We start from the raw sequence: 70,425 nt of genomic DNA, 5'->3' as shown, positions 1-70,425 counted from the left end.
GAAAATTTCCCTTTTCAGCATCATCCGTTGAATCCATGTACCAGCTGGTTGGTCACATGCTATTGTCGCCAGTGAGAGCTTTATATGTATCAACATTTATTTTTAAACTAGAGGCCCGGTGCACAAAATTCGTGCACTCGGGGGTCCCTCAGCCCAGCCTGCGCCCTCTCGCAGTCTGGGAGCCCTCAGGGGATGTCTGACTGATGGCTTAGGCCCACTCCCCCTAAGCTGTCAGTCGGACATCCTTAGCACTGCTGTGGAGGTGGGAGAGGCTCCTGCCACTGCTGCTGTGCTCGCCAGCTATGAGCCCGGCTTCTGGCTGAGCGGTGCTCCCCCTGTGGGTGCGTGCTGACCACTGGGGAGCAGCTCCTGCATTGAGTGTCTGTCCCCTGCTGGTCAGTGCTCGTCATAGCAACTGTTTGTTCCGCCTTTTGGTCAATTTGTGTATTAGCCTTTTATTATATAGGATTGCTAGTGCCCATCATATGTACTAGCCAGTTGGTCGGACAGTTGGATGGATGTATGGTCGATCACTTAGCCTTTTATACTAGTATATATAGATGAGACATGCTAAAAACCAGGACCAGCCCTGGCCGGTGTGGCTCAGGTGGCTCAGTTGGTTGAGCATTGTCCCATGTACCAAGAGGTCGCCAATTCCATTTCCAGTCAGTGCACATCTTCTGTTGCAGGCTCAATCCCCAGTAGGGGGCATGCAGGAGGCGGCCGATCAATGGTTCTTTCTCATGGATGTTTCTATCTCTCCCTCTCCCTCTCTCTTCTTGTCTCTCTCTAAAAATTAATAAAAAACATATTTATCTGGAAGTGGCCCAAGTACCCATCAGTAGATGAGTAGAAAAAAAAGCTATGGTACATTTATACCATAGAATACTATGCAGCAGTAAAAAAGAAGGATCTCTTACCTTTTAAAAAATAATTATTATTTTATTGATTTCAGAGAGGGAGAGGGAGAGAGAGATAGAAACATTAATAATGTTGATTGAATGCCTCCTGCACACCCCCTCTAGTAAGTTAAGTTTACATATTAAGGGAAAACTTCTAAGCAATTAAAAAAGAATGCCTACATAAAAAGTTAATAGAGAAGAAAATTGCAGAACAAACATATATCCAGTCTCTTGATTTAAAACAAAGGCACTACTACATTTTAGTGAGGTAAGGATGGTCTTCTCAAGAAGCAGTTCTGGATCAAGTGGATATACATTTGAACCTTGAGTCCTCATTACATTATGCACAATGAGCTGGATCATAGACCTAACTATGAAAGTTAAAACAATAAAAGTTCTTAAGAGACCATGGAAAAATATTTTTATGGCCTTTGGATAGACGAAGCTTTCTTAAACCGGACATAGAAAACACTAACCAAACAACAAAAGATTGATATATTGGATTGATAAAAATTTATAACTTTTATTCATCAAAAGACACTAGTGAAGAGATGAAAAGTCATGTCTGAGAGGAAATCCAACAAAAGATTTATATCCAGAATATATATAATCTACAAATTGGTAAGAAAAATGCAGAAAACCCAGTAGAAAAGTGGGCTACCACAGACCTCCAAGAGAATTAGCCATTACCGCTCCCAGGCTGTGCTCCTTCAGTCTCTCGGACCCCCAAGAGTAGCCCTGGCTGACCTCTGGATGAGAACCACTCACCGTCCACTCAGCAGTGAGAACCTTCTTCTGCAGTCTCCCTCAGTCCCTAGGATTTACTGTCGTTTCCTTATCTGTGTCCCTGCTCCCCTCTCTTCCCCCACCCTCCAAAATGTCCCATAAGCTCCGTGGGGGAAGAATTTTTGTCTGACTCATCTCTGTGTCTGTGTCCTGGGTACTAGGCCTGAGCAAAGAGTGGGTGTCAGCAAATGCTTATGGACTGACTGAACATGAACAAGTGGGGGTATAGAGTGTAGAGGGCTTCAGAGGCCTTGAGCTGAGTGATCCAGTGTGGAAGCTCTTCTAGGGCAGATGGCCTGGCTGCCCCTCAGCATGGCCGGGGGGGCTCAAAGGTAGTCCCAAGGCCAGACAAGTCGCTGAGCCAGACTCTCCAGTAGGCCTCGGGCAACTTCCCCAAAGTCCACTTCCTCTCTCCAGCTGATCTGTTCTTGGTACTGCCAATGGGTTAAACCCAATCAGAAGTCACAGGGGAGGAGATCCTGTTGATGTCATCCACACAGGTCGGCAGCCAGGGACACAGAGTGGAATGAGGAGAAGGTGGGGGGATCTGAAGGGACAAGCAGAAGCCATCCAGCACAGATGTCTGTCAAGTGTTAGGTCACACCTGGCACAAGGAGAGTGCTCCACACATTAGCTGCCCAATCACAGAAGCGGCTCAAAGCAGCAGGGAAACCCAGATGAGGACTGCTTGTTCTTGCTCCTCTGAACTCTCTCTTTAAGGGGTTCATCTCAACAGGAGCCAGGATAGTCTAGGTATCCTGGGTCTGGTCGATGGCCTTCTCCATCTCCTTACCTAACTTCACTGCATTCTACCCCTTTGTTAGTGAGGCTGCAAACCAACCTACCTGGCTATGAAGGGCCCTGCCACCCATGGCTGAGTAATGGGTTTGGGACCCTCTCACTACAGGTCCCAGCATTGAGTCATTCCCTAGTGCCTGGTAAACACCCCTATCTGCCTCAGTTGCTCATGCTTAAGAATTCTAGGCAAAGGTCCCAGCTAACCCTTGGCAAGCCTGAGGGGTAGCGCACAGGATCAGTTCCTGAGGGGCTCTTTCAGCAAGACCCGGACTGGTCCTCTAACAGGGTGTTCCACAATGGGCTCTATGCGCCCTCTGCTGGCCACATCATTTTTGCAGATGCAGGTTAGCAGGACCAGAACAGCAGCAGAATCCCCCAAAGTGTTCTCAGTCCTTCCCGCGGGAACCATATAACTGCTGGGGTCCGGGCATGGACTGCAGAGGAAATCCCAGGTATTGATGAGGCCTGGCCTAGAGCTATTGGGTGACTGTTGGAGCGAGAGGGCACTGCTTGCCCTGAAGGTTGCTGATGTACAGTAGGGTCTGATGGCCCAGCCACTGTGGGAAAGCCATCCCCCCACCTTAGCTGTCTGGGTCATTCACTCTTCAGGCAGGAGAAGCCCTGTCCAAGCCATCCCTGCTTTCCTGAGGCCCTAATTCCTGCAGATGATGGAGATGGACACTTTCCTGATATCAAACTTCAACTGGCTGGTTCAGGGTCAGGGATAAGGTCAGATTCTGGTTCAAAGCAACATCAGAGTTTCTGATTCAGAGTCATGGTTACGGGCAGAGCCAGAGTATAGAGCACAGACCCTCCTCCTCCTCACGTGAGAAGCCAAGTTCCACAAGATCATGCATGCACACACATCTCTGAGTGCATGTGTGCACGTGTGCACCCGCGAGCACGTGTGTGTGTGTGAGTGTGTGTGAGTGTGAGTGTGCCTGTGTGTCGAGTGTGTAAGGACTCTCCCAACAAAGGCTTGTCAAGTTGTTTTGTCAAGGCACTAGCGGCGCAGTGATCATTAAGCTTCTCACAGGTTCATGCAAAACCTGGAAACAGAAAAACATTTAGAAAACCACAAAAAAGAAAATATAAATACTAAATGCTAGCAGATGTAACCTTAGATCATTATATCAGAGCCATGTTCTTACTGGGTAAATATAAGTGCACTTACACAGGACGTGGGTGTGTTGGGATGTGTCTGATGTGGTGTGAGGTAGTCAGGGCCTCTAGAAGAATGAGGGCCCTGGCCTCCCCGGGGTGGGTCAGAATCCTTGGCAGTGTCCCACAAGGTCAGAACACAGGGCTCACCAGCAAGTTTGAATGATGGTGTCTACTCAAGGGACTGGGGGAGTCAGAGCCACAACCAGAGCTGATACGGGCAGACTAGTTGAAGGCAGGAGAGAGCCCACAAGAGGGGTTGGGGCCCTTGAAGCAGGTACACGCAGGCCTCAACCAGCCAGGTGACAGGCTCCTGTGATTATGTGGAGGTAGTGATTTTGTACAAATAAGCAAGGGATACCCCCCCTTTTAATTCATTTTATTTCCATCTACTGGCAAGTTGTTGTAATGAATATGCAAATCTTCAATGTGTGTGATAGGAATGGAACCCACAGTTTGTGCACTAAAGAATTTACACACCTTGATTGGGCTAGGGCCACTCATGGACAGATTGACTGACACCCGTCTCACTCCAAAAAGGATACAAGGTGACTTACAAACATGTGTTACTATCGCAAGAGGAAGTGCATCGGGCAGCTAATGTGGGCAATGAGGCACAGGGAGAATAAGGGTGGTGTTAATGCCAAGACCATCATTACACAGGTGGTTACCTTGTAGTGGAGGGAGTCTGGCAATTAAGGAAACCAGACATTGTGATTAGGATTCCATGTCAGTCTGGAACCCTGAAGCGTGCTGGTGTGTTCTCTGGGGGTGGCCACATTGCATTGTGGGGGCTGCCACTCATTTCCTCCAGCAGGGCCTGCTCAGGGGCGACAGGGCTGAGGGATCCAAGGGGGGCAAAGACCCCATTCTGGGTGAGGAGGAGGCCTCATTTTGAAGAGGGAGTGCAGAATTGGGAGCAAAGTATTCAATGAGTATTTATTGAATGAGAATGAACAAATGGACATAGTCCTTCCTCTTTATTAATTCATAAACCTACTCACTTCTCTCAGTATGCATTATCATTCCCCAGTTCAGGTCACCATCAGCTTTCTTTCTTTCTTTTTTTACATTAACCCTCACCTGAGAATATTTTTTCCATTGATTTTTAGAGAGAGTGGATGGGAGAGAGGAAGGGGTGGGGGGAGAGAAAAACATCAATGTGAAAGAGACACATCAATTGGTTACCTCCCACCCCACCCCCTACTGGGTCCAGGTACATGCCCTTGACCAGGAATCGAACCATTCAGTGTGCGGGCTGACGTTCTAACCACTAAGCAATGCTGGCCAGGGCACCATCAGCTTTCATCTCCAGTGGTTCTCAACCTTCCGGCCCTTTAAATACAGTTCCTCATGCTGTGACCCAACCATAAAATTATTTTCGTTGCTACTTGATAACTGTAATGTTGCTACTGTTATGAATCGTCATGTAAATATCTGATATGCAGGATGGTCTTAGGCGACCCCTGTGAAAGGGTCGTTCGACCGCCAAAGGGGTCGCGACCCACAGGTTGAGAAACGCTGATCTAGACTTTGCAGCAGCCCCTTCCCACTCACCTCCAGGTTCTGCCCCTCCTTCTCCCCCAACCCCTGCAGTAGGCAGACTGGGTGCTCTTCCTAAATCCCAAATCAGTTCCTGCTCCTCCCTGATCTTAACTCTGTTATTTTATTTTAATCCTCACCAGAGGATATTTTTTCCATTGATTTTTAGAGAGAGTGGAAGAGAGAGGGAAAGACAGAAAGAAATGTTGATGCGAGAGAAACACATCAATTGGTTGCCTCCTGCACATGCCCTGAATAGGGCCTGGGCTGGAGAGGAGCCTGCAACCAATGTACATACCCTTGACCACAATTGAACCCAGTACCCTTCCATCCATAGGCCGATGCTCTATTCACTGAGCCAAATCAGCTAGGGCTTTAAAAAAAAAAAAAAAAAAAAATATATATATATATATATATATATATATATATATATATATAGTCCCTTGGCCTGGCCTGTGGGATTGGGCCGAAACTGGCCCTCCGACATCTCCTGAGGGGTCCCGGATTGCGAGAGGGCGCAGGCCAGGCAGGGGAACCCCCACCAGTGCATGATTGGGGCCTGGGAGGGACATGGGGGGCATTGGCCAGCCGGAAAGGGACCATGGGAGGGCTTCAGGGCGTGTCTGGTCTGTCTCACTCAGTCCTGATTGGCCAGATCCCAGCAGCAAGCTAACCTACTGGTCAGAACGTCTGCCCCCTGGTGGTCTGTGCACATCATAGCGAGAGGTTGAGTAACCTTAGCATATCATTAGCATATTACACTTTGATTGGTTGAATGGATGACAGGACACTTAGCATATTAGGCTTTTATTATATAGGAGATATATATATATATACACATATATATACATACATATATATATATATGGTTGATTTCAAAGAGGAAGGGAGAGGGAGGGAGAGAGAGAAACATCAATGATGAGAGAGAATCATTGATCAGCTGCCTCTTGCACGACCCCTACTGGGGATCGAGTCTGCAACCTGGCATGTGCCCTTGACCAGAATCGAACCTGGAACCCTTCAATCCTCAGGCCGACACTCTATCCATTGAACCAAACTGTCTAGGGCTCTGACCTTAACTCTGGAGTGCTGCCTTGCTACCCTCACCATCATACTTAAACCCCTTTTTGTGGTCCATGAGGTCTCAGGTGATCTGCCCCTAAGACCTCTGCAGCCTCACCTCTCATTTCTTCCCTCTCCTCTACTTCTACTGGCTTCCTGACATGTTGATAAGGCCTGGAAAAATAGTCAAACCACTGAACTTCCAACCTTTTAAACAGTAGCTAAGTCAGATGTCCAATAGCTATTCCCGACTATCACCTCGCCCACAACCATTTCTAAGCCCCACCCAGCCTCAATTTGGGTTCAAGGCTGGGGAAAGAGGGAAGGGCAGGGGGTGCAGAGGGCTTATATATTGTAGTAATAATAATTTTAAAAAGTATGCTTTACACTCTGTGCATCAAAATATCAAGATTTGTAAGTACCATACCTAACTATCTTCTGTCCCTTTGGGCATTTGCACTAGTCTAGATGTTTCTTGCCCAAGACAGAAGGCAGGAGGGTAGGGTGGTAAGGGAAGCCAAAGTATAGGGCCCCTGTGTCGACCATGAGGGCCTGTCCTGGACCTGGTGGGTAATTATAGCCCCTGAAGGCCCTGGACCGCCTCTCTCCACCCTGTAATGACAGCCCAGCTTGTGCTGGCTCAGCTGACTTAGCTGCAGGGGCCCATGGTAGAGGCAGCTGAGAGGGGACTTGTAGTCATTCTGTGGGGCCAGCTCACCTTTTGCACGCACCAAATATGTGTGTGTGGCGGGGGGCAGTCTCTGGGAACACACTTGGCCAGTTCAGGGCTGTCCCCACAGGCTCCTAGAAATGTTACCAGATTCCTTTTTCCTTCCGGGAAGCGGGGAGGAGGGGCGCACCAGGCTCTAATTCTGAAGCAGTAGAGCCACCACTAGGTGGCTCCACTCAAGCTGCACCTCCTGCCCTCTGCTGTCTGCCTGGAGTCAAAGCTCTGGGTCAACAGGGACACACCTAACGTTTCTTCAATCCCTAATGGGAGGAACTTGGACGGGAGGGTTGGTCCCGTAGTCCAGTGAATGGCTATGTGCAGAATGTGTTGATGGGTATAGATCAGTGGTTCTCAACCTTCCTAATGCCACGACCCTTTAATACAGTTCCTCATGTTGTGGTGACCCCCAACCATAAAATTATTTTCGTTGCTACTTCATAACTGTAATTTTGCTACTGTTATGAATCGTAATGAAAATATCTGATATGCAGGATGTATTTTCATTGTTACAAATTGAACATAATTAAAGCATAGTGATTAATCACAAAAACAATATGTAATTATATATGTTTTTTCCGATGGTCTTAGGCGACCCCTGTGAAAGGGTCACTTGACCCCCAAAGGGGTCGTGACCCACAGGTTGAGAACCGCTGGTATAGATGGTGTCAACATACACAATTCCCTCTGTGTGGCATTGGTTAATCCTGGGGACTCTGCTCTGGGGAATTCCATGGAGGGACCAGGCCTCCGGCTGCTGCGGTGGTTGCCAGGGCCTACAAGAGTCATCAGCAGTCAGGCCTTAGTGCCAAACAGCGGAGTCTGCCCCTCTCCCCTCTCCGAGGGAGGGATCACAGGTGAATGGGGAAGGCAGGGGTTGGGCAGGCCGAGGAGACCTCTGTTTAAAGGGAAGGCCTGCACCCACCTGCCCTTCCATTCATTCAGTGCCTTTCCACTCAGTACAGATATTTTTTGCCATCTGCTCAGAAGAGTCACTGTGTCCTTCCCTCGGGATAGAGGTGATAGGGGGACAAGTCTGGCTTGTTTTGAGGAGCCATTGGCCAGTGATGGCACTTAGGGACAGCATGAAAGCAGGTCTTCATTTGCTATGCTCTTAGCCATGCTAGGGTCAAAGGTGGCCCTGCGTACCTGCTCTTGTGCTGGAGGAGGTGCTCTAGGATTGGGACTAGACAAGTATCGCCTCCTCCCAGTAGCCTTTCCTTCCCTGGACAAGGTTGCTGTGTGGATCTCTGTTCTCCTGTTAGTTTTCCCCACTAGATAGAGCTTCTTTGACATTCATGGCCCCCGAATCCCCACCAGGGCCCCAACTGTCCCCAGCAAATGTTGTGGAATGAATGGATGGATGAACACAGTAGAGTGATTACCAGAAGGGAGTATGGCTTTGTTTACACAATGGATTTGGGGAAAAGGAGTGTAACATGGCTGTTCAAGGTGGCTGTTTATTCATTCAGCGACATACAACTGGTGTGTTTAGTGAGGTCTGCTGGAGGCCACAGTAGTAAGAGGTGTTCATGCATTCATTCATTTCTTCCTTCCTTCCTTCCTTTCCTCCTTTCTTCCTGCCTTCCTTCCCTCTTTCCTTCCTTCATATATTTTTGTTTCCCACTCCCTGTTGAGGTCCTGAGTACCAGGCCCTATGCTAGAGCTGGAGACACAGAGGCAGCTCCCCTCCCTGGGAAGGGAAAGTGGTGAAGGAAGTAGATATGGATGGGGCCAGGTAGCCTACATGAAATTCATCCATGAGGAGCTATGGGGTCTGTGTGGGAACCTGGCTCAGGCTGGGCCCACAGAAGGCTTTCAGAGGAAACAAGCTTTTGGGAGAGAAGTGTTCTAGGCAGGAAGAATGACATGGAAGGCCAAGGAAAGGAGAGAGGGAGTTCAGTCGAAGCTGTGGGCAGGGTGAATGACCCCGGTGAGAGATGGTGGTGTCCTGAATTTGGGCTGTGCCTGCAGGAATGGAAAGCAGTAAATGGACTGAGATCCTCCAGGGAAGAGCTACAATGGGGAATGTGGTGGGGGAGAAGATGGAATTGACTGTGAGATGTTGATTTCATTTCCCGAGGTAAGGTGAATGCTGGAGCAGAAGCATTTTGGGTGGCATTGAGTAGAATATGGGGAGATAATGAGGTTGCCTATTGAGTGGCCACAGAGAAAGGTTATGTGGGTCTGCAATGCGCCTTTGATTTTCCAAATCAAAATCTAATTATGAGCTATTTTTAATAACTACACTATACTAAAACACTAATATTTCCTTCCCAGTATATCTTCCTATGAGGGGAAAACCATTAGACATTTCATTCTTTGCCATTGCAATATTCTGCAAAACTAAAATACTATAAATTCAGACAGGTACATAAAACAAAACTGAACTGATTCCAACAAAGCCAAGTCATGTTTCCAAAAGTAAAATCCATTAAGATCCAGTAATAAACATGTATAAGAAATTACAAGAAATAATGATCATGGTTAGTTACAAATGCAAAATAATATCTAATTATCCCAGACTTGTGAATATAATAATTAAAAAGAATTTCATATGCTAGTTCAAATATTATGTACAATTTAGATAAGCTGGTCAAGTATACAGCACATTTAATAAACTTACAATTATATTACCTTTCCCTCCTTTAATATTTGCAGGTACATGCCAATAAAGAAAAAAATGTAATTTTCTTTTTTTTTAATTCTTTATTAGTTAAGGTATTACAAATGTGTCCTCACACCCCCCCCCCACCCCCCATTAGACCTCCATCCTCCTCCCCCCCACTCATGCTCTCATCCCCCTGTTGTCCATGTCCATTGGTTTGGCTTATATTGTAATTTTCATTTATGTATTAACTGAGAAGAATAACATTTCTACTGTGTTTGTTTCAGACTGTAAAAAAAGTAATTTTCCTTTAAGAAAGAAAAAAAGGAAAAAAATAAATTGCCAAAAATTTAATTGATAAAAGTTTAATATCAATTACTTATAAAAATGAAAAAAAATTGAAATAGATACCATATAATTATTATGTAGTCTCCCTACTGATCTGAAACTACAGGCATTTAAGAAAGGATGATACTATGTCAAAAACAAAGACATAGGGATGCATTTTCTTTAAAAATCTGATTTACAGAAAAACTACTTCCTTGGCCTAGTTTTAAAGCCAGTTACAAAATCCATTTTCTCAGTGGTCCAGACTTTTTCCCAATTCTTCCAACTCAACAGAACTTCCATCGATTTCCACATTCATTGCAGACAACAAATGTTGTCATCGGTTCATCAGCACTACGAGCTTGTAGCTGTGTGTAAGCACAATTCTTCTTTTTACATTTGCCACATGTGAATAAGGCAGTCTGGGTTCCGCCCGTCTTGGCCATCTGATGCTCTCTGATGGCTTCTGCGGTCAAGTTTTTCCTCATCTCTTTGAGCTCATCACTAGCCATTTCCTCTGCCGTCATCCTAGCCAATAAGTCAGGAGAGATATTGCCACACAGCACATTTTTCCTTAAATTTGGATTCTTTGCATCCTTAAGATTTAATATTCTACTTCGCACTCTGTTTTTGTATTTCATGTCTGTATTCCTTATTTCTTGATATATAGCTTCCTCAATTTGAGATCCTAATTCTTCTTCATCAGCTCCAAGAGCAATGTAGTCATCTCCTGCTCGAAGGGCGGCAGCAAGCATCTCCCTACACTTTAACCGTACAGCGTCGGGAGTGCTTGGCGCCCGAGGAAATGATGACACGTAAGTATCTCGAGCATTCGTCTCATCCTTTCTGCTGCTTGCATTGCCACTGGAGCGACTTCCTTCTCTTGCTTCAGGGCTATTCTGTGATGTAATTGCAGTATTTTTTTCCTTTTCTTCAGGACCTTTACCAGTTGATGGTCGGTCCATCTAGTAACTTTTTCCAAGACTTCATGGGAAACTTTGCTAAAGATGTCACTTCTTTATCTGTACTCTGCTTGCGAATAGCATTTGCGGACTTTCCAACTCTTGTGGACTGTAATAATTCCAGGGTCATGGGACTATTCCTAAGCTCCTTCAGCAAATCCAATGCTCCAGCCGCCTTCTCCTTCTGCACCATCTTGTCCATCTTCTTGGCAATGCGCACCACCTCGTCCTTCATGGCTCCGGCAGGTCTTCCCCGTGCCCAGCCCGTTTGGACCGGGAGCAGGCGACACTGGGGTAGAGATCTCGGCGGGGCGCGTGGCGAGCCACACAAGGCTCTTCCTCTAGAACCCAGGCGGCGGCAGCGGCTCCTCCCCCGCAGGCAGCGCCAATTAAGCCCCGCGCGCTCTGTGCAGGCGCTACCAATCCACTGCAAGTTGATGCGGAGGGGCCGGCCCAGGTGCCCTGGGCAGGGCAGTGAGCCAGCCTGACGTCAGCGTTTCCCCGCCGGGCCACCGGGAAAGCCCAGGGGCTGCGAGGCGGGCTTTTGGCGCGCGTTCATCGCGGGCACGGGCCGGCCTCCCGTAGAACTGCAGAGGCCCACGGAGCTCTGAACTGAGGTGGGTTTGTGGAATGCAACGTTGTCGTTTTCTAAAAGCAGTGAAACCCAAGCATCCTCTCTGTAGTAGACCCTGGAAACATCCCTGTTCAGGCGCCAATTGTTGGGGTCCAACACCAGCAGGTCCAGGGGTTCCCAAAGGTGTGGATGGAGACAGCCTTCAGTTGATCAGCAGCCTAGCCAGGTTCTGTCTTTACTCTCCTGTTACATCTGTATTTATACCAGTTGATTTTAATCCTATCCATTCTATTCCAAAGGTTAAGGCGTTTCTTATCTCCATTCCAAGGTCACTACTCTATTGTTCTATTAAGCTACAAGGAAGTAACTGAAGGAGATTATCCTAAGTAAAGATTATGTAGCTTAAGCGTGATTGTTCATAGTTAAAGTGATTAATTACCTGCCTGGCACTTAGTTAAGGGGTTTTATTCCCTCCCTAATTCCAGGGAAAAAAATCCCCACCTGGGGAAACAACCTTTCTCGGAGAGGTGACTTTGGTTAAAACACATAGCCCTAAGGGGAGCAAACCTATTAAGAACAGTATGCCATATACACCAGGTCCCTTGAAACATATGCTGTGCAGATGTTTCTTCCCTGCAGCGACCGTGTCAAGCAGCAAGGATGGACCGGCTTCTGGCAGGCCTGGGGTGGAGATTCATAACCAAGAGTCATGGATTTGCAGGGGTCCAGTAGCCTGTGTGGGGGAATGTCAAGTATAGTGTGTTGAATGATGGCCCCTAAAAAGATCTGTCCTAATACCTAGTCGCTGTGAATGTGACCTTATTTGGAAAAAGAGACTTAGCAGATATAATTAAGTGAAGGATCATGTGATGAGATTATTCTCATTACCCCATGGGCCCTAAATCCAATGAAAAGTATCTTTATAAGAGAAGAGGGGGTGCAGACACTGAGGAATGAATGGAGTCCAGGACTCCGAGGCCCCGTGGAGGCCTTAGTCAGACCTTTGACAACTGCTGTGTGGACCAAGGCATTAAGAGGACACCCATCCCTCCATGGAGGCAGCAAATATTTATTTGTGGTAGGGGCTGAGGATATGATGATGGACAAAACCACATATAACTTATGTACTCCTGCAGCTCCCAGGCCAGTGGTGGTGGTGGTAGTGGGGTAAATATTAATCAATCATTCACCTACATAAACTGTGGCAAGTCTTACAAAGCACACAGGGCATAAGCGGTTGTTCTAGGAGGTTCTGATCTGGTCAGGGAAGTGAGGAATATCCCTCTGAAGGGACCGGAGGATTCAATTGGGAAGGAGGGGAAAGTTTCTAGACAGAAAGAACAGTATAGTCAAGGCCTGGGAGTGGGTGGGGAAGAATGGCCATTACAGGGACTGGAGGAAGGACAGTGTAGCTAGAGAAGTGGGCAAGGGCCAACCACTTTTAGGGTTGTTCAAAAGGACGGTGCAGTTTACTAAGCTGAGAGTAATGGGTTCAAGTTTGCATTTTGAGGACATCCCTGTTGCAGCAGTGTGGAGGGGAGAGGGGAGGAAACAATAATGGAAGAGGGTAGGCAGCTAAGAAACTATTACAATCATCTAAGTGAGAGAGGATGGGCAGAAATGGATGGATTAGAGAGACATAATTTAGGCAGTAGGATTGAATGGATGTGGGTTATGGAAGGATAGGGTCTGGGGATGAGGCAGAAGGCATGACTCCCAGGCTTCTGGTTAGGTAACCGATGGGAGGGGCGTGGCTCCATCAGTGAAGCAGGGAATATGAGAAGTGTGGAAGGGCAGGGGAGAGAGCGTGAACCCAGTGTTGGACACTTTGCGATTGAGGTGCCTGGGGACACTCAAGTGGAGATATAGACCCTGAAGTCAGTTATATGAGTCTGGAGCTCAGGAGTCAGGGCAAGGGTAGAGAGACATTGTGTTACCTGTGTATAGGGAGAAATTGTAGACAGAGAAGAGGAAAAGAGAGCCCTGTAGGCCTGAGCGTTGAGGAATCCCCTCCTTTACTAACTAATGGGGAGAAGTGGAGAGGAGGATGCGCTTGGGGGGGGGGGGGCGGGGCGGGGGTAAGAAGCCTGGGCAGAGGTGGCCAGAGAGGATGGTGGGAACCAGAGGACATGAGTGTTCCAGGGAGGCAGTGGTCAGACATTGCTGGCATGTCAGACACCACTGAGGTCTTTGACAGATGAGGACTTAAGAGTAGCCATTGAATTCAGGGGCTTGTAGGTTACAGAGAATGTTCTGAGACCTGGTTTGGCGTGGTGAGGGGGCTGAGGGATGGGAGAGAGGTGAGGATGGGGAGACAAAGGGCTCTTTCAGAGAAATTGCTGTGATTGAGGAGAGAGACACTGCAGCAGTTGGTGGGTTTGAATGAGGTTTTTATCCCCCCCATAGCACAGGCTTGAACATATTTCTAGGTCAAGGGAAGGATCCAGTTGAGAGAGGGAGGTTGACTGACCATGCAGGAGACAGAGAGCAAGATCCTTAGGGCAAGCTCCTGAGAAGGCGAGGATGGGAGGATCTGGGCAGAGGGAGGGTGGCCTACCAGGATGCAGCAGACGCAGGAAGGTTTCTGTTTGGCTGTAGCCGAGCTCTGGCAAGCGGCTGACTCAGGCCAGAACAGCGCTCCTTCTGTGTTTTATGCGCGGTTGTGTCTATTTGTGTGTGTGCCCGTGCCTTCCCCAGACCTGGGCTGCCAGCTTGGACAGTGTGTCACAGGGAACATCCCCTGGGCGCCTGGGCAAAGGCGGGCCCCTCCCACTCTGGGCGAGCTCCCTGATGAGATTCTCAGATGAGTTTCCCCTCATTCATGAAGGGGAAGGTTTGTAGAGCAGGCGTGGGAACCAGGGCCTCCTCCAGCTCAGGCTGAGGTCTGCTGCCTCCCTGCCTTCATTCCCTCCCGGACCGGACGGACTGAAGGACGCCTATGCACTGTTTTTGGCCTGTGTAGTAGGGAAGCGTTTGGGCAAACCGAGTGGGCCCCAGTGTACCCACACCCGCCCTCCTTCTTCCCCACCGACCCATCACCTACACATAAATCAGGAGGAAAGCCTACCCCAGGAGCGGGGGACAGTCTGAACCCCTTCGGGGCATGGCCCTGGGGGTGGGCACCAGGTCCCTAGTCGTCTTCGGGGCCTTCTCCCCTGGTCTGTCCCCTCCCCTGATACCCGGCTCCGGCCCCAGGTGACATCCCCACCCCACCTTACTCCTCCCCTCCACCTGCCGGTGTGGGGATGGGTAGGGGCGCAGGAGAGCTGTGTCCCCTGCAGGACCTCCAAGGAAACGGGCACCCTGAGGCCAGGGGAGAGAGCCGGCATCCAGGGACGCCCCCACAGCACCGGGCGGGGATGGGTCGTGGGCCCCCTGCAGCCGCCGGGGGCTGGGGAGGCGGGAGGCGGAACCCCAGGTGGGAGTCGCCCGAGGGGTGCGGGCGCGGAGTACGTGCGGCGGGAGGCAGGCGGCATGAAGGACGCGCAGCCGGCTCCCGCTGCCCGAGGCCGGCTCCCGGCTCCCGGCTCCCGGCTCCCGGCTCCCGGCTCCTGGCTCCCGGCTCCGCGCGGTCCGGCGGCCGGATTGCGCGGGGGGCGCTGGCGGCGGCGACCCTCGGCCGAGAGCCTCCGGGCGCGGAGCCAGGGGCCGGGCGGGCTCGGGCGGGAGGTGGGGACGTGGCAGCGGCTCAAGCGGGCGGAGCCGGGCCGGCGGCCGGGAGGCGGAGCCGCGGGGAGGAGGCGCCGAGCGGGCCGGGCGCCGCCGCGGGAGGTTCTGGAAACGCCGGGAGCGGCGCGTGTCCAGGTGAGCGCAGTGCCTGCCCGGCCCCGGGCCGCCTCCCGCCCCCCGCCCCCCGCCGCGGGGCTGGGGCGCAGGCCGGGATCGCGGGGCCGTGCGTCCTGCCCCCGCGGGGCCGGGGGTCCCGTGGGCGCAGCGCGTTCCCAGCGCAGCCCCGCGCCCTCCGCCCTGTGTCTACACCCGTCTGGGTTCCTGTCCGCCGCCGGCGTCTCCTCCCGGGCTCGGGGTGGTGAGGTCAGCGCGCCCTTCCTGCTGTCCCCTGGGCGGCCGGCGGGGCGGGGAGCGTGGCCGCCCGGCGCTGTCAGGCTCCCGGGAAGGGGCGGCCTGGCCGAGGCTGCCTGAGGTTGGTCCCCGAGGGGCCGCTCCTGGCTGGTGAGGGCCACCTTCCTCCCTGCAGAGGGCAAAGGCTGCAGTCTGTGCCCTGACCGCCGGCTTGGTGCTCATGGAAAGACAGGCGGTGGGGTGAGAAAGTTGTGTGTTTTCTGCCCCCTCCAGACATCCCTTTCGAATGTTTTTCCTCAACAGCTGCGGAAACCTGTGATAACTGCTGAGCTCAACAGACAGACCCTTCCGTGTCAGACAAGTGTAAGGCGCTGCTAGCCCAGGGGCCGACCAGCTGGACTGGAAGACGGGGAAGTCCAGGCCCAGACAGGGTGGTGAGTGCTGTGCTGGAGGGAGTCCCGGCTGCCGGTAGTTGGTAGAGGACACGATGCTTCGGGTCAGAGGGTTTCCTGGAGGAGGTAACTTCCTCACTGGAGTGGTCAGATGAAGCTGAATATCCCATAGGATAACCTGGACAGAGGAGCAGCCTGTGTGAGGGAGCAGCCCCCAGCAAGGTGATGGGGGAAGAGACACTTGGAGGTAGCTGCCCATGGACCCGTGCACAAGAGCCTCAAGTGAGGGGACAGTGTCTTGCACTGAGCCTTGGAGGGTGCTCAGCGAGCCCTTGCAACAGGAGGGTGGACCAGGACAACGGGTGGGCCCTGGCCTCTGCATGCTAATCGGACATCTTTAAGATGCTGGAGAACAGCAGAGTCCCTTCCAAGGCTGAGATCTGTGTCCTCGGCTGGAGAGTGACACCTCGGGCTTGTGTTTCTTGATGGAAACCATCTGAAGCCCGGCAGCCTCAGCCCTCCTGCAGGAGATCCTGGCCCTGAGAACAGGAGATGGGGAATGTCACTCTGTAACGTAGGGCATTCTCAAGTGTCTCAGGGTTTGCAGAGATCCCCTGTTCACCTCAGCACTTATAGAATGTTCTTGCAAGCTGTTGCTTCTTCTCAGCCCATGTCACATCCGGGGCAACAGATTCCATAGTTTAGTTCTCTAAGAAATGAACCAAGATTTCCTTTGGCTTGTGCTTAAACTACTCCTGAAGTGTCCAGGGTGCAGTGCTCTCACTGTGGTTCGGGGCCTCAGGGCTCAGCTTCTTCTTTCACCTCTTCTGCTCACCAGATCTTTGGGCTCTGAATCCTTTTCTTGTAGTGCCTCCTTATTCTCCGACGGCCAATCGTGTCCACTCTGTGGCCCTGCCAAGGAAGCCACGTAGCAAGGATGGAGTGAGCTGGCTGGGGGCCTCATCCCAGAGATGCTGTCATGCTGGGCCACCGTAGGGCTCAGCAGGCAGACGTGGTGATGACTAGTCTGTGGCTTCTGATAGGCCCTTCTGCCCTGTTGCAGGCTCTGAAATGGGATGCCCAGGAGAGTATTTACTTTGCTGGTTTAGCCTGGCCATAGCTGATCTCTGTTTATTCCTTGAGGACATCCTGTGTGCCTGGCTTCTGCTTAGAACACGCCTGGGGCCGGAAAGAGGGTGGAGCAGGAGGAGGTGGCAGCATTATTCTTGCCCATGGGTAGCTCATAATCTCTCTGAGATTGTTGCTTCACGCGGGCAGCTGGCCGTGTGCCAGAGGAGGAGCCCAGAAGCGAGCGCTTATCAGAAGGAGAGACTGCGGGGGTGCAGCCCTGAGGAATGAGTGGGGTGAGGGAATCTGGGGTCTGCTCATTTCCTGAGAGCGCCTCGCTTTTTGACTCTGCCCTCCTCCGTTATTGGGAGGGTCTGAGGCCCATCTGTGGCCACGTTGGCTGATAGTGTGCTTGGGCTGGTGGGTGTGTCCCTGGATCCTGGGATCTGTCAAGAAATTAATCTTATGCAGATGGAGGTTGGCAGGAAATGCTGTGATGCAGGCACGTGCAGCTGGACCCAGAAAGTTGCTCAAATCTAGCAATTTGGACTTTTGAAGTGCTCCAGGCTGGGACACCAGCCTGTCCTAGAGCAGAGAGGGCTGGCTGGTGGCTCCTGTGGCCTTGGGTTTGTGCTGGGGACGTGGAATGAGGGATGGAGTTTTTATTCTTAGAGCAGAGGGGAATGAAAAATATAGCCTAGACTTCTTGGAGCTGTGGAAGAGAGTTTTTAAGTGGTATCACTGCAACGCAGAGGATTAAGTTAAGTGTCTGGTAGTGAGTACTCCGGCTCAGGTAGGATCTGTCTGAGCCTGATCACAGACCAGCCACTGCTCTAACCCTTTCAGCAAGTGCTTGCTAGAATATAGCCTATTTTTGTCCCTAGAACTCCTGAGGGCCAGGGTGTGGCCAAGATCCTTAGGCCTTGTACTTGTAGGAACTTGGAGTGAGCAAGTCAGAGGCATAGAAATACATGAGCTCCAAGAGCAGTGGTCGGCACACTCATTAGTCAACAGAGCCAAATATCAGCAGTACAGCGATTGAAATTTCTTTTGAGAGCCAGGTTTTTTAAACTTAAACTATAAAGTAGGTACATTGTTATTAACTTAATTAGGGTACTCCTAAGGCTCTTAGGAAGAGTCACACTCTAGGGGCCAAAGAGCCGCATGGGGCTTGCGAGCCGCAGTTTGCCGACCACGGTCCTAGATTATTGGCCCAGTGCCCTACCTTTTGCCAGAGAACTTCCCTTCCTTGGTGAGATATAGAGCCAGTAATTGACCAGTTCCAGGGTTATTCCATGTTGGCTAGTTAGTGAGGGGGTCCTGGATTGTGAGAGAGCCACAACTCCCTAACTCCCCCTAACTCCCTCTAACTTCCTCTTTCCTGAACAAATGTTTCTTCTTTTTTAGTACTCCTGGGACCTGGAGATTGCCCAATTTTTGCCTTGTTTTCATCTTCACTGTTCCCTAGACTGGACCTTCTTCCTCTCCAGGGATCAGCTGGACAGCTGGCTGATTCAGGTCCACTGATGTTCCTGCAGTACCCTTCATGCTGATGACTGGTATAAATTGTGCCTGGTGCTGCTGGGCTGCCCACCGACCTCTGTCATCTCATTCAACCCTCACAACAGCCCTATGAAATGTAGGTCCTAATGTTATCACCATTATATAGATGGGAAACTTGAGTCTCAGAGACCCATAGCATTATGGTCACAAAGCCAGGAAGTCATGGTGGAGCTGAGGTTTAGCTCGGGCTGTCTACTGGACAGCCCCAGGGTGGGTGTGCCTGCCTATTGGACTATACTGCCTTGCCCTGAGCTGGGCTGGCTGGTCATTTGTGAGGTCATTTGTGATGGGTGTCTAGGGGAGGGGTGTCTATCACCTGCACTCAGGGCACCATGTTCCTCTCTTTTGGGTCCATGTCACTGTCTGCTTTTTGGTAGGACCTACCAGGGATGTCATGAAGTTGCATTGTGGGTCACAATAAAGTCCTTGACCAGAGCAGGCCTGCTGTGCCAGGCAAAGTGTGGCTCCCGTTTTTGGGAGGACCTTGTGCCGTAAGCCAACAGATGTTCCTGATGGGGATTGAATGGCAGCAGTATTTAGTGGAAAGTATGTTTGGGTTTGAGCCTCAGCTCTGCCAGTGATTTTCGGTAGCATGCCAGATGTGCAGGAAATGCTTAGTCTCAGTTATCTATCTTCTAGAGGCCCGATGCACGAAATTCATGCATGGGGGCAGGGGAGGTCCCTCAGCCCGGCCTGCACTCTCTCACAATCCTGGACCCCTCACTCCTAACTGCCTGCCTGCTCGCTCCTAACTGCCCACCTGCTTGCTCCTCACCGCCTCCCTGCTCACTCCTTACTGCTTGGCTCACCGCTCCTTAGCGTTGCCATGGAGGTGGGAGAGGCTCCCGCCACGGCCGCTGTGCTGGCTTCTGGCTGAGCAGTGCTCCTGCTGTGGGAATGCACTGACCACCAGGGGGCAGCTCCTACATTGAACGTCTGCCTCTGGTGGTCAGTGCACGTCATAGCGACCGATCATTTTGGTCGTTCTGCTGTAAGGGTCGCTGGGCTTTTATATATATCAATAGCTGAAATGGAGATGATAATCTTGTTTACAAGATTTGGGTGAGGTTTGAAGGTAGAAATGAAAGGTTTTTGGAAGTAAATATAGTGGTTATCTTAGCCTACTTCCCAGAAACCAGCTTGAGGCAGAGCTTAAGTGCTGAATGCTTTATTGCAGCGGTTCTCAACCCTTTGGCGCGACCTCTTTGGCGGTTGAACGACCCTTTCACAGGGGTCGCCTAAGACCATCCTGTATATCAGATATTTACATGATGATTCATAACAGTAGCAACATTACAGTTATGAAGTAGCAACGAAAATAATTTTATGGTTGGATCACAACATGAGGAACTGTATTGAAAGGGCCAGAAGGTTGAGAACCACTGCTTTATCGGAAGGTGCACTTGCAGGGCAGCAAGAGTGAGGGAAAGGCAACTGAGGCAGAGAAGGCTGGGAAGCAAATTCAGGATGGTGCTTTAGCAAGCTGCCCAGTCTGCACAGAGCAGCACCAGTTGTTCAGCCCTGTGGGCCATCTCTGGGCGAGCTCTACAGAAAGTCCATGTGGCAGAACAGTTTCTCAGTGGAGGCCCTGAGAGGAAATTCATCTGCTGACCTCTGTCTACTGCCCTTCACTGGTCAGAGCTGTCTCATGAGGAGTTACCCCCCTCTGCTCCTGGGGTGCACTGCCAGGCCCTCCAGCAGCCACGGGGAAGGTGGATGTGGCGTGTCACTGGAGTCCCAAAGTAGTGGGGAGAGCCAGAGATTTGGGGCCCGACAGTCCCCTCCACTTGGTCTGAGGCGAGTCAGTGGTCCAGGAGCTAGGTGGGGCCAAGAGAGTTTGAGACAGTACGTCGGGTGCATCCAGACCAGTGAGTGGCACGTGGAGTGTGTCCTTGTGTGGAGTTCCTTCTTGGGAGTTAGTCTCACCTGCTAAGTCTCTGCCCAGACAGTGACTGAATAACCACCTGGGCTTTCGCAGGTCGATTTTTCCAGCCTTCTCTGCTGCTTCGTTGCTTGTTTACTGAAGCAGGAGACTGTGGTGTTGATGGTTCCCAAGTGGGAAGGACGCATCTACATGTTCATGGACGGGACAGAGAAAGTGTAAAGATAGATAGAGATGAACACCTAGCCTTCATTAGGTTCTCCGTGAAGGACAATATTTTTCTTGTGAGGTGGCAGTTGAAGGTATGAAACCTGGAGTCATGAGATGGGGCCGGAGAAGGCACTGGGGCCAAGTCACGCAGAGTTCAAATGGCTGTTAACGGCTGAGGAGTTTAGGCTTTCTCCTGAGGGCATTGGAGAGCCTTTGGAGGGTTCTTAGCCAGACTGAGACCAAAGGAGGGGCTGCAGTAAATCATGCTGGCTGCTTTGTAGAGCAGAGGTGGGTGGGAGGCCAGAGGAGATGAGAAAGCAGTGCAGGCCAGGGCCAGCATGGCAGCAAGGAGGGAATTGGGGATGGCTCAGGCCAGGTGATGACTGAGGCATGACATCAGGTAAGGAGAGTAGGTGCCTCCCATCCTTCCCTGGGGTGCCAGTGACAGCAGCTCGTGGGCCTGGCGGGGCCTGCTGGGACCTCTGCACAAGTCTAGGTTGAGCATGCCCGTCCTCTTGACTTTTCCATCCTGGAGTTGGGAGGCAGAGCCGCTAGGGGGGAGCCCTGTTCAGGCAGGTTTGGCTCCTTTACAGAGGCAGGCAGCCTCTTGTTCATTGCCAAGCAAGACCTGTTCTCAGCAAACCCATGTTCTGTCTCTAGGCTGTTAAATATATTGTTAGAAGGCAAGCTGTTGCATTTGGGCTGCAGCTGGGAGCTTGGCAGAGGTTTCTGCCTGATGAGGTAAGGGGAGAAGCTAAGGACGCTCGCTGCTGGTTTGCAGCTGGAAACATCTTTCCACGGCCACTTGGCCAGGTTGTAAATGTCCCTTCCAAAGAGAGGGCTTGTTGGGGACTCTGATTGTATGTCTTGGAATTGCCTTGTGCTTACAAGCAGTGCCAGTCATCTGGTGGGTGGATCACTGTCACTGAGGTGTTGGCAGGATTTGGAGTACCTCCCTGTGGGGGTCCAAACTTGGGCTGCCAGGGCTGCTCTGGAGTCTGTTGGAGAGGGTCTGCTTTGTTTTCTTTTCATTTTAAGCATATCAGAAAATATGTTCCAGATTTCCCTAGGGTTCCTTGTAGAAAGTTTAGGTAATACAAATAAGCATAAAGAGAAAGATAAAAGTATTTCTCCAAGATACAACTAGGTTTATGACTTTCTTCTTGCATATGTATGTGTATATTTATACATTTACATATATATGCATATACACACGTATATAAATACATTTTTCCTTGTAAAATGAGAGCATAGAGTACATATGTTTGGGAGCCTGCTTTTCTCACTTAACAGTATGCTTTGATCTTCACTCCATGTTAATATGCATATGGTATCCATTCTTATGCAATCCACAGCAATCCATTGTAGGAAAGAAATGCACAGTTTTCTGTTGTGGTAGTTTTCCTAACTTGAACAAATCTGCAGTCAAGTATTACTTGTTGAGTGCCTGATATGGGCCAGACACGGTTCTAAACTCGGGATGCAGCTCAAATAAAACTCAGTATTGGTTTTCTGTTCTGGCTCAGTGCCACTTCGTTTTTCATAAAAAGAGGTTTCACATTGCCCATTTCCAGGCCAACATGGATTTCTGAGGGCACCTGGGAGGGCTTCCAGCAGCCCTGGACACTTTGTGGGAGCATAGGGCAGGCACACAAACTCCTGTCTACTCTGTCCCAAGTAAGCTCTGAGTACAGGTATGAGTGGGATGGGCTGGCATGTGGGAGGTTGGCCTTGCCCACACTGTGGGACACAGCCTGTCTTGGATGTTGCTTCTGCCCAGCCTGACCCGTTTTGTAGAAAGCCTTTAGTGTGCAGCGGCCTAAGACCAGGAGAATGATGGGGCTCCAGGGCACCCATGCCTGCGGTGGCAGTGTTGATTGTGGCAGTTTGGGGGCCCCTTGGGGGTGTCTCGCTCACTGGGCCAGCAGAGTCGTTGTCCCCCTCCTCCATCAGAGCAGGACTTTGCTCGCTCTTGGGAAGCCATTTCCCGGAACCCTATCTGATATTCTTTGGAGCTCTGCCTCCAGGCTGGGATTTGTGGATGGGCTCAGTCTAAGCCAGGCAACACATTCCAGGGAAATGACAGCTGGTATTTACATAATGAAGGAACCTGGGTGCTTCTTCCTATGTCTGTAAGGCACGAACCGTGGACAGTATCACCAGGGTGGCTTGAAAGGAGTGAAGGAGCTTCTCCCTCCCTTGAATTTGTGCAACTGGAAACACACAGGGGAGAAGCGCTGGGGTCCCCCACTTCCAACCGTGTCTGGCCTGGTCTCCTACAAACATATAGAACGTGCTCTCCTGGGTTAGTCAAGCCTCTTGAGAGATAAGGAACAGACACCACGCCTGTGGAAGGACTTGTGTAAGCAACAAGAAAGGCCTTCTGGAATCCTGGGCGGAGATGCAGTATGGCAAGCCTGGGTGCAGACCTGTGGGTGCAGAGCTAGCCAGTCTCACTCCCCTTCTCTCTGTGATTTGCTTTCCTCTGCTGCCCTCACTCCATGATGCACCCCTTAGCACAGTACTCCCTACCCGACGGCCAATTCTGGGCTGAGAGCTTTTGTCCCGTGTATCTCTGGGCCCCCAACATGTAGGGCACTGATGGGCGTGCTGCTGGCTCTGTAGACACTGGGCTGGGACATGAACAAATGACGTCACTTACTTTTTCTCTCCTCTTTCTGATACGAGAACCCGTTTGGGGGTGGGGGTTGTGGTTGAGCCTCTTGGAGCCTAGCCTGGAACTGTAGTGGATTGGAATTTCTTCTGAAAAGGTGAGGTGAGGAATGGTGGGTGTGATAAACTAACATTTTGGGGGGAAGCATTTTTTGTTGTTGTTAATCTTTACCTGAGGATATTTTTTCTATTGATTTTTAGAGAGAGTGGAAGCGGGGGGAGAGAGAAAGAGAAACATCGATGTGAGAGAGACACATCGATTGGTTGCCTCCTGCATGTGCCCCAAACAGTGCTGGGGATCAAGCCTGCAACCCAGGTACGTGCCTTAGACCAAAATTTCTTCTGAAAAGGTGAGGTGAGGAATGTGTAGACGATCTAACCACTGAGCAACTGGCTAGGGCAGGGCAGGGCAAGGGAGCATTTGTGTCTTCTTTATTTTCCTTGTTTGCTTTAAGTAAATTTCCTGTGGGGCTTGACCGAAATAGAGCAGGAAGAGGAGGGACTGGCAGTGCTGGGCTCAGATGGGTGCTGGTCCTCCATCATGCCCGGGGCTGCATGGCTGAGCTCAAAACGGCTCAGTTGTGTACTCGGGTCCACTGCCAGAGGGGCTTGCTCAGGTTGTGCCTGCTGCCTTCAGAGCTGGGCTGGCTCTTCTAGGCTAATGAGGAGGTAGCAGCTGGCCTCTTACCCATCAGCAGCACAGCCCAGCACAGCCTGGGGTTTCGGTCCTCTGTGGCTGATTTGTTTTTGTGTCCGGTGTGCCTCGTTCAGTGCCTGGCATATGTGAGTCTTTAGTAAATATTTGTGAACGGTGCCTGGCCAGTGAGGACAGCACCGGCCACGGAGCCTCACTACAGGAAGAGCAGTGTCTGCCCAGAGGGCCTGCTCCCAGACTGCTCTCGCTGTGGCCAGGTACAGAGGGGGACGGGTCAGTTTTTATTCCTCTTCTGGCCAGCCATCAGCCATACGCTTCATTTTGGTTGTGGGTCCCTGGAGTCATAGTCTGTCAGTTTCTTTCTGTCATTGCCTCTCCTCTGATGTCAGTCTGTCATTGCCTCTCCTCTGCGTGTTGTATTTGGGTCCCCAGCACCTGGCGCGCTGTCTTGGTGCCTGAGTCGGAAGGAAAGACGGAAATCGATGAGCAGTCTGTGAGACAAGAAGGTGTGGGCCAGAATCTCAGACTTGCAGATTGTTAGGAGCAGAGGTGACGGTGCCCCATGCAGGTTAGCTTTCCCATATCGCCGGTGGCTGCCAGGAGCCAAGAGGGCAGCGTCTCTCCCAAGGGCATGTGGCCCTGGTTTACCCCCTGATGGTCCTGAGTATCCTTAGCTTCCGTGCGCTAGATCAGCCTTTTTGCTTGTTTGAATGTGTGTGTGTGCAGTGCACATGTGTAGGTGTCTCCTCACCTAATTTCTTTCTTTCTTTCTTTTTTGTTTTTACTGTTGATCCAGTGCCTGTCACCAAATACCTTACAGACACTCCCCTTTGTGACCATGAAACTCCAGGTGTCCGTGTTGCTGGTGGCCTGGTTTGGCGTCCTGGGCTGTGTGCAGGCTGAATTCTTCACCTCTATTGGTATGTGCCCACAAGACTACCACCTACCTGAGCAATATTTGGCTCAAGTGCCAGGGTGAGATGGCCTCACCCACTGGTTCCAACAGGTTCTAGGGAGAGTGGCACTCGCAGAGTTGCCAGTTCCCCCCTGAGGCCCTGACGACCTGGTTGTCTGGGAGTCAGCTGTCTCAGCCCGGCCTCCTCCCTAGGCTCCTCCTGGGCTGCCTGGCCTTCCTGTCTTCCTCCCAGACCAGAGGATGGTTCTGAGCAGAGAACATTCTGTGGCTGGTGGATCCAGCTCTTCTCCTTCTGGCCTAAAGACTCAGAGCTTGTTTCCATGTGATGAAGCCTCCAGGATGTCCAGGCTCCAGTGACATGACCCATCTGTGTGATGGTGAACGAATGAGATTTGGGGTTTCTCCCCTAAGGCACCCCCAGTGCACTTACCTCACATCCCCTTGGGGCCTCACCTCTCTTCCTGAAGCTGGGGGCCAGGACCATGTGAGGGCCTAGGTCCCCTTTAACTCCAGGTCCCCGTGAGAGCTGACCTGCTCGTGGCCCAGGGACTTGCCTCTGTGAGGATGTTCTATGGCCCAAGGAAGGGGGCTGGACACCTCTCACCCATTTCTCACTGGCCCTTTCTCCTCTCCCTCACAGGGCACATGACAGACCTGATTTACGCAGAGAAGGACCTGGTGCAGTCTCTGAAGGAGTACATCCTTGTGGAGGAAGCCAAGCTCTCCAAGATTAAGAGGTGTCCAATGTCCCAAGGCCCCACACCTACCTGAGTCAGCCCTCCTGCCCCCCAGGGGGTGCCCATAAGAGGAAGCCATTGAGAGCACACTGTGTGGCTGTCCAGGCAGTTACTTCATGCCAGTCCTCCAGGGTGGTGCTAGTGGGCTGAGGACTCTGCTTTTTCCTTTCTATTTAAGAGTCTCTTTGTATACGTTGGGGTCCCATATCTTATCTAGATTAAGGGGCTGGAAGGATCGTGGGGAGTTATGTATTCATTTTTGTTGTTGTTGTTAATCCTCACTGGGGGATGTTTTTCCATTGATATTTAGAGACAGTGGAAGAGAGGGGGAGAGGCAGAGAGAGAAACATCGATGTGAGAGAGACACATCGATTGGTTGCCTCCCTCACGTGCCCCAACTGGGGCCGGGGATGGAGCCTGCAACTGACAACCCAGGTACCTGCCCTCGACTGGAATTGAACCTGGGACCCTTCAGTCTGCAGGCTGATGCTCTATCCATTGAGTCAGATCAGCTAGGGTTTCATTTAAAAATATATACATATTTTTTATTGATTTCAGAGAGGAAAGAAGGGGGGAGGGGGGGAGAGAAAAAAACATCAATGAGAGACATCGATCGGCTGTCTCCTACACGCCCCCTACTGGGGATTGAGCCTGCAACCCAGGCATGTGCCCTGACTGGGAATCAAACTGTGACCTCCTGGTTCATAGCTCAACACTCAACCATTGAGCCACAGTGGCTGGGCTGTATTCATTTTTTATTACCTCTTGATGAAAGCGTCCTAAATCTCACCAGGAAAATTACCACAGGTCAAGGCCCATGTGGGTGGGTGTGTTAGTCTTCCTTTTCCTCTGGTTCCACAGCTGGGCCAGCAAAATGGAAGCCCTGACCAGCAAGTCGGCTGCTGACCCCGAGGGCTACCTGGCCCACCCTGTGAATGCCTACAAACTGGTAAAGAGGCTGAACACAGAGTGGTCCACGCTGGAGGACCTTGTCCTGCAGGACTCCGCTGCAGGTGAGGGGCCGTGAGCAGGCGCTTGGGTGAGCCGGCATGTGTGTGTGTCTGAACGTGTCCTGGGACTGGGTGTGGGTGGGCAGGTGCAGTGTGAACATGTGCCCTGTCACCTCACGACTCTCTTCACCTCTGTGGGATCTGGCAATTGGGTGTCTTTGTTTTTGAATATGTACTAGTAATCAATTCTTGCCTTTCCCTAGTGTTTTCACTTCTCTTTTTGGGTAGGATTTGTTTTTTTCTAATTATACTTTAGTAATACATTTTTATAAAAAGTTGGAAAATACACAAACAATCACATAAGGAAATTATATTTCTTAATCCAATTGCCTAGTGATAAGCACTCAAATTCCAGTTTTTTTACACATGCATATACTTTAAAAAAAAATAAAAAGGGAGCCATACATATGTATCAGGGATGCAAGCTCACTTGCTCTGAGGAACCAAATGATTTAACAGAAGTGAGTCAGGTGGCTGGGTGATAGGGCCAGCTCAAGCCTCATCTAAATTCATTCCCATTCATATCTTTTGTTTTTTAACTTTTCCCCCCTTCATTTATATATATTTTTTATTTTATTTTTTTATTGCTTAGAGTATTACAAAGGGTATTATCATTTATATTTTTAGATATGAAACATATCTTTTGATGGATTTGTGACATAAGAGTATACTGTTTTCCTGAACTTTGCAGCTTCTCTATATGTCCATTAAATGTTCTTCTGAAACATCATTTTCATGGCTGGGCAGTCATGTGTTATACTGATGTTGTGTAAACTGGTCAAGTCAGTGGGCGTGGCATTGTTTCCAAATCATCAGCTGTCTTGCACATACATCTTTGGTCATTTTCTTAGGATTCATTCCTGTTTGCAGGTCCATGAACTTCTTTAAAGTTTTAACTGTGCTTCCTGCTTTCACTGTGATAGAACTTCCTATGCTTTAACATTTTCCTCTCACCAGGAGATGGTGGAGTGGGCCCTCCTGCCTCCCAGCCCTGGACTCAGCCTCCAGGACTCTGCCTCTTCTCCCTGAGCTGGGAATGCTGCTTAACTTCACTCTACTTGTTTCTCTGGCTGAGGCATTTCAGTCCATGTGGCCAGACTGGGTTGGGCTTGGCTGGAGGCAGGGTGGCCTCTGGGGAGAGATTGGTGAGCTCAGCCGGGCTGGAGCCGTGCCCAGTGAGCTCACTGCTTCCAGAAGCTGTGGCTGCCTTTCCCAGACCCCTGCCTCCCAGCCTGGGCCTGTAGCTCAGAACTGACTGTTCCTTCTGCTCTGTGGAAGAATAAACCTGCTTAGATGACCACCTGCTCGGATGACCTCCTGTCTGCTTGGGTGACCTCCCACTCTCCATTCTTGTTTTCCATGCCCCACCCCTACCATCAGCATCTGTTTTCTTTGGAAAATCTTATCATTATCTGGAGGAGACAAGATAGTCCCATAGAGCAATAGGTTCTTTTCGCCTCCACCTTTCAGAGTTATTTCCCCTGAAATGAGGGGGCATGTTGACAGTGTGGCTTTTTGGGGATAGGGTGGGGGTATTTTTTCTTTTTACTAAATTATAAAGTAGTGTCCCTGACTGTGCAGTCATGAGGAAGACAGCATTGCAGCTTCTTGGTCCCTGGGTCCCCAGGCAAGGCTAGGAGTGGATGTTTGAGCCCGAGGCTGTGAGAGTAGGTGGCTATGGATGCTGCTGCTTTGGGGAAGAGGCTGGGAAGAAATGGCTTTGGAGGTCCCCTCCCAGTTCTCAGGTCACAGGCAGAATTGCAACCCCTGAGTCAGCACAAAGGGTCTTCCACCTGCTGGAGTCCCGAGGTTGTAAGAGGTGCAGATCTTGCTTTACAGCGAGGGCCTGCAGTCCCAGAACAGCCTCCTTGGGGTACTTCTGAGGTCAGGGGCTCTCCCAGCCTCCAGGCTGTGGTCTTGAGCACTACAGTTGGGGAGCTCCTGCCCTGTGGTCACAGCAGGTCTGGGTGGGGGGCTGGGGGGAGTACCCTAGAGAGCATAGCAAGGCCCAGCGTGGTCTCGGAACCATGCTGGGCTGGTGCAGCCTCACCTGCCTGGTCTGGCTACATGATACCTGGTCCCTAATCCAGGGGGTGCAGATAGTACCATGCCTCTAGGACTGTCATCATCATTTTTCTGGATGATAAGAGCCAGTGGTCAGTAATGAGTGGTCAGTTGGGCTCCCTGAGTAGACAACCTCTATTCCTCGGGCTCTTCAACTTGAGATGAAGACTAAAAGTCTGTGTTTACCTGGTCAGCCCAATATTCCTGGATCCAGGTTTTCCATGTGATTCCTTTTCCCCTGAGTGGCCAGGAAGGCCTCCCTGATTCCTCTCTAGTGCCCCTCTGAGTTGCTGTCTCTGGCCTCCATCCCTCCATCTCCACTGGTCTGACTGAGTTCTTTGGAGCCAAGACTTCCCCATGTCAACCAATGTATGGGGCCATGTTTCTGTTCAATTCCAAATAAACAGCACTACAGTGAGGAGCACGAAAGGAGAGGTCCCCATGGATTGGAGCCATTGGCCGGGGGCGGGGTGGGGGTGGGGGTTCTTGGTGGAAGGGAAATAACCTTTGATGGAGGGGCAGGGAAATTGCAGAGACACTCCAGTGAGTACCTTTCTGGTCCCAGGTGGAATTCTGCCCCTGGATCAAGGGTAACGTCTTGTTCTCACTCTCATTTGGAAGGTTTTATTGCCAACCTCTCAGTACAGCGGCAGTTCTTCCCCACTGACGAGGACGAAACGGGAGCCGCCAAGGCCCTGATGAGGCTTCAGGACACATACAAGCTGGACCCAGACACGATTTCCAAAGGGGAACTCCCAGGTAACTCGCCACTCTGGGCTTTGCCTGTCCAGCCTGTGATTCTGCTACAGTGTCTGGGCAGGGTTGGAGCCACTGCCCACTTGTGGTCTCTCCCCCTAGGCGGACTGTCACCTCTGGGGGTGAGCCTCTCTTGGGTTTCCAGTTGGTGCCAGTCTCCCCTTCCCATGGAAGCTGTCTCCCCAGAGCCCTGGCCCACAGCCTTCCTCCCTGTATTAGCCAGTTCCTCTCCTTCTGAACCTCAGAGAAAGCTGAGGCTGCTGCTCAGGCCCCCTTGGCTCCTGCTCCTAGAGCACCACTCAGATCTCCCCAGACCCACTTCTGCCCCCTCCCTTTGATTTCTTCTTGCCCAAGACTGATCTCGTGACTCCCAGCCCTGTGTCCTATATGCCCTCAGTTGCAGTTCTGTCCCTTTCATTCTTTGTGTACCTCTCTGGGCTCTACCTGCCCCTGAGCTCACACACAGCTCTGTTCTAGCTCATCTTACAAATCTTCCCCCAGGATCCAAGGCCCTTCTGAGTGTCTACTGCTGATCTAGTTCTTTTCCCTCCTGGTGAAGCTGCTGAACAGACATCTAGTTTCTCTCCACTTCCTTGATTCCCATGCCCTCCTGAACGCACAAAGTTTGGCCTTCTCCTCCCCCTCCGGTCCACTAATCCTTCAGCTGTAAGGTCACCAGTGGCCAGTCAGCCTGTAAAGCCAGAGGACAGCTTTCAGGCACAATGTTCTTTCACTTTTCTGCAGCATGTGAAACACCGATTGCCTGATATTCGCCCTTTCTTTGAATTTTGGGACACTGATCTCTGCCCTTTCTCTTTTGGCATCTATGGTCATAGTCCTCTCTCTCTCTCTCTCTCTCTCTCTCTCTCCCTCTCCCTCTCCCTCTCCCTCTCTCCCTCTCTCCCTCTCTCCCTCCCTTCCTCCCTCCTTCCCTCCCTCCCTCCCTCCTTCCCTCCTCCCTCTCTCATTTTTCCTCCCCAAGGCCCCTTTCCCACTGATTGCTCCAATCCTATATAATAAAAGCCTAATATGCAAAGTGTCCGACTGTTCACCATTCGACCAGTAGCTATGATGCGCACTGACCACCATGGGGCAGATGCTCCGACTGGTAGGTTAGCTTGCTGCTGGGGTCCAGCCGATCAGGACTAGGCAAGTTGGGCCGGACACGCCTGGAGCCCTCCTGTGGTCCCTCCCCAGCCCTGATCATGCACCAGTGGGGTTCCTTGGCCTGGCCTGCACCCTCTTGCAATCTGGGACCCCTTGGGGGATGTCGGAGAGCCGGTTTCACAGTGGTGCATGAATCCATGCACCGGGCCTCCCAGTGCACGGATTCATGCATGGGTGTGATCTGGCCGGCCCCCCCCAATCAGGGATGATCAGGTTGGGCCAGCTGGGGGGAGGGGATGCGGGAAGTCAGCCAGTCAGCCCTGCCCCTGATCATGGTGTGGGGGGGCCCATCGGGAGCAGGGCTGGCTGGGGGATAGGGCCACAAGTGGTTGGTGGGCCGGCCCTGCCCCCTGGTCAAACTCCCGGCCGAGGGGACACTTTGCATATTAGCCTTTTCCTATCTAATGAAAGAGAAACATGGTAATTGGCGTACGACCGCTACCCTTCCCATTGGCTAATCAGGGAGATATGCAAATTAACTGCCAGCCAAGATGGCGGCCGGCAGCCAGGCAGCTTAAACTGAACATGAGGCTTGCTTGCTTCAGTGACAGAGGACTGCAACGTTCCCCGCCTGCCTTGCTGGCCTCTGAGCCGGCAGTTTGAAACATAGTTACAAATATAGACGCTAAACAAAACCCCAGAAACCAGCTTTCAGCGAGTCTGGGATCTCAGAGCTGGAGTTGATACAGAGTTTCGATTATAGAACCTAAACAAACCAGATACCTACTTTCAGCAGCTGAGGCCTCAGAGCTGGAGCCTCAGAGCTAAAGCTGGCCCAGAATAAAAAAAAAAAAAAAAAGAAAAAGAAAAAAAGGAGTGGTTGGGAACTTCCGTCACCCGCCATCCTGAAAACAGCCCTCAGCCCCTCACCCAGACTGGCCAGGCACCCCAGTGGGGACCCCCACCCTGAAGGGTGTGTGACCAGCTGCAAACAGCCATCAGCCCCTCACCCAGGCTGGCCAGGCACCCCAGTGGGGACCCCCACCCTGATCCAGGACACCCTTCAGGGCAAACCAGCCGGCACCCACCCATGCACCAGGCCTCTACCCTATATAGTAAAAGGGTAATATGCCTCCCAGCACCGGGATCAGCGGAGCCGCGAGGCCTCCCGGCACCGGGATCAGCGTGACAGGGGGCAGCGCCCAAACCCCCTGATCGCCCTGCGGCTCTGTGTGTGACAGGGGGCGGGGCCACAACCTCCCTATCGGCACTGCTCTGTTCGTGACAGGGGAAGGCGCCCCAACCCCCTAATCAGCCCTGCTCTGTGCCTGATAGGGGGGAGCTCCCCAACCCCCTGATTTCCCTGCGGCTCTGTGTATGACAGGCTGCGGTGCCCTAATGCCCTGATCGGCCCTGCTCGGTGTGTGATAGGGTGCAGCGCCCCAACCCCCCCGCCCCCCCACAGGCCCTGCTCTGTGTGTGATGGGGTAGAGCCATAACCTCCCCATCGGCCCTGCCCTGAGTGTGACAGTGGCGGCACCCCAACCCCCTGATTGGCCCTGCTCTGTGGGTGATAGAGGGTGACGCCCCAACTGCCCCTCATGGGCCCTGCTCTGTGTGTGATGGGTTAGAGCTATAACCTCCCCATCGGCCCTGCCCTGAGTGTGACAGGGTGCGGCACCCCAACTCCCTGATCTGCACTGCTCTGTGTGTGACAGGGGGCGGTGCCCCTACTCCCCTATCGGCCCTACTCTGCGTGACAGGGGGGAGCTCCCCAACCCCCTGATCAGCCCTGCTCTGTGCGTGACAGGGGGAGCTCCCCAACCCCCTGATGGGCCCTGCTCTGTGTGTGACAGGGGGGAGCTCCCCAACCCCCTGATCGACCCTGCTCTGTGCGTGACAGGGTACGGAGCCCCAACCCCCCTGATTGGCCCTGCTCTGTGCGTGACGGGGTGGTGCCGCAACCTCCCCATTGACCCTGCCTTGAGTGTGACAGGGGGCGGTGCCCCAACCCCCCAATCGGCCCTACCCTGAGTGTGACTGAGGGTGGCATCGCAACCTCCCGATCTGCCCTGCTCTGTGCATGACAGGGGGCGGCACCCCAACTCCCCAATGGGCCCTGCTCTGAGCCCGACCAGGGGCTGCACCTAGGGATTGGTCCTGCCCTCTGCCACCCAGGAGCAGGCCTAAGCCAGCAGGTCGTTATCTCCCGAGGGGTCCCAGACTGCAAGAGGGCACAGGCCGGGCTGAGGGGCCCCCCCCTCCCCCCGGAGTGCACAAATTTTTGTGCACCGGGCCTCTAGTATATATATAAAAGCCTAATGTGCTAAGTGTCCCCTTGGGAGTTCAACTGACCAGGAATTTGATCGCTCTCTATGATGTACGCTGACCACCAGGGGGTGGCATGGAATTAAGGAAAGCCCCAGCTGGCAGCTGGGGAAGGAAGGCCCCAGCCAGCAGCCAGCAGCGGGGGAAGGAAGGCCCCTTCCAGCAGCCAGCAGCGGGGGAAGGGAGGCCCCAGTCGGCAGCCGCCAGCCACTAGGGACCGTATCTGTGCACAAATTTCATGCACTGGGCCTCTAGTATATTTATAAGAAGATATATTGGGTCTTTTTTGGGGGGGGTGTTAGATGCCAATAAACCCAGAATTCAGTTAGACTTCATTAAACCTTGGATGCCACCTCACCCAGAGGGACCCTGGAGGAGGTACGAGCACAGGAATTATGGTTTGTGGGAGAAAGAGGCTCTCTGTTGTTGGGTGGTCAAGGCCTAGAGCCCTAGTACTGAGAAGTCTGTGAACCAGCACGATGGGGAATAGGCTTCTTCTTAGACACCCAGGCCATGAGATCAGGGAGAAGGCAGCTCAGGGCACCTGTGAGAAGGATTGATGAGAAGAGGGAGCCACCAAGCATTGATCTTCTACCTTCTACCCATCTGCTTCCTAGAGGAGTGAGAGGTGGAGGGAGTTATTCCCTAGAATTCCAGCCCTACCTTGTGTCCTCCCTACATCCTTCCCAAGTGAGCCCAGCCGTTTCCATCAGTTGAAGTATCACCTGTACATGGATGACATCCAGATCTGTGTTCCTTGTCAAGGCTTGTCTCCTGAGCTTGTCTCCAGCCAGTATAGACAAATGCCTATGGGACATCTCTACTTGGGTGTCCCACTGGGCTCCTCAAAATTCACATGTCCCAAACTAAAATCCTTGTCCTTCTTACAGCTGTCTACCCCTCTCCCTCACCCTTTATCTCAGCAAAAACACCTCCATCCAGACCTGGAGAGTATCATGCTAAGTGAAATAAGTCAGAGACATGATCTCACTCATATGTGGAATCTAATCAACAAAATAAACTGATGAATGGAGTGGGTCCAGAGACATGGAAGCATGGAATAGAGTATGGAATCTCAGAGGGAAGGTGGGTGGGAGGTAATCAACCGAAGATCTTGTATGCATATATGCATAACCCTTAGATGCAGACAGTGGGGTGGTGAGGGCTGGGGTGGTGTGTGGGGATGGGCTGGATAGGGTTGATGGGGGAAAAAAGGGAACATATGTAATACTTTCAACAATAAAGATTAAAAATAAATAAAGAGCCAGTTTTCTCCCATAAAAAAAAAAAAGGCACCTCCATCCATTGGCTGCCAAAGCCAGAATCCTAAGGCCTGTAGGTTCCACCTCCCTAATGTCTTCTGTACTTGGAGGCCCTGACTCCAGCCTCATGATCACTTCTTTCTCAATTGTATTGTTGAAGTACCATTGTGACTTGTGTATCTCCAGCGCACTCCTACGCGTGGTCAATTCAGGGCTAAACCTAAATTCCTCCTACGTGTGGTGTTTGAGGTCCTGCATGACCTTATCTCTCTGGACTCCTTGCCCTTGACTGTTCTAAGCTTCCTCACCACTCAGCTCCTTTGTTCACCCCATGCCCTCTGAAGGAACACCTTTACCCACATCAGCAGGGCTCCAAGTATGATTGCCCTCAGCACTCAGTCAGCTTAGCTGGCACTCCAGGGAGCACTGTCTAGGGAGCACTTTGCATGGAATAGATATTTGAGTTGGCTTCTGGGGAAGATGCTGAGTACCTGTGAATAATTTGTTCCATTCTTGGCCTCTGTGAGACATGTCGATAAAAACTATAGATAATTATAATCCTAGGGATCATAGGAGATATCTTCATAGATAATTTCTTTGAATTCTTGGCACAAATCCTCTAAAATTGATGCTATTATCTCTATTTCGAGATAAGAGGACTAAGACTCAGAGAGGCTAAGTAACTTGTCCATAGTCACATAGCAGGTGGGTACCATAGTGAAACACACCTTGTCCCTGACCCAGAGCCCCAGCCCTCTCACCTGTGTTACAGCCTCCATCAATGCGTGTTCCTGGGCCTGCAGAGCCAGAGGAGCTCTGTGGAGGTCCGTGGAGCGTGGACAGGGGCACAAGGAGCCCTCTGCCCTAACACAGAGGCTCTGGCCTGCCTACGAGCTTCATCTTGTATTTACTGTCCCCAACTTCCTATTCCACATTGTTCCTGAGCCACCAGGGCGAGCAGGCTCTGGTCTCTAAAGCAGCCAACCCATTGCAGCAGGGGTCTCATTCCGTGCAGAGACATCAGGCAGAAAGAGCCCACTAAGAGGCAGCTCTTCCATGTCAGCCCTGTCCCAGTTACTGGGTTGTAGGGAAGCTCCTTGTTTTCCATGACTGGGGTGGGGGGGATGGGGGTAGGGTGGGTCACAGCTCCTCCTTGTTCTCCATAGGACCTGCTTTCATTGTTCTCTGAACACACTCACAGACCCTCCCACCTTGCCCCCACCTTAAAGCCTGCATCTCCCCATGGCTAACACACCACATCTTCTTGATTTTAAACTATTTTCATGGTCACTTTCCAGGGCTCAGCCCACAGTGGATGACCTTTGGTCACAGGACCTGCTGAAATGATGCTCAGCAAGTTCCCTGCCACCTAACGGCCAAAGCTGGCACTGCAGCCTTGGCTCTTGGCCTCCCTTGGTGTCTCTCATGGCTCCTGCTCCTTCTTTTGCTCTTACCTCTTATGTCCCTCCCAGTGTTATTCTTCCTCTGTCCTTTCTGTATAGGTGCTCCCTGGGGCTCTGGTCTCAGGCACCTTCTCTACTCTTTCCTCAAACTCTTCCTGGGAGCAGTTATCCTCAGCCATGGCTTTAGATGCCACCTAGGTTCTGCTTTTTATATTCAACTAATTTTTTTTACTCTCCAGACCCACACATCCAGCTGCCCAGCAGATACCGTCTGTGTGGCTCACAGGACATTCATGCTTTCCTGAAAACTACTTCTTGGTGGGTTTCCTGGGCTCCGCTGTAGCAAAGGCCCCTTCCCACTGGGGAGAAGGGGAGTCTGAGGCTAGGAGATTGGCTGTGAACCCCAACCCAAGGTAGAGCCAGCCTGGCTGTGCTCACTGTAGCAATGGCCCTTTGAGGTGTGTGGTCTGAAGCCCTGGTAAGGCTCTGCTGGGATGATGCCCCCGGCCAGCGGCCCAGGCTTCCCTGGCATGGCAATCTCTCTCCCTCACACAGAGGCTCTTTGGTGCCTGACTGTTTGCCTGTCCTGCTGCAGGAACCAAGTACCAGGCAGTGATGAGTGCAGACGACTGCTTTGGGATGGGCCGTTCAGCCTACAACGAAGGGGACTATTACCACACGGTGCTGTGGATGGAGCAGGTGCTGAAGCAGCTGGATGCTGGGGAGGAGGCCATCACCACCAAGGCCCAGGTGCTGGACTACCTGAGCTACGCTGTCTTCCAGTTGGGCGACGTGCGCCGCGCCCTGGAGCTCACCCGCCGCCTGCTCTCCCTTGGTGAGAAGGTTAGGGGAGGTCAGGTCGGGGTGGGCAGCTGGCAGGAGGACTGGTTACTCCGCTGGCCACTGCCTGGCCATTCTCCTAGGACTGAGCCAGTCTGACCTGTCCACTGGCAGTGGCTAATGCCTTACCGCTTTTGGACCCAGCCCAGCGACCAGCTAGCTCCTTAACCAACTCAGTTCTGTTTGGGGAATCCTCCTACATTTTAGGAATCCTCGTGTTATGAGGCCCACAGTGCATCTGCTATTATGCATGATGGAGGTTTCATTGTAGTTTGAGAGTAAGCTATACTCCAGGGTTGCTGCAGTGACCATGGCCTGACCCTGAGTCTGAGTGGTGGACTTGCCATGGCATTAGTGTTTTATGTGTCTTGTGCTATGGGACTGAAGGGGATCAAAAGCACTGCCCTGGTCAATGTGGCTTAGTGGTTAGAGGGTTGGCCCATAGACCAAAGGGTTGCAGGGTCAATTCCTGGTACCTGGGTTGCAGGTTCAATCCCCGGCTCCAGTTGGGGCATGGGCAGGAGACAACCAATCAATGTGTCTCTCTCACATAGTTTTTCTCTCTTCCTCCCTCTGCCACCCCTCCCCCCTTCTTCCGCTCCCTCTCTCCCTTTGCTCTCTCTAAAAATCAATGGAAAAAATATCCTGGGGTGAGGACTGACTAGCTAAATAAAGCATCCTTTTAGTAACATATGGGAACACCATAGTCTGGAATTTCACAGACCAGCAAAGACTTTCTTATGCTGATGCTTTTCATGAGTCTGATGTCATAGCATAGGAGTGTCCAGCAAGACTGATGTGGGACGAGAGCTTTGTCGATTCTGTCATGTTAGTAAGAGCCTTGGACAGGGAGTCAGGAGACCTTTGGGCTTCAGTTTCCTCGTCTAAGGAGGGCCACAGTAATCCTGCCAAGCGTGCTCCTCGTGTTGTGAGGCCCACAAGCGGAAGCTGTGGCAGTGTCACGTAGCTGTTCTTTTTGCCAGTATTTCAGCCTGCCTTCTAGCTGTGGCCAGCATGTGATGTGGTCACCAGGGATGGGTGCGCTCTAGGGGACAAATGTCAATGGCACACAGCCAAGTCGGGAGAGGAGGCAGGACTCTGGACCTGTGTCCTTGGGACCTCCTGGGCGGCCTGAGAAGACAGCCCCCTCAGTGGCCAGCCAAGTGTGCCCCCTTTGTTGCTTCTATCTCGTCACTGACCAGAGCAGAGAGAACATCTGTTGGGTTTTCTGCTCTGACTCGCGAACCCTGATGAGGTGCTGTGGAAGGCAGGATGCTGCATGCGAGGGAGCTGCTGGGAGAGAAACTGCTTATAGAATAATTTCTCTAAATGACCTAACAGATGTTTGTGGTTTCCTTTTCCTTCTCGTTCTTTGCCTTTTCTAGACCCGAGCCATGAACGAGCTGGAGGGAATCTGCGTTACTTTGAACAGCTGCTGGAGGAAGAAAGAGGAAAAATGGGATCAAATCAGACAGAAGCTGGACAAGCGCCCCAGGACAGCATCTACGAGAGGCCCGCGGACTACCTGCCCGAGAGGGACGTCTACGAGAGCCTCTGTCGTGGGGAGGGCGTCAAACTGGTGAGACACGTGGGTGGGCCAGCGGCCCAGGCTGTGGACCAGGCTTTGGCTCTGGATGGGCAGATTTGGGGAGGAAGTTTCTCTGTGAGTTATTTCTCAGCATCTTCCCTAGTTCTTTGTAGTATCTGCTGAGGGTGACGTGTGGACGTTCTTTGAGATATAGGACAGGAGACTCTCCCCTCACATCTCAGGTAGATTTTCAATCCTCTAAGTTATTGCTGAGCTCCCCTCCCCACCCCAACTTGCCCAGTTTCTGATGGGAAAAACCCTGCATGTGGACGTTGCTCAGTTCCCAAGAGAACTCCTGGTCTCTGTAGTAGAGATAGGACAGTTGCTGGAACTCAGCAGTTGCTGGAATTTGGTGTCGGGTATCACTGGCCTTGAGAGCCCTGGGATCCCAGTGCGTCCTTAGGGAGGCTCAGGTGTGGGCACTCTCGGCCTTTTCCCGGCCTGACTGCCTCGCTCCCCCCGGCCCTTCCTCCTGGAAAGGCTCCCCCTGCCCCAGCCCTTTAAACCTACTCACATCTCTGTGAAAAAGGTCAAGGGTCACCCTCTGCCACAGACCTTGGGAAAGAAGAAACATTGCCTGATGTTTGGGGCATCATTTTATGCCCATCAAGCTGAGGTGGGGTGGGAGGGAGCCGCTGCTGGACACAGGGTGTGAGACCAGTGTCTGCAGCCAGCCAGCCTGGGGCAGGGCTTAGGACTCACTCAGCTCAGGGCTGTTGCTCTGTGCTCCCCAGACACCCAAGAGGCAGAAGAGGCTTTTCTGTAGGTACCACGATGGCAACAGGACGCCACAGCTGCTCATCGCCCCCTTCAAAGAGGAGGACGAGTGGGACAGCCCGCACATCGTCAGGTACTACGACGTCATGTCTGATGAGGAAATCCAGAGGATCAAGGAGATCGCAAAACCCAAAGTAGGTGTCCCTGCAGGTCCTTCTTGGGTCCTGGTACCGTGGGGCTGTTTGTCGCTTAGCCCGCTGGCCTTGGCCAGTGTCCAGCATGAGTCCGCTGTGGGGGTGCTGAGGTGCTGAGGGCTCGGTGTGACCTTGTGGGTCTCTGGGTCCAGTGGGGAAGAATATTGAGGAGCCGATGTGGACAGCCAGGTCAGCTGAGCAGAGCACAGCTGCTAGGATAGAAGGGCACACGGGGCAGGGCAGGCGCACCGTGAGAAGCGTCAGCTTACCTGCTGGGAGCTGGTGTGTGGGGGTGAGATTTTAGGAGGTGCTGCCCGGCTGGGGCCTGCGAAGCTCCTGATTGGGACTACTCCTGCACAGGGGGAGAGGGATCATTTTTACAATATCGAGTCTTCTCATCCAAGAGCCTTCTGGGTGACCTTATTGATTCATATCTCTTACCATTGTCTTCATAAAGCCCTGCATATTTCTTCTTACGTTTATTCCTAGGTAGTTTTCTTGCTAGTCACTTCATTTTGTTTCTTCATTGTTATATTTTTACTGGTTGCATTGTTGTATTAGTTTGTGATTATATGCTAAACTGTTGATTGCATATTTCATAGTAAGAGCTAATATTGACCGAGTTCTTAAGTGTGGCAGGCCCTGTCCTAAGTGCTTAGGTCTGTTAAGCAGGCTGTGTCCTTATGTTCCTCTTCCCCACGTGGAAACAGACTTGTGCAGGTCACAGCGTGTCACTGAACTTATTTCTTATTCCTCTTTTGGTTTTCAGCTGATTCTCTTGGGTTGTTCAGATAGTAGCATCACCTGCAACTTAGAAAAATGTTGTCTTCTTCTTAATATTTATAGTTCTTCTGTTTTCAATGCCTTAGTGAGCTGCCCAGAACTTGTGGAGCACTGAAATAAGAGGCATCCTTGTCTTGTAACTAACTGGAGATTCTTCTGGTATTTCACTGCTAAGTATGCAGTTGGCTGTTAGTTTTGTATATATGTCATCATAGTATAAAGTTACTTTTCTATTTCTAGTTCATAAGAGATTTGCTTCCATTTGACATCTTTCAAAGAGAACTGCTTGCTGCCATATCCCCGCCACTCCCCTGTCACTGGCCAGGAGGAGGGAGGACTCAGCGGGACCTACTGCTGCTCTGCTCCCAATAGAATTGTAGTGGCCAAGGGGAAGCCTCGGTTCCTGTCCCGCGCCCTGGACGTCATGTTGAGTGGCCTTGATTTGGGGGTACTAGCGTCAGTTGTATCATAGATGTGGCCAAGGGAGGGTCTAGCCCAGGGGTCCTCAAACGTTTTAAACAGGGGGCCAGTTCACTGTCCCTCAGACCGTTGGAGGGCCGGACTATAGTTTTAAAAAACAACAACTATGAACAAATTCCTATGCACACTGCACATATCTTATTTTGAAGTAAGAAAACAAAACGGGAACAAATACAATATTTGTATTTGCATGTGGCCCGCGGGCCGTAGTTTGAGGACCCCCGGTCTAGCCAGTATGCGTGGAGAATGGGGACCTCCCCCCTCCCACTTTGCACTCCCCGCATCAGCTCCAAAGCCCTCCAAGGAAGTAAAACACTTTCCTGTGTCAGAATCTCCTGAGAAATTCCTCACATGTTCCTTAGACCCAGGCAGTGAAACACTTCTCTGTGTGTGCGCGCGTGTGTGTGTGCGTGTGTGTGTGTGTGTGTGTGTGTGTGTGTGTAACGGGGTGCACGCATGCATGTGTGTGGCAGGGGCAGTGGAGGGGATGTTGAGAAAACTTGTCTTTGAACAGAAGCCATGTGAAGAGCCAAACACGCTGACCTCTCCTTTTCCGGAGCCTGTGGGGGACAGATGCTGTGCTGGCTTTGAAGTGGGGCCGGCGAGCTTAGCTTGGCCGGTGGGGAATGCTTGGCAGCTGCCGGGGAGTCCCCAGCCTGTTTTCAAAATAGCCCTGTCTGTCCTCGGGAGCGGAGCACAGCTGCCCAGGTCTCTGTGGGTGTCAGGCCAGCAGTGAGGCTCCGATGCTTGGACGGGGTCTAGCTGCCCCCACAGTTGTCATCAGGGAGGAGCCGTAGGCAGGCGCTCAGGGAAGCCCTCCGTCCGGGTGCTCTGGTCGTCTTACCAGAACACGCTAGGGCAGCAGAGTGTCCAGGTTGGTTGATTGCACCTCCTGACCACCTCTGGGCCATCTGCTCCTCTCCATCCCTTCCGCTACCCCTGCCCAGACTACCGTCATCTCTTGCCCTCACTTCTGCCTTGACTTCCCCACTGGCCTCCTTTTCCCACTGTGTTCCTCCTACTCAACTTTCCTCGAGGTGTCCACAGGGATCCTTCTTACATTCAGACTATGAGTGTCCCACCCTGTATACAAGCCTTCCCTGTTTCTTATTTGCCACAAGGTCACATCTAGACTCAGCCCCCCTACCACTCCCCCCCCACACACACACACTTGCCTCTGTAGCCTATTCTCTTCTCTTATGTCTAACGTATCACCCACAGACATAGAGCCACACCCATTTTCCTCCCTGGCCCTCTGCATTGCCGTTCCTTCCTTCTTCCTGTGATGCTCCCCCACTTGGCTAACTCCTGCTTACCCTTCAAGTCTCAGCTACACGATCCCCTCCTGCAGGAAACCATTCTTGACCCTGCAGACTGGGCTCCCACTCTTCCCGTGCTGGGCTGCACTTACCCAGCTAGTTCTCTGCCTTCCTCACTTGACGGAGTTGCATGAGGGCAGGGGCCACGTGTTCGTCACCCAGCATAGTGCCAAGCATGCAGTAGGCACTCATTAGGTGCTTATCGAGACGAAGGGAAAGTGCTGTTGGGGTGGGATATCTGGGTCTGTGGTCCCACCCGTGTGAGTTCGTTAGGACAGTCTACAGCTGAAGCACTGGGAGCTGATCCTTCCTGGGAGTCTATCGCTGCACCTTCTGCCGGGGTTCTTGTTCCAGCATCTAGAAGGGTTCAGGAATCTGGAGAAGGCTGTGCATAGATTAAATAGGAGTCCAGAGACGAAAGATAATTTTGAAAGGCATTTGGGGTCAGAGGAGCTTAGCTAAAAGGAAACTAAGATCTAAGTTTTTCTCATCCAGGACCCCATGCCTTTTATTAACACAATTTGTCCTGAGGCGAGGCAGAGAAATATACTTCAAAGGGTATACACAAGCATTGTCAGAATGGGGGAATTAGCCTACGGCTGTTCAGGTGTTTGGCCAGTAGGAGGCAATAACATGTAGATTAAGATGCCCTGAGCTGATCTGGCAGCAAACAGTCAATTTAATATATCCTATTCAGGCTTGGGGAAATGCCCTCAGCCATTCCCAACAGGTGACTACATGTATGACTCAGCCCTTGTTGAGTCCCCAAGTTCCATAAACCTTTTGATGAAACTTGCAATTATGACATGCTAGAATTGGCTTCTGTCACCTGTCTATGGAGACTGGGGAGAGATGAGGTAGGTGAGGGCTGTGCGTGTGTGTGGCGTGTACATGTGTGCATGTGAGGTGTAGATGCGAGGTGGCTGCTTCCAGGCAGCAGTTCACTTATGTCCCAATTCTATCATCTGACCTTTTGAGACTTTACCTAAGGGGGTGGGATCCGTGCCGCCTGCATGTGCTCCTGCAGCAGTGGGAGCCAGTGTAAGCTGGGGCAGCAAGCGACTGTTTCGGTAGGTTTGGCAGAGGAGGCCACTGAGGTTCAGCAGGACTGTGGGCTTGACCAGGTTGAGAGGAGCAGGCAAGGCTGAGGCGCAGGGATGCTGGCACAGTCTGAATGGCAGGAGCAGCCACGCGCAGGCTGTGCTCAGGCAGGGGTGGTACGGGGGCCTGGTGAGAAAGGGGGTTGTCCGGGAAGATGGATGGATGGACAGGCCGACTCCATAGGCGTAACTGCAGACAGCACCGACCTGGGTGAAAACAAGGGTGGGCGGGGACTGAGCAGGGCAGTGGCCAGGGTCTGACAGCAGAGCAGAAATGTGGAAGCTCCAGACTTCTGCACTGGCCTCTTGTGGGATCCTGGGGACCTCGGCTAGAGCCATTGCCTGCGAAGCTTCTTCCTCACTGGCCTGCCTGGCAGCTCTGGTCCCAGTCTCCCCAGGAGAACACTCAAGGCAAGGAAGGATAAATCTGTCCTCTCTTCCTGCCTTCCAGCTTGCACGAGCCACTGTTCGTGATCCCAAGACAGGCGTCCTCACTGTTGCCAGCTACAGGGTTTCCAAAAGGTCAGCAAAGGTGATGGTGGCAGGGTGACTGTTCAAGCCCCACCTCCAGGGCCTCCCAGGCCCTACCCAGGGATTCCTTGAGGGAGGGTGGCTTGGCTTGTCCTACCTGTCCAACCCCTCCCCGCGTAGAGCACTCACCCATGCTGCCTCTGGGGAGAGAGTGCAGGACCTCACCTAAGCCTGTCTTCCCTTCCTCTCTTTCTCGCCCTCTTTTGCCTTAGCTCCTGGCTGGAGGAGGACGATGATCCCGTTGTGGCTCGAGTGAACCGTCGGATGCAGCACATCACAGGGCTAACAGTAAAGACTGCAGAATTGTTGCAGGTATGGCTGGTCCCTGGATTGGGTGGGGGTATTCCTGGATACATGGGCTCCCAAGGTGCCCAGGGCCAGGCTTAGGGAGGCCTGTCCAATAAACTGTATGACTGCAGAATGCTGTGAATATGGAGTGACATCACATGGGGAAGCCAGAATTAAGCATGCCTGCGGCATTCAACAGTTAACATTCAGCAAATATTGATTATCGTCTATGTGACCGGGAGCTAGAGGCCAGTGGTGGGCCTGGCAGGCCCATTCATGTCTTCTCAAATACAGAAGCTGAAACCCTGAGTTGTCCCAGGGACACCTCTAAGAGAGCTATGAATACCTTCAGAGGGCATGGTACTGAGTTCCAGTCAAAGGTCCTTGGAGGTAAAGTGTTCTGTGGGATATTGATAGAAGCGAGCGGCCCGGACCAGTTGGCTGGTGAAGGTGGAGTGCTTTTCTCTAAGTGCCCGCTGTGGAGCCCTGGCTCCCTGCCCATTGCCACGGTGATTGTGAAGACACGTGGCAGCACTGTGCTGGGAAGTTTTGGGTGAAGCTCCTAATAATGAAACCTCAGTCTACTGAGTTCAAGTCAGCACTGGCCATCTCCGGAACATCGGAACCTGTGGGTGATGTTGTGTAGTGACGGCCTGAGACACTGTCAGAGAAATTTCACTGGCATTTTTCTCGAATCGCCTGGATCTGTTTGGCCAGAGCTTCTACATGTTTAAGGATCTCACTCTTTACCTGTAGGCTTGACATTAGGGTCTGGTCAGCCAGAGAGCTTATTAGACTATTTAACTGAAGATCGTTTGGAAAAGATTCTCTGAACTTGTGCCTGGACACACCCAAGCAAATTCATTCATATTCTCTCTCTCTCTCTCTCTCTCTCTCTCTCTCTCTCTCTCTCTCTCTCTCTCCTCTCTCAGCAATTAGAAAAACAAATTTGAAGGTCATCTTCATGGATATGTGTGAAATCAACTGCAGTTTTTAAAAATATGTATATTTTTATTGATTTTAGAGAGGAAAGGGGGGGGGGGAGAGATCAATGTGAGAGAGAAACATCGATCAGTTGCCTCCCATACACACCCTGACTGGAGACCAAACACACAACCTGGGCATGTGCCCTGACCGGGAATTGAACTGTCAGCCTTTTGGCGTACAGGGCGACACAACCAGCTGAGCCACCCAGCCAGGGCGAGGCACTGTGTTTGTTTGCTTTGTCTTTTCGTGCTGTCTTGGCACTTCCATTGCCAGCCAGCAGTTTTTCAAGCTTTGACCCTACATGGTCTGGGGGACAGGAACCTGCCTTCAGCATCTGTCTCTAAGTGCTTATTCCACGGGGACCACTTGCAGTGTCATACATGCACGCAGGGTCCCTGTGGAATGCTGCAGGCTTCTGGAAAGGAACTGGTTCCTCTTCTACTCGTTGACACTTTTTCAGCTGTAGTTGATGTGTCTTCACTACAGCTGAAGTGAAGCGGTTTTGTTGTGAATTGGATGAGGGCCCAATGGAGGAAGAGAGGCTACGCTGCTAGAATTCTCTGCGATTGAAGACACTCTAACTCAACATCTCAGCCTCAGCAAAAAAGGGATTTCTAACTAAAAAAAAATGATTTCAGAAAGGAAGGGAGAGGGAGAGAGAGATAGAGACATCAGCGATGAGAGAGAATCATTGATCGGCTGCCTCCTGTACACGCCACACTGAGGACTGAGCCTGCAACCCAGGCATGTGCCCTGACCGGGAATTGAACCGTGACCTCCTGATTCATAAATTGACGTTCAACCACTGAGCCATGCCTGCTGGGCTCTAACTTTATTTTTTTGTGTGTCTTCACTCTGATCTCTGCATCATAAAAACCCTGATCTTTCAAATGACTAACTCTCTAAAGCAGTGGTTCTCAACCTTCTGGCCCTTTAAATACAGTTCCTCATGTTGTGACTCAACCATAAAATTATTTTCATTGCTACTTCATAACTGTAATGTTGCTACTGTTATGAATCGTAATGTAAATACAGTGGGGCCTTGACTTACGAGTGTCCCGACCAACGAGTTTTTTGAGATACAAGCCATCTCTCAGCCAATTTTTTGCTTTGAGTTGCAAGCTAAAATTCGGGTTACGAGCCAGCTTCAGATACCCCACCGCTAGTTGGCGCAGCGAATGTCACAGTGAACGCCACAACATCAGCCCAGCATCACGTGTCTCACTCGTTCACAATTGATTTGACATACAAGTAATTTGAGTTACGAGCTCCATCACGGAATGAATTAAACTCGTAAGTCAAGACCCCACTGTATCTGATATGCAGGATGGTCTTAGGCAACCCCTGTGAAAGGGTCATTCAACCGCCAAAGGGGTCGCGACCACAGGTTGAGAATCGCTGCTCTAAAGGTTCAAATGAATACCTCCTCATAGGAATCAGTTTTGATGTGCAGTTGCTTGTTAATAAAGGTACGTGTCTGGGGACCAGAGTTTGACCAGACCGTGAATCTGACTGCGGCAAATCCAGAAGTTTCCATGACACTTGCACTATTTGGGAACAGTATTAGATAGTGTAGGGACAGTAGCTGCAGCACCATGATCAAATGTGGTTCCCCAGCTGTTAAAATATAAGCCGGCCAGAGCAATGCAGCTTCTCTCACTCCCTGGGATCCGAACATGTATGCACTCCACCCAGTAAGGGGAAGTGTTGGAAAATACAGTCTGCTCTGCAGCTCCAGCGACAAGCAGTGATGGGATTTTCCTGCATGCAGTGGCACGGTGATCACAGTCATGTTTAAAATTTTCTCCTAAGGTCTCGATTAGAGTGGATCCACAGAAAAAGCATGTATACTGTCACTTCGGCAACTGCCCTAGCATTTCCCTCCTTAGAGGCACCTCTAGCCTTCGGGCCACCTGTTGACCCAGGCCTCCTGACCAACAGCAGGGTGGCCAGGTGTTTAGGCTGTGGGGATCTTGAAGGCTGAAGCAGTGGGTGACAGCATTTTTTCATCCCCTGATTCTTCATATCAAAGTTTTTATTTTTGTGTCGACCGAAAATCATGCTGCCCAAATTCTGCACTTCATTCCATTAGACAGATATTGTGTATGCTCCAAAAGGAGGATTCTCTCTTGTAAAGTCCACCCTCCCGGCCCTCCCCCGGGTCTAAGGGCCTCCGTTGTTGCTAACTAGGCAGCATTTTCCACCTGACGGTTGCAATCGCCGAGAATACACTAAAAGTACCAATTTTCTGAGGACTAATAACTGAGCCCACAGGCTTTTCGGGTTTCAGTAAGACGCAGTAGCCAAGTGTTCCCAGGAGGACTTTGATGGTGCCACTTGATTGACCAGCTTTCATACTGAATATATCTCCTGAAGCCAAAATAACTGTCGTGATTTAGGACTTACATTGTGTTGATAAACTATTCACAAAGGCATTTACTGTTTCTCATCCCAGCAATGACACCTAGTGGCTGCTGAGCGAGGTGGCTCAGGTCCTGTTCCCGGCCCAGGCTCCTGCAGGGGGCACCGAGGTCGGGCAGCAGCTCTGGCCACCTGCAGCTGGCCGCCCACGTGCTGCTGCTTCACTTGGAGGCAGAGTACTCCATGCAGCGGACAGCTGCGGGATGGAGGAATATGCCCCTCCATGGGCATGGTGACAGACGTGGCAGGAGCAGTGCCAGGCACTGAGAAGCTCCCAAACTAGTACTGAAAAAAGAAATCCCAGTGTTGAGTTTGTTGTTGGCTTTCCTCTGAATTACCTTCTCATTATCTCCCAAACAGGGCTTGGGCCGGGGGGCCTGTCTCAAGGGCTCCCTCTGCTGTCATCTGCGTGTCCCTGCAGGGCAGGAGCTTCCCCACAGTGGCCACATGCAGGTGGCTCATGTTCTCTTTGGGAAACCACATTTGTGCTGCAGCCTTACTCTCCCTCTAGCCGTAGACATGTTTGCAGCCTTTGCTCTGCCCGTGCTGGCCGGGCATTGTTACCTTCTACCTTAGAGGGGCTGGTCTTGGGGGTTCTGGTTTTGGGGGTTCAGGTGGTTCTAGTTGTTACCTGGGAAGATAGTACCCCTGGGGACATGGGCTGTTTTGGGGCTGTTCATGTTGCTGACGAGGCCCAACGTTGTTATTTCCCACCAGGTTGCTAATTACGGAATGGGAGGACAGTACGAGCCACACTTTGACTTCTCTAGGGTAAGGCCCAACTCACCGGTGCTTTCAGAGGGACCTGTTCCAGCTGGTTTGAGAAGGCTGGGGCTTCTAGAAGCACTTCAGCCTCCACATCAGGCTCCCCCCGCCTCACCAGGGCCACCTCTTTGTTATTGGAGAAGCCCAAGTCGGGAACCAGGGGCCTGCAGAGCCCAGTGCAGCCTGGCTGCTTCCCCTGGGATGTGGGGAGTGTTCTTCCTGCCCATCCCTGTCATTCTCTGCCCTGACTGTCCAGCAGAGGACCTCACTAGGTCTCTGCGAAAGCTGATCCTGCCCCTCCCCCGTGCCCTCCCAGAGTTTACCTGGCAGCCTTGGCCCATGGTCTAGGACAGGGGTCCTCAAACTTTTTAAACAGGGGGCCAGTTCACTGTCCCTCAGACCATTGGAGGGCTGGACTATAGTTTAAAAATAAACGATGAACAAATTCCTATGCACACTGCACATATCTTATTTTGAAGTAAAAAAACAAAACGGGAACAAATACAATATTTGTATTTGCATGTGGCCCGCGGGCCGTAGTTTGAGGACCCCTGGTCTAGGGCTAGGCTGATGGGTGGAACGCACACTTATTACCTTCCCCGACCCTTTTGGCCCCATTGGGGGGCGGGGTGGTGGGTGAAGTCAGTTGCAAACTTGGGTGAAAGTTGTTGTTTGTTGCAGCGACCTTTTGACAGCGGCCTCAAAACAGAGGGGAATAGGTTAGCGACGTTTCTTAACTATGTAAGTATCGGGTCCAGGCCCGCCTGTTTACTCTCACTTAATTTTATAGAACGATGAGCAAGATGTTTTCAAGCATTTAGGGACGGGGAACCGTGTGGCCACGTTCTTAAACTACGTGAGTATGATGTGTGTGGTGTGTGAGCCTCAAGAGGAGTCTGGGTCCAAAAAGCTCTTATATCCACTCCTGCCAGGGCTGATACCACCAGCGTCGCTCAGTGGGCGGGCCCATCTTGGCTGGAGTAGAGAGCTGGCCTTTGTTTATCTATGGGCACCCCCCTGGCCCCCAGGACCTTCACATCCCTGGCTTCTTTTTTGTTTGTTTGTTAATCCTCGCCTGAGGATATTTTTCCATTGATTTTTGGAGAGAGTGGAAGAGAGAGGGAAAGACAGAGAGAAACATCAATGTGAGAGAAACACATCGATTGGTTGCCTCCTGCATGAGCTCCAGCCAGGGCCCAGGCCAGGGAGGAGCCTGCAACCAAGATACGTGCTCTTGACCGGAATCGAACCCAGGACCCTTTGGTCCGCAGGCCAACGCTCTATCCGCTGAGCCAAACTGGCTAGGGCCCTGGCTCCTTTTCGATGGGCCCAGTGCTAGTCTGGAATTTTGGGGTGGGTGCCCCAAAAGTTCCCTCCTTGGCAGCAGAGTGAGGAAGTCGCCGTGAAGTGCTTAGATGAAAGCTACCTTTGTTTCCCCAAACTTGGTGTCCTGTCTCCCACAGGCTACTTGCGCTCCAGCCTCAGGCCGTTGGGTTTTCCTCACATGAGCAACAGTTTCCGGCCCCCTCTGCTGAGAGGGCTGGCCCTAACGAGGCATAGAAACTGTCAAGAAATTCAGAGATAGATGCCTGTGTCCATATTTCCCTCTGGTTTCTCATTTACGTTTTTATTGTGTGGCTTTTATGTGCTGGGGACTGCCATGAACACGCTGGTGGGCAGGACATATGTGGTCTCTCTTGTAAGGCTGATGGTCTAATACAAGGCTTACTTTAAACAGAGGAGAGGTCATTGTTTCATTGCCATGGTGACAAGTGCTTTGAAGACACTAGCTCAGGGTTGGTGCTCAGAGAAGGCCTCCCTTGGGAAGTAACATGTCAATATTGAGACTTGAAGGTTGAGTGGAAAATAGTTGGCGGAACTTGGTTCCTGGCCGAGGAGAGAGTGTGTGGAGACCTGGAGGAGGGAAGGAGCGTGGGATGTTGGAAAAATAGAAACAGGCTGGTGGCTTGGAGGCATGCATTGATAGTGGCTAGAGGGAGAGGCTGGTGAGACTGACAGGGACTTCGGGTTCTAGAGAAGAGTCTGGATTGGATCCCCAGGGCTGTGACCATCAGGGGTTTTCATGTTATTCATTTCCCCTGTCTGTCAAGTGCCCTTCAGTCTGTCTGGTATGTGTCCTGTGGAAATATTTATTAGCTGCAAATGCTGTTACATTATGAGCAAAAACTTGAAGTGAGAGAGCCAGACGAGAAAGAAGTGGTGCTTTGGGCGTGAGTCGAGGCACACGTTGTGGGCATGAGTGCAGCCTCCCTTCCATGGAATTTGTGTTCTGGTTAGTTTGCGGTCTCACCATGGGAGAAAGCAGGGCCTCTCCCTACTGTCCCACCCAGAGGCCCAGGGAAGGTGCGTGTCTAACTAGAGCAAGTTTTAGAGGCCACAGTGGGGACCACAGATGGTGTTGGAAGCATCAGGGAGCTCCTGGTCAGGGTAGCTCATGGGTATAGTGGCTTAGGCAAGGCCCAGGCCTAATGGGGATGCAAGGAGTGGAGGTCAGGCAGGCATTTTTCTGAGATTTAGATTGTTACCCTCTGAGGACAGCTGGGATGTGAGTCTCCCCTACAGCTCTTGCATGCCCATGGCATTGAGACTGTCCTGATGAACTGTACAGATTAAGCCAGTGGTTCTCAACCTTCTGGCCCTTTAAATACAGTTCCTCGTGTTGTGACCCAACCATAAAATTATTTTCGTTGCTACTTCATAACTGTAATGTTGCTACTGTTATGAATCGTAATGTAAATATCTGATATGCAGGATGGTCTTAGGTGACCCCTGTGAAAGGGTCGTTCGGCTGCCAAAGGGGTCGCGACCCACAGGTTGAGAACCACTGGATTAAGCAGTGTTTAGGGAAAAGCTTTTCTTAGCTGAAGGGCTGGCCATGGAGCAGAGCCTCCAAGCCCTGTTGCTCATGTCCAGAGGAGGCTGATCTGCACACCTCGTCATGTCCTTCGTGGCTCAGTTGCTCTGAAATCCTTGGGTAGAAGGGCCAACCTCTATGCCTTGTATTCCCAGATGAGCGATGTAGAAGCTGGTGGTGCCACCGTCTTTCCTGATCTGGGGGCTGCAATTTGGCCTAAGAAGGTAAGTTCTGGTTCTTGTGGCTCTGATGTCGAAGCCGGGCTTTATGTTCCTGAGTCCCGTTCCCTGGCCTGCTTGACTCTCATTGGGAGGGGCCTTAGCCCCTTCTTGCCTAACTCTGACCTTGTGGCCTCAGCTTCCATCTGGGGAGAAGGGATAGGGAGGGAGGTCCCTTAGGGGCAGATAGGTTTGCAGGTACCCACCCCCCCACCCTTACTCCCCGCCCTCCCCCCTGTGAAGGGTAGGTGCTTTCTGGGGAACTTTTCTCTCGTTGGAGTCCCAGAGCCCTGTCTCCCTGTACACGGGAAAGAGAGGGTGTGTCTGCTCAGGGAGGGGCTTTGGGGCGCTCAGAGTCAGGTTCTCCAGCCCAGTCCCTAAGGATGCTGTCTGATAGGCTGTTTCTTTTTCCCAGGGCACAGCAGTATTCTGGTACAACCTCTTGCGGAGTGGGGAAGGTGACTACCGAACAAGACACGCAGCTTGCCCCGTGCTTGTGGGCTGCAAGTGGGGTGAGTGGCTTAAGGAGTGGTGCTGGCCTTGGTGGCCTCGGCGGGCTTTAGTGGTCGTCCTTAGACTCTGAGCCGGGAGACAACTGCTGCCAGAGTTTCACATGCGGCCATACTGTCCGCCTTTTGAGTTTTCTCCCCGCCATTATATCAAGAGTATATTAGGGGAACTTACAATACAAGGCATGTCTTGGGCAGAAAGAAGCAGGAGCCAGGGTGTGTGGTTGGGTTTCTTTTGTTAGTTTGTTTTTTTGTGTGTTTTTTTTGTTTTTTAATCCTGCTGATAGTCCCTCCCAACCATTCAGCTGGGTTTGTGCCAAGACAACTATTTGAGGCCACTCTCAGAGATGCCAAGAGAGCCGAGCGAGCTCTGAGAAAGAATAGCTAGACAAGCATCAGAGGTCCAGGATGGTGCCCCAGAGCGATGGACTCTGGCAAGGGTTCAGAGGGGGTCCTGGGGGACAACTGGAATCAAAGTGGGGAAGGGGTGTCCCAGGCAAGCAAGGCATGCGGGACAAGGCACAGGCTAAAACCAGCACCAAAGGTGTGGGAACTGGCTTCCTTTGTCACTTGGATAAGGGGAGGCCTATGGCACAGGGACCCAGAGATGAGGCTGGAGGCTGGGACCAAATTGCAGAGGCTGAAGCTTGAGCAAGCAGCTGTGGTGAGCCATGGAGAGGCTTGAACCAGCGTGTGACAGGAAGTGATCAGAAAGAGATGAGTTTATAGCCTTCCTGGGGAGTTTTGGAGATAATGACAGGTTCACAGAAAATTGAGCAAATGAAAATGAAAATCGAGGCAATTGCTGACCAGGGGGAAAAAAGTTGCACAAGAAAGGAAATATATGCTCTAACCGGTTTGGCTCAGTGGATACAGCGTCAGCCTGCAGACTCAAGGGTCCCAAGTTCGATTCTGGTCAAGGGCATGTACCTTGGCTGCGGGCACATCCCCAGTAGGGAGTGTGCAGGAGGCAGCTGATTGATGTTTCTCTCTCATCGATGTTTCTAACTCTCTATCCCTCTCCCTTCCTCTCTGTAAAAAATCAATAAAATAGCCGAAACCGGTTTGGCTCAGTGGATAGAGCATCGGCCTGCGGACTGAAAGGTCCCAGGTTCGATTCCGGTCAAGGGCATGTACCTGGGTTGCGGGCACATCCCCAGTAGGAGATGGGCAGGAGGCAGCTGATCGATGTTTCTCTCTCATCGATGTTTCTAACTCTCTATCTCTCTCCCTTCCTCTCTGTAAAAAATCAATAAAATATATTTAAAAAAATCAATAAAATATATTTAAAAAAGAAAAAAAAAGAAAGGAAATATAAGTATAATCTATTAGGTGGCTCATGTGTGAGCAATATTTACATGATATAACAATGTAAATACTGAATATTAATGTAACTAAAACCTGTGATTTAATTATATTAAGTATATAAGAGGTAATAAGTATGTGTTTTAGAGGTAATATAAAAGAATTCTAAAATTGAAAGTCAAGAAATAGTACTGTAAGCATGTTATTTAGAAGAATGAGGATAAATATCAGAAGACAAGTAAAGAAGTTGAATGTCTAATGGAAGGGGGGATTAGTAGTGGGAAGGGGTAGGAAGGAGATTGCTGTTTATCATTATAAGCTTTGTAGACAACTTGATTTTTAAAAAATGTATTTTTACTGATTTCAGAGAGGGAGAGAAAGAGAAAACATCAATGATGAGAGAAGATCATTGATCGGTTGCCTCCTGCACGTCCCCTACTGGAAATTGAGTTTGCAACCTGGTCATGTGCCCTGACCAGGTATCGAACAATGACCTCCTGGCTCATAGGTCGATGCTCAACCACTGAGCCACAACCACTGGGCGATAATTTGATTTTTTTAAACCAAGTACGTGTATTACCTTACGTTAACATATTTAAAATGCTCTACGTATTCTGTAGTGCATTGGAGTAAGTTTGTTGTATTCACTGTGAAAGAAAGAGACTGTGTTGAGAAATGAAATCATGGTTCATGCAAATTTGAGACACAGCTTTAGCTGACCGCGTGGCTACGCACAGCACACATATGGGATCTGCTGGCACACAGCTCCTGAGGTTGACATCCAGGCCCTCCACCATCTTGACATGCTTCCTCTCCCTGTTCTCCTACCTCTCAGTTCCTACCCACCAATTTTCAATAATATCAAGTTGGCTGGGGTCCTTCTCACACACCAGAGTGATTCAAACCTTGATGTCTTTCTCAGCTTGTTCTCACTTCCTGGACCCCCTTGATATAGGAACCATCATGGTCTGTCCATCTTCTTCCCTGGATAACTCCTATTCAGCTTCATGCCCAGCTCTGTGGTCTCCTTCCCTCATATGGTTAAATGCCCTTTGGCTCTGTTTCTATGGCAACCTTACACACATGTAACTTCTGTCACTGACAGACTTTTGTACAATGATCTGTTTATACATATGTCTTCCTCACTAGCTCCTGAGTAACTTGATACCTGAGACCATGTCATACATCTGAATCGCGGGTCCAGTGTAGGATTCATCCTGAAGGAGTCATTAATTTGGGGGGTGGGGGGGCTGACCTAACCAATAGGATTGTAACATAGTTTTTATCTGTTCACAGTCTCCAATAAGTGGTTCCATGAACGAGGACAGGAGTTCTTGAGGCCATGTGGATCAACAGAAGTTGACTGACATCCTTTTCTTCCCATCCTCTTCCTGGTCCCACAGCCTTTTGTCTTCAAGTTCAACGTGACAAACACCTTTGTATGTTCCAGCCCCTGTCAGGCGGGTCTTTGGAGAAGTGAATGTCTGCTGGAGCAGACCAAGAGGATAGGGGAAAGTCCTGGGTGACCTCGGTCCCAGCCTTTCTGGTCAGCCTGTGCCATCTCGGGTCAGAGTGGGTGCAGCAGAGTCAGGCTGTCTGGCACCTAGCAAGGTGCCTTTGTACCTCAGATGCTTTAGGTGTGAGATGTTTCAGTGAACCAAAGTTCTGATACCTTGTTTACATGTTTGTTTTTATGCATTTCTATTAATGTGGCTTTAACCAAAAAAAAATAAAGTGTCCCTGCCAGAAGCCTTAAAGATCCTTATTTGGAGTATTTTTTAAGACATGGGAGCTTTTATCAAGTTCACTATTTCCTATGCCTCTCCTCTGTGGAGGTAGAATCTGGGTAATAAGCACTTTAGTGGCAAAACCCTGACCTTGAGTACTAGATCTGGTGTCAACACTTACATCTCCAAGCTTCAGTGTCCTTTCTCACCAGGAGTGAATGAGAGTTCTTGTTCTCCCAGCCTTCTCCAATATCTGGTATTGCCAGACTTTTGAATTTTAGTCAGCTTGTTACTTGCATAGTATTAATTTTAACATGATTGTTAATGACACTGAACACCCTTTTTGTACGTTTATTAATCCTTAGGTTTAAGTGTCTATTCACGTCTTTTTCTTAGTGATTCATAGGAATTTTTAATATATTATGGACACAAGCTCTTTGTTGGTTATATGTTTTGCAAATTATATATTTTTTCTAGTTTGTCTTTTTATTCTTAGTTCTTTTGACGAATAGTTCTTAATTTTTATGTCAAATTATCAAGTTTTCCCTTTTTGATTTATGCTTTTTATGTCTTGTTTAAGAAATTCTCCCATACCCTAAGATCATGAAAATATTTCCTGTATTCTTTTCTAAAAGCATTATAATGTTGTCTTTTTCATTTATGAATTTAATTCACCTGAGTTTTATTTTTGTATGTTGTATGAAGTACAGGGGTCTTCTTACAAAATTATTTTTGCATATTTTATTAGGATAGGATTGGCTTATGCTGAAGGAATAAAGTAACCCCTAAGTCTCAGTGGCTTAATATATAAAACTATGTCTCATGTTAAAAATCACTGGGTTTTTGCCCGGCTGGTGTGGCTCAGTGGTTGAGCGTTGATCCATGAACCAAGAGGTCACTGGTTAGATTCCCAGTCAGGGCACATGCCTGGGTTGTGGGATGAATCCCCAGTAGGGGGCATGCAGGAGGCAGCTGATCCATGATGTTTCTCTCTCATCAATGTTTCTCTCTCTTTCTATCCCTTTCCCTTCTTCTTCTCTTCTAAAAATCAATCAGAACTTTTTTTTTTTTTTAATCAATGGGTTTAGGGCAATTGCTACCTACCTACTGCCATCTAATTTTCATCTAGTGCTTTCCATTTGCAGTACCTATAAGGAAGTCAGCTGGTAAGGAAATCCGGTGTTAAGTTTCATTTGAAGTAGTTTTAAGCAGCATATGGTATCAATAATTCATTGTATAAAATCAGAATTGAGTTTGGGTCCTCTAAAACTGATTCAAAAATTTTTCTTAGTTCAATCTTACCCAAATTTGCTAAGTGTTAGATAGTACAAGGGTCTCAAGGTCTGGGTGATTCTTACTAAATACTATTCTGGCTAGATGAACTTGACTCTAACCACAATTGATAAGTTTAGCCAATGCAAAGAAGAAATCAACATGTAAGTAAACACATAATGTCTGTAAGCAATGACTAAGCCTTCCTTCAAGGAGATAGAGCTTTGGTTGTGAATCCAGTCTGCTTTACTTGACAATCACAACTTGTTCTTTTTTTAAAAAAATATATTTTATAGATTTTCTACAGGGAGCAAGGGAGAGGGATAGAGAGTTAGAAACATTGATGAGAGAGAAACATCGACAGGCTGCCTCCTGCACACTCCCCACTGGGGATGTGCCCGCAACCAAGGTACATGCCCTTGACTGGAATCGAACCTGGGACCCTTCAGTCCGCTGGCTGACGCTCTATCCACTGAGCCAAACCGGTTAGGGCACAACTTGTTCTGTTTAATATATATATTTTTAATTGATTTCAGAGAGAGGAAGGGAGAGGGAGGGAGGGATAGAATCATCAATGATGAGAGAGAATTATTTATTGGCAGCTGGGGATGGAACCTGCAACCTGGGTATGTGCCCTGACTGGAATGCAACCATGACCTCCTGGTTCACAGGTTCACGCTCAACCATTGAACCACACACTGTGGGCACAACTTGTTATTAAATAGAACACACCAAGCAGCAAACCCTTTGAGTTAACAGAAGTGGTTTAGGGAACTTTTTAAAAACAATACCAGCCACAGCAGCATCCTACAAAAGAAGTTTCAGTAAACTGAAGTTAATTAAAAACTGTTTAAGATCTCACTTGATCAAGAGAAGTAAATTTTGAAAAATTTGATGAGTTTGCCTCCATTAAAGCCAGGAAAATAAAATTTATAGTAATTTTTATTTTTGGTATAATGTTTAACCTTAAAAATAATATGAATTTTGCCCAGCCAACATGGCTCACTGGTTGAGCACCGACCTATGAACCAGGAGGGGGTGTGCAGGAGGCAGCCGATCAATAATTCTCTCTCATCACTGATGTTTCGTTCTCTCCCTTCCTCTATGAAATAAAAAAATACACATATTTTTTAAAAAAAATAATATGAATTTTAATACACCAACCTTTCAACTTTAAAATATTTTAAACGTTTACTATTTTGGGAACATTAACTATTTTAAAATACACAAAAATAAAGGGCACGTTTCCTTTTGCCTCAGGCTGTGATGTGGCTTGGCACAACACTGCTCTTAAATGTTCAAACTTGGCATCTAAACCCTAACATTAAAGTTGCCAGATTTAGCAAATAAAAATACAAGACACCCAGTTACACTTCAATTTCACATAAACAGCAAATACTTGGGCGTGCGATAGTACTAAAACTTTAACTGCTTACCCCACTGCAACTTTCACTGGCTTCCCATGTGTTATCTGCCAGCCCTAAACGTGACCCTACGTAGTAGATAGAGAAAGCTGACTGCCTCTCTCTCGGTGAGTTTTACTCTCCCAGCCACGCAGTCCCGTCCCTCCGCCAGCCCAGCCATCACGCAGCAGCGAGGCAGCCGCTCACGTGGGCAGTCACGTGGCTTCCGATGCACGCTGAGCACGTGCGGTGTGGGCGTGCCCAACCCTCACCAGCTCTGGACTGCGCATGCTCCCCCACCCCTACTCATGGCGCAGGGTCCAGGGCGGCAGAGGAGAGCGCCCTCCGCTCCGCCCTCCGCTCCACCGCACTCGTCACTCATCGTGGCGGCCCCGGGGACCTCTGCTTGCTGCTGCCTCAGCTCCAGGTCAGTCACAGTCTCTGCCCTCAGGCCCTGCAGGCTGACCAAATGCCACGTGGTCCTTTCAGGCCTTTCATGGTCCGCGTGAAGGATCCGTGTTCTCAGTCCCCTCAGGATTGTAAGGCTCAACAGTTCTCCCTCAGTTGACCTATAGATTCAATACAATTGCAATGAAAATCTAAGCACACCCAAAAAGTAGTTGTACTTGTATACACTATCAATGAATAGCTGAATACCAAAAAATTAAAAAAGATAATTCCATTTAAAATAGCATCAAAAGGAAAAAATATTGAGAAATAAACGTAATCAAGAAAGTACAAGACTTATATACTGAAGATCAATGTAAGAAACTGAAGACTTAAATTTGAAAGACTTCCCATGTATATGGATTGGAACATATTGTTAAAATTGCAGTACTCCCCCCTTCCCCCCCATAAAGATCCAAAAATTCAGTGCAATATCAATCAAGATGTCCAATGGCCTTTTATTTCACAAACAGCTGATCCTAAAATTCATAGGGAATTGCAAGGAAACACAAATCATCATGCTTCGACATGAATGAGTTTGAAATATTATGCATTGTGGAAAAAAAGCCAGACACAAAGACTACACATTGTATGGTTCCATTTATACGAATTACCCATAATAGGCAAATCCATAGAGAAAGGACCAGTGGTTGCCAGGGCCTGGGAGGAAGGGAAAATGAGTGGTGACTACTTAACAAGAACAGGGTTTCCTTTTGAGTTGATGGAAATGTTCTGGATGGAACTAGATCATGGTGGTGGCTGCACAACATTATGAATTTACTGAATGCCACTGAAGTGTACACTTTTAAAATGGTTAAAAGAATAAATGTTATGTATATTTTACCACAATGAAAACATCTCATCACAATTTTGTTTGTAGAAATCAATAAGCTTAATATGGAAAACTAAAAAAAACAAAGATAGCTGAAACAAATTTGACAAAACAACAAAGTTGGAGATCAGAAACAGACCTATATATCCTATAGTCAATTTATTTCAGCAATGTTTCAAAGGCATTTCAATGGGGAAAAAATGTGTTTTAATAAGTCGTACTTGAAAAACAGGTAATTCATGAGGAAAAAATGAGCCTCAGTCCTTTACCTCACTGAATGCAAAAATGGCTCAAATTTTATAGACATAAATGTGAAATCTAAAATTATAAAACTTCTGGAGGGAAATATAGGAGAAAATCTTTGTGATCTTTAAGCAAAGATTTCTTCGATGTAACACAAAAATCATTATCTCTAATAAAATGGGTATATATTGGGGAGAAGATATATGTAAAACACATCCTATATAATAAGAACCTAATATGCAAATTGTCCCCTTGACCAGGAGTTCGACCAGGGGGTGGGGCTGGCCAACGACGGGAAGGGAGGCCCTAGCCAGCGGTGGCAGCAGGCAGCCAGGGGAAGGGAGGCTCCAGCCAGCAGCCAATAGCCACTAGGGACCTACCCATGCACGAATTTCATGTACCTGTATCCAGAATATGTGGAGAATTTTATAAACTCAATAATAAGAAAATAAACAATGTAATTCTTAAATGGGTAGAATAATTGAATAGACATTTTACCAAAGAAAACATACAGAAGGCAAATAAGCACTGTAATCACCAAGAAATAAAAATTAAAGCCATAAGATACCAGTATACACCTATAATGGCTTAAATAAAAAATAAAATGATAACAAGTGCTGGCAAGGATGTAGAGGAACTAGAATTCTCATATGTTGCTTGCAGGAATGTAAAATCATTTTGAAAAGTTTGGGCAGTTTTAAAAAAATATACAACACAGTTTTATGACCCAATAATCCTGCTTATTGGTATTTTCCTAAGAGATAAAAATTATGTTCAGATAAAAACCTGCATGCAAATGTTTATAGTGGCTTTATTCATAATCATTAAAAACTGGAAACGATGTATATGTCCTAAAACTAGTGAATGAATATATAAATGATGGTACATCCTTACAATAAAGTATTAGTAATTCATTAATAAAAGGAACAAACTCCTGATACAACATGGGTAAATATCAAATTCATTAGTCTGTGCAAAACAAGTCATTCAAAAGGGTACATGCTCCATTTATTTATTTTCATTTTTAAATCATTTTTATTTTTCAATTACAGTTGACATATATATTATATCAGTTTCAGGTGTACACCCCAGTGATTAGACATTACATAACTTAATAAGTGATCATCCCAATAAATCCCACATCCATCTGACTCCATACATAGTTATTAGATTATCATTGACTATATTCCTATGCTGTACTTTACACCAACTTGTACTTCTTAATCCCTGCATCTTTTTTACCCATCCCCTCATCCCTACCCCCATTGGGCAACCGTTAAAATGCTCGCTGTGTTTATGAGTCTGTTTCTGTTTTGCTTGTTCGTTTATTTTGTTTTTAAAATTTAGTTGTTGATAGATACGTATTTATTACCATTTTATTGTTCACATTTAAAATTTTTTTTTTCCTTCTTAATGAAAACCCTTTAACATTTCTTTAATACTGGTTCAAGTGGTCATGAACTTCTTTAGCCTTTTCTTGTCTGGGAAGCTCTTGATCTGTCCTTTGATTCTAAATGATAGCTTTGCTGGGTAATCTTGGTTGTGTCCTTGCTTTTCACCACTTTGAATATTTCTTGCCAATCCCTTCTGGCTTCCAAAGTTTTGTGGGTGTTTTTTTTTCAATCTTTATTGTTCAGTTTATTACAGTTGTTCCTCTTTTTTCCCCCCACAGCTCCCCTCCACCCGGTTCCCACCCCACCCTCTGCCCTTACCCTCCCCCCACCCCCCACCCCCGTCCTCATCCATAGGTGTATGATTTTTGTCCAGTCTTTTCCCGCACCACACCCCTTTCCCCCCGAGAATTGTCAGTCCACTCCCTTTCTATGTCCCTGATTCTATTATATTCACCAGTTTATTCTGTTCATCAGATTTTTTATTCACTTGATTTTTAGATTCACTTGTTGATAGATAAGTATTTGTTGTTCATAATTTTTATCTTTACCTTTTTCTTCTTCTTCCTTTTCTTAAAGAATACCTTTCAACATTTCATATAATGCTGGTTTGGTGGTGATGAACTCCTTTAGCTTTTTCTTATCTGTGAAGCTCTTTATCTGACCTTCAATTCTGAATAATAGTTTTGCTGAGTAAAGTAATCTTGGTTGTAGGTTCTTGCTACTCATCACTTTGAATATTTCTTGCCACTTCCTTCTGGCCTGCATAGTTTCTGTTGAGAAATCAGCTGACAATTGTATGGATACGCCCTTGTAGGTAAATAACTGTTTTTCTCTTGCTGCTTTTAAGATTCTCTCTTTGTCTTTTGCTCTTGGCATTTTAATTATGATGTGTCTTGGTGTGGTCCTCTTTGGATTCCTTTTGTTTGGGGTTCTCTGTGCTTCCTGGACTTGTAAGTCTATTTCTTTGACCGGGTAGGAGAAGTTTTCTGACATTATTTCTTCAAATAGGTTTTCAATATCATGCTCTCTCTCTTCTTCTGGCACCCCATAATTTGGATTTTGGTTCCTTGAAGTTGTCCCAGAGGCTCCTTACACTATCTTCATATTTTTTGATTCTTTTTTCTTTTTGCTTTTCCAGTTGGATGTTTTTTACTTCTTTGTACTTCAGATCGTTGACTTGATTCTTTCGATCCTCTAGTCTGCTGTTGGGATTCTGTATAATATTCTTTGTTTCAGTCAGTGTATGCTTAATTTCTAGTTGGCCCTTTTTCATATCCTCGAGGGTCTCACTAGACTTATTGAGGGTCTTACTAAATTTATCGGCAGTTTCTAGAAAATTCTTGAAAAACCTTATAACCGTGGGTTTGAACTCTATATCCAGTAGTTTGCTTTCCTCCATTTCTGTCATTTGTGAACTGTTTCTTTGTCTCTGCATTTTGGCTGCTTCCCTGTGTTGATAGAGTGGCTTTGTGTGCTAGGTGTCCTATAGGGCCCAGTGGCTCAGCCTCCCCAATTACCTGAGGTGGACACTCTTGGTGCACCCCTTTGTGGGCTTTGTGCACAGTCTTGTTGTAGTTAAGCCTTGATTGTTGTTGGTGTCACTGGGAGGAATTGACCTCCAGGTCAATTGGCTGTGAGAATCAGCTGTGTCTACGGTGGGAGAACTTCTGTGCTGAAGACACCCTTCTGGGGCAAGACTTGCTTCAATGGGGCTTTGGTGCTCACTGAGTCTGCCCCTTGAGTGTGTCCCTTATGGATCTGAGGAGTTGTAATCTGGATGGTCCCACTCTGACCACTGGGTACACTGGCACTTGGATCTCTAAGGAGGTGCTAATTTAGCCTCTGCCTGAGGCTACCCAGCAGGAGCTATGGAGAGAGATCGGCAGATTCCTCTTCTTTGTTTGGGATTTGGAGGTTTCCAGATGAGGCCCAGCTGTGAAGCAGTGCAAGCTGCTGTGGGGCCTTGGGCCTTCTTTTGGATGTTGTGGGTCTCTCTGACCCAGCTGCAGTTTGTTAGTTAATTTTAGATTGCAAAGGGCCAGGTCATTCATATGCAAAAGCCTCTGCGCACAGCTTGGGTAGGGCGGTGTCTCAGGGAATCAACAGGGCGGAGCAAATAGCTATGGCTGATCCTCAGTCCTGCCCTAAGAGATCCTGGGTCTCAGTGTCCCTCGGTAATCGCTGCAAGCACCTTTGAGAGAAAGCCGCCCTCGAGTTCCGCCTGCTGCCAGACAGTCCAGTTTCTCCCCGTATGAATCTGGGTCCTCAGAGACTCACCTGGAACTGAGTTCAGAGCAGTCAGGAGCTTGTTTCTCCCTCCAGATTGAAAAAGACAGCCACGTCCTCAGTTGCCAGCCCTTTGCGCGTGTGCCTCTGTACCTCTGCACTTTACTTCCGCACTGCGCCTCCTCTGAGTCTCATTGTACTTTTCTCTTTCCTTCTAGTTGTAGAATTTCCACTCAGCCAGCCTTCCTGTTGTTCTGGATGATGTCCGTTTTGTCTTTTTGTTGTATTTTTGAAGTGGTTGTGCGAGGCAGCAATTTCAGGTTTTTACCTATGCCGCCATCTTGGTTTCTCTCGCTTCCAAAGCTTTTGTTGAGAAATCAGCTGACAGTGTTAAGGGCACTCCCTCACGGTAATGAACTGCTTTTCTCTCTCTGCTTTTAAGTTTCTTACTTTGTCTTTAGCCTTTTGCATTTTAATTATGATGTGTCTTGGTGTGGGCCTCTCTGGGGTCATTTTGTTTGAGACTGTGCTTCCTGGACTTGTATGTTTACTTCCTTCACCAGGTTAGGGAAGTTTTGCGTCATTATTTTTTCAAATAGTTTTTCAGTTTCTTGTGCTCTCTTCTTCCAGCACCCCATCATGCAAATATTGGTACACTTGAAGTTGTCCCAGAGGCTCCTTACACTATCCTCCTTTTCTTGGGTTCTTCTTTCTTTTTGCTATTCTGATTGGTGCTTTTTGCTTCCTTATATTTAAACTAGAGGCCCAGTGCACAAATTTGTGCATGGGTGGGGTCCCTCTGCCTGGCCAATGATTGGGGCCGATCAGGGCCATCTCGCCTAGTCCCAATCGGCCAGACCCCAGCAGCAAGCTAACCTACCGGATGGAGCATCTGCCCCCTGGTGGTCAGTGCATGTCATAGCGTCTGGTCAGTCAACCACTCGGTCAGACACTTAGCATATTAGGCTTTTATATATATAGATTGCTGATTTGATTCTCATCTAACTCTACTGTTGATTCACTATAAATAATTCTTCATTTCAGTTATTATACTAGTAACCTTCATTTCTGACTGGTCTTTTTTATGCTGTTGATGTTCTCCTTAAGTTCACTGAGCATCCTTATAACCATGGCTTTGAACTCTGCATCTAGTCACTTGCTTGTCTCCATTTTATTTAGTTCATTTTCTGGAGTTTTGTTCTGTTCTTTCATTTGGGGCCTATTTCTATGTATCCTCATTTTGGCAGCCTCCCTGTGCTTGTTTCTATGTGTTAGGTAGAGCTGCCACCCTCACCCACCTTCTCCTACTGCTAACAACTTACACAACCATGCTATATTTTTGTAAGACTAAGAAATTAACATTGGTGTATTATTGCCTTAAGATCCAGACTTTTATTAGATTTCAGCAACTTTTCTACTAATGTCCTTTTTCTGCACCAGGATCTAATCCAAGATACACAGTATCTTTAGTCATCATGTCTTTTCATATATTCTTTCCTTGTTTTCAATAGCTTTAACAATTTTAAAGAGTACCGGTCATATATTTTAATGTGCCACCAACTTAGATTTGTCTGATGTTTTCTTATGATGAAACTAAAGGTAAGGGTTTTAGAAAAGAATGTGAACTTCTTGTTGAATCATTTTAGAGGCACATGACATCAACATGACTTGTTGATGTAAACCTTGATGAGTTGGTCAAGGTTATCACATAACTTTTGGTATATTGTGTTTTCATTGAAACTCAATTAAAAATACTTTCTCATTTCCTTTATGACTTCCACTTTGACGCAGGAGTTATTTAGGACTGTGTTGTTTTAATTACCAAATGTTTTGGGGGTTTCCAGATATCATTCTTCTGTTTGTTTGTTTTTAATTCTAATTTTATTCTTTTGTGGTAAGAGAACATAGTTCTTATGATTTTGGTCTTAAGTGTGCTTGATGATTGGTTTATGGCAAAGAATATGGTATACCTGGTGAATGTTTCATGTAGACTTGGAAATAATGTGTATTTTGCTGTTGTTGGGTTGAATGTACTATAAATATAAATGTCAAAAAGGTAAAGTTAGATGATAGTATTATTTAGATTTTCTGTATCCTTATTTTCTATTTCTATCAATTACTGAGTATTGAAGTCTAACTATAATTATGGATCTTTCTGTTTCTATGTCAGTTTTGGCTTCATGTGTTTTAAAACTTTTGTTAGGTGCATACGTAATTAGGATTGTTATGTATTCTTGGTTAATTTGCCCCTTTATTATCATGTAATGTACCTCTTATACCTGGTAATATTTCTTGTCCTGAATTCTATTTGTCTGATATTAATATAGCCACTCCAACTTTCTTTTGATTTATATTTTATTTTTAGAAATATATATTTTATTGATTTCAGTGAAAGAGAGAGAGAGAGAGAGAGAGAGAGAGAGAGAGAGAGAGAGAGAGAAATATCAATCAAGAGACAGAATCATTGATTGGCTGCCTCCTGTACGCCCCTCACTGGGGATCGAGCCCGCAACCCAGGAATGTGCCTTGACGGGGAATCAAAGTTTTTATAGGGCAGATCTGTTTGTGGTGAATGATCAGCTTTTATTTATCTGAAAATATGTTTCAGACTTTTGGTTTCCAGTCCAGCATATAAGGAGCGTAGAAGTTTTCATTCCATCCTAACAATGAGTAAAAAATAACTAAACTTACTGAAAAATCAACTCTTTTGTAGATCCATCAGAAAAATGAGGTCACAGGGCAAAACTCTTTACCATAAATTGGAGAGACAGGTAGATAGAATCACAACTTACTGGAGGAGAAACCCACCTCTGTGGAAACGAGTACTGGGATAAAATATTAAAAACACTTGAACTGCGATTATCAAATTGTTGAAGACTTAGTGTGGATAAGCTTGAGATATTAAAACTCCAGGGGATCCTAGTCATCAGAAGGCTTCTACACTTTTATGACTTTTACTTTCAGGAACTCTATCAATTTCCACAGTGAGGATCATAGAAAAATCTCATGGATTCAGCAGCTGTAGAGAAAAATAAACCGTTTTAAATTAGGCCAGAGCATTCTATCCTTAATAAGTCCTACCCTTAGGAGAAACTATTTTATGAGAGCATAGCATGCTGAGATATTATTAAAACCAAACTATTCTGGGGAAAGGGAAATACCCAACTCCAGCCTCCTCTAGCCAACCTCTCCCACTCAGGGGGAAAAACTGAGAAATTGGTGAAGTTGACAGTCTGGGGGCATGGGTTCACCAAAAGAGTTGAGATCAGTCATAGAACTATAAAATGCTTCCACTCTCTCCACACCTTCCTACTATATTACTAATTGCCTACTCACCAGAGTTCCTTTACTCAATACATTATGTCCTCCTTTCAATAGGCATACTAAAAGGAAAAAACACAATTTAAATAGACACAGCAAGCATCAAAATTAGACCCTGATATGGCAGGAATATGAAACCATAATTTTGGAATTATGAAACCATAATTTTAAAGCAACTATGATTACTATGCTAAGAGTCCTATTGGAAAAAATAGACAACATGCAAGAATAAGTGGGTAATGTAAGCAGGGAGATAGAAACTCAAAAAATCAAAAGAAAATGCTGAAAATAAAATAATACTGTAACATAAATGAATACCTTTGATAAGCTTATCAGAATACTAGACACAGACAAGGAAGAAACAGAGAGTTTGAAATTATTTCAATAGAGCCCTGGCTGGTGTGGCTCAGTTGGTTGGAGCCTTGTCCTGTACACCAAAAGGCCATGGGTTTGATTCCCAGTCAGAGCATATACCCAGGTTGTGGGTTCGATCTTCAATCTAGGCATGTGCAGGAGGCAGCCAATTGATGTTCCTCACCTCTCTCTCTCTCTCGCTCTCGCTCTCGCTCTGTCTCTGTCTCTCTCTCTCTCTCACCCTCACCCTCTCCCTCCATCCCTCTCTTTCTCTAAAAATCAATAAAATAAAATAAAAATTAAAAAAAGAAAATATTTCACCCTAGCTGGTTTGGTTCAGTGGATAGAGTGTCAGCCTGCAGACGAAAAGGTCCCGGATTTGATTCCAGTCAAGGGCACGTACCATTGTTGCAGGTTCCTCCATGGCCCAGGCCCTGGTCAGGGAGCGTGCAGGAGGCAACCAATGGATGTGTTTCTCTCACATTGATGTTTCTCTCTGTCTTTTCCTCTCTCTCACACTCTTCCTAAAAATCATGAAGAAATATCCTCTGGTGAGGATTAACAACAACAGACAAGCAGGATAAATACCAAAAGAATTACTAGTCATGTCATAATCAAACTGCAGAAAATCAAAGATAAAGAAAAAAAGAAAGAAAAGAAGCCAGAGGAAAAATAATACCTTACTGTGATGTGGTATAGTGTTACTTGAAAGTAGACTTGATTAGTTGTAAATGTATATTACAAACTCTAGGGCAACCACAAAGAAAAGTTCTTAAAAAGGTAGTATATTAATCATACCTCAATAAAGCTATAAACAAAAGTATAATTAATATGCTAAGAAAGAAAAGAAAATAGAATTACATAAAATGCTTAAAATAGGTATGTGCTGCCAGACTCTGTATTGGTACGTACCCGTCAGCAGAAGTAAAGATATTTGCCTTGCTGTCTGGCTCCCAAGTATGCTTTGTGTTCTGCCAGGACCCCTGATTTGGAGGGTTCACCTTATTTCTAACAATCTGGGGGCTCATCCGGGATTCTGTTTGTTGTTTTGGGGGCAATTGGACCCCTCTCCTGTGGAGGTGTGCCCGGTGAGGAGGCAGAGCTCTTACCACCCAGGCTGACTATGAGCTCAGGATCAAGAGTTAGCCAGCAGTGCAGTAAGGGCCCAAGCAAGCAAGAATTATGGCAATCAGGTAACCTCATGCATGAGCCAAGGTGAATTGGACTTAGTACTACCTTGGTGATTGGGTGTCCTTGGAGGTCAGGTATATGTGACTGGGATGTGTCTTGGACATGAAGCAAGCGAGGAGTTCTTATCTGCAGTTCCCTTCTCCCGTGAGGGAAGTGGCTAGAGAGGGACGAAGCGGATCTCGGAGAGTGCAAGAAATCTCCAATATGGGGGATTGAGCATAGTGCGGGAAAGCTCCCTTATGGGAGGTTGAGCACATAGTCACAAGGGACTCTCGGGGAGTGCAAGAAATCTCCAACCTGTGGGGAATTGAGCACAATGTGAGAAATACCAGAATGGGAGGTTGAGTACATTGTCACAAAGGACTTTCTGAGGATGAGAAACAAAAATTCTAGGCCTAGGGAATGGCTTCCCCCAGTAGTCCACTGGGAGAATGCTGAGGTTCTGGGGAAAGGCAGTCCTCTAACCACGGGCAGGAGACATTGCTCTGCTTCAGTGGTGTTTCTGTGCAGGGCATTCTGTGATGTCTGTGGGTCATGCGTGCCTGTATAAGAGTATTTCTGTTGATGTTATGTGTCTCTTTGTTTTTTGATTTAATTTGTTTAAAGATGGGGCATGTCTCACTTTGGGGAAAGCCCAGTTATGTGGCAAGGCTGAACACATGGCAGAGATGCAGGAACGTCTCAGCAGCTGACAAGAATTCCTAATCTGGGGGACTCTTCCTGCTTTCCCTCTCAGGACATCAGCCACTAGAAACTCTTAGCTAGTGAGATTTTTGTTTGTGTGTCTGTAATGTAACTTTGGTTACTGATTTACTTTGCTTGTTTTTTATTTTGGGGGACTTAGTTTGACATGGTAAAGTAGGGATTACAGGCATGGGGGAGTAAGCAATACAGGCTAGGGTGGGACTCCATTGCTTGGGCAACAAGGTTAATGTTTCCATGATGGTGGGCAGTTCTTGAATGAGAATCCAAGGTTGACTCCCAGGTCCCAGGGTTGTACAATTCCCAGATTTTTGCTCCTAACACTGGGAGGAGCACATTTGCAGAAGTACTCTCCAGCAGGCTGTAAAATAGCAGTGGGGGGCCACTCCCACTTTGTAAAGAAAAATAAACCCGTGAGTAATCCCTGTTACAAAATTTGTCAAGATAATGCCTTGGGTAATAATAATTGGTTTTAAAATCTCAAAGTTGTTAAGAATATATTGCTAATCTAAGGAATGTTAACTACTTACATGTCACCTAAAGATTAAGGTTTCTAAGGGTTAAGAGTTCTAATTGGAAAGAAATTATGGTTTTGGTGTCACTTTGAAGGAAAAAGTGTGTTCTGAAAGTTGTAATGATTGTAAAAAGAAATGTTGAAAGGAAGTTATATAAATGACACATGCCAGTAAGCCAGGATAAGTAGAACAGGGAAACTGAGATGATTAAATGGCAATTTGGAGCTACCTAGTAAATCCCATCTTCCCTAAACTAAGCACACTTAAGAGTAAATGATTTGCATTTTGCCTCCCTAATCAGAGTGCAAATAGTTTCTTAATTTGTCTGCTGTAATTCTTATCTTTGCCTCTCCGTGTGTGTTTCTTTTTTCTCTTGCTGCCTTCAAGATTTTGTTTTTAGTTTTCAGCAGTATGAATATGATGCATTTAAGCATGATTGGTGGGGGGAGATGTTTGTCATATTTGTGATTTCTGAGCTTCTTGTATCTCCAATTCATATTTTTCATTGTTTTCTGAAAATTTTTGGCTCACCTATCTTTAAATGTTTCTTCTGTTTCTTTAATTGTGTTTCCTCCTTCTGGGATTTAGTTACACATATGTTAAACCATTTGTTATTGTCTCACAGCTTCTGGATGCTCTCTGTTCTGGGTTTTATTCACACACTTTTTTCTTCTTTTTCACTTGGAGTAATTTATATTACTCTACCTTCAAGCTCCCTCATTCTTTTCTTGGCTGTGTTGAATCTAAAATGATCCTGTGAAAGGCATTCTTCAGCTCTCTTACTATATTTTTTATTTCTAGATTTTCTGTTTGATTCTTTCTTATGTTCCCATATTTCTGCTGAAATTCCCCATCTGTTAATATATGTCATCCATATTTTTTTCACTTAAGCCTTTAACTTATTTGCCATAGATATATTAAATTCCCTGTCAGATCATTCCAATATCTGGCTTCTCCCTGATTCTGTTTCAGATAATTATTTTCTCTCTTATCTTAACAGTGCTTTATTTCCTTGCTTTTTTATTGCATACTTATCTTATTTGTAATATATTGTGTTAGATCATGATATAAACAGGATTTTGTTTTTCTGGAAGTGTGCACAATTCTTCTTCGCCTAAGCCATTAATGTGGAGAATTGAGTCAATTTAGTTAGCCAAACTGGGTTTTTGTTTTGTTTGTATTGTATGTTGCCTTCAGTGTACCTCCTCCAGCTTCAAAACATTTTGCTTAGGGTAGAGGCTGAGTTTTCAGAAGTTAAAAAAAAAAAAAAAATTCCAAGCCATAACCGGTTTGGCTCAGTGGGTAGAGTGTAAGCCTGCAGACTGAAGGGTCCGGGGTTCGATTCCAGCCAAGGGCACATGCCTGGGTTGCAGGCTCAATACCTCCCTCTTCCACTCTTCCTAAAAGTTAATGGGAAAATATCCTCGAGTGAGGATTAACAACAACAACAAAATGTGCATTTTTCTTACCTGCTTCTGTGTTGCCCAGTGTTTCTTTCTTTTGTTCCTTGCCACAGGTGAATCTATGTTCATGTTCTGTCTCTCTTTGGTGACACCTGTCTTTCCTTAGATTTTCTGCTTTTTGATTGTCTGCCCTCAGATTTCTGATTGGAGGAAAAGATACAATTTTGTAGTCTGTCTGGCTATTATTGTTGTTGCAAGATGTGATTAATACTCTTCCCAGATTTCTCCATCCTGGAATTAGTTCTTCTTTGTGTTTTAAGAAATTTTGTTATAATCCATCCATATGTGTTTAATATGCAGCATGACAATTGATGTTTCCTTTTATTTATTTACAGTTTTGATTTCTTCTTTGACCTACGATTATTAATAAAAGGCATCCAAATTGGAAAAGAAGAAGTAAAATTGTCATTATTCGCAGATGACATGATATTGTACATAGAAAAACCCAAAGACTCCATCAAAAAACTACTAGACTTAATAAATGAATTTGGCAATGTAGCAGGGTACAAAATTAACACCTAGAAGCCTATGGCTTTTCTATACACCAATAATGAATTCACAGAAAGAGAAATTTAAAAAGCAATCCCATTTACCATTGCAACAAAAAAATTAAGATACCTAGGAATAAACTTAACCAAGGAGATAAAGGATCTGTACTCAGCAAAATAGCAGACATTTGTCGTAGCAATATATTTAACAATACAGCTCCTAGGGCAGTGATGGTGAACCTATGACACGCGTGTCAGAGGTGACACGCGAACTCATTTTTTTGGTTGATTTTTCTTTGTTAAATGGCATTTAAGTATATAAAATAAATATCAAAAATATAAATCTTTGTTTTACTATGGTTGCAAATATCAAAAAATTACTTTATGTGACATGGCACCAGAGTTAAGTTAGGGTTTTTCAAAATGCCGACA

General features: G+C 48.4%; 1 protein-coding gene and 1 pseudogene across 5 annotated transcripts; one reads left to right on the top strand and one right to left on the bottom strand.

The window, feature by feature from the left end:
• Positions 1-10,200: 10,200 nt before the first annotated feature.
• Positions 10,201-11,134, bottom strand: LOC308519976 (transcription elongation factor A protein 1-like; annotated as a pseudogene). Its single transcript has one exon. The product of its transcript is annotated as a transcription elongation factor A protein 1-like (transcript).
• Positions 11,135-15,144: 4,010 nt separating this feature from the next.
• Positions 15,145-54,950, top strand: P4HA2 (prolyl 4-hydroxylase subunit alpha 2). Of its 4 annotated transcripts, XM_081090952.1 has the most exons (17): positions 15,145-15,253; positions 15,773-15,903; positions 18,337-18,568; positions 24,709-24,832; positions 25,469-25,565; positions 26,427-26,578; positions 29,261-29,398; positions 36,091-36,330; positions 37,721-37,914; positions 38,658-38,834; positions 42,968-43,038; positions 43,260-43,359; positions 47,461-47,514; positions 48,299-48,364; positions 50,539-50,607; positions 51,017-51,113; positions 53,712-54,950. In XM_081090952.1, exons 4-17 carry the CDS (start codon positions 24,751-24,753, stop codon positions 53,780-53,782), a joined length of 1,608 nt encoding a protein of 535 aa, XP_080947078.1. In that variant the 5' UTR covers positions 15,145-15,253; positions 15,773-15,903; positions 18,337-18,568; positions 24,709-24,750; the 3' UTR covers positions 53,783-54,950. The 4 variants fall into 4 exon arrangements, 3 of the variants coding, with proteins under 3 accessions (XP_080947078.1, XP_080947077.1, XP_080947079.1); XR_013995978.1 differs by lacking the exon at positions 18,337-18,568 and having other exon boundaries at positions 48,190-48,364; positions 53,712-54,132; XM_081090951.1 differs by lacking the exon at positions 18,337-18,568.
• Positions 54,951-70,425: the final 15,475 nt, after the last annotated feature.

This window comes from Myotis nattereri (genome assembly GCF_964212035.1).
Source record: "Myotis nattereri genome assembly, chromosome: 5".
NCBI classification, from domain to species: Eukaryota; Metazoa; Chordata; class Mammalia; order Chiroptera; family Vespertilionidae; genus Myotis; species Myotis nattereri.
The sequence above is the reverse complement of the archived record's forward strand: the minus strand, read 5'-3'. Positions and strand labels throughout refer to the sequence as shown.

What these genes read in the sequence shown, in the direction of transcription:
- P4HA2 (XM_081090951.1), top strand. Translation starts at nt 24,751, where the DNA reads ATGAAACTCCAGGTGTCCGTGTTGCTGGTGGCCTGGTTTGGCGTCCTG. An exon ending in AAGCTCTCCAAGATTAAGAG is followed by an intron (nt 25,566 to 26,426) that starts GTGTCCAATGTC and finishes CTGGTTCCACAG; the next exon opens with CTGGGCCAGCAAAATGGAAG. An exon ending in CTGCAATTTGGCCTAAGAAG is followed by an intron (nt 50,608 to 51,016) that starts GTAAGTTCTGGT and finishes TCTTTTTCCCAG; the next exon opens with GGCACAGCAGTATTCTGGTA.